This window comes from Lipotes vexillifer, unplaced genomic scaffold (genome assembly GCF_000442215.2).
Source record: "Lipotes vexillifer unplaced genomic scaffold, Lipotes_vexillifer_v1.1 scaffold647, whole genome shotgun sequence".
NCBI lineage: Eukaryota > Metazoa > Chordata > Mammalia > Artiodactyla > Lipotidae > Lipotes > Lipotes vexillifer.
Genome location: NW_006793865.1, coordinates 574,517 through 641,102, shown reverse-complemented (window position 1 = coordinate 641,102; position 66,586 = coordinate 574,517). Strand labels below are relative to the sequence as shown.

The window sequence follows — 66,586 nt, the reverse complement described above, 5'->3', positions numbered from 1 at the left end:
TTTTTTTTTTACATTCCATATATCTGTTAGCATATGGTATTTGTTTTTCTCTTTCTGACTTACTTCACTCTGTATGACAGTCTCTAGGTCCATCCACCTCACTGCAAATAACTCAATTTCATTTCTTTTTATGGCTGAGAAATATTCCAGTGTATATATGTGCCACATCTTCTTTATCCATTCATATGTCAGTGGACACTTGGATTGCTTCCATGTTCTGGCTATTGGAAATAGACCTGCAATGAACATTGTGGTACATGACTCTTTTTGAATTATGGTTTTCTCAGGGTATATGCCCAGTAGTGGGATTGCTGGGTCATATGGTAGTTCTATTTGTAGTTTTTTAAGGAACCTCCATACTGTTCTCCATAGTGGCTGTATCAATTTACATTCCCACCAACCTTGTAGGAGGGTTCCCTTTTCTCCACACCCTCTCCAGCATTTATTGTTTGAAGACATTTTGATAATGGCCATTCTGGCTGGTGTGAGGTGATACCACACTGCAGTTTTGATTTGCATTTCTCTAATGATTAGTGATGTTGAGCATCCTTTCATGTGTTTGTTGGCAATCTGTACATCTTCTTCGGAGAAATGTCTATTTAGGTCTTCTGCCCATTTTTGGATTGGGTTGTTTGTTTTTTTTAATGTTGAGCTGCATGAGCTGTTTATATATTTTGGAGATTAATCCTTTGTCCGTTGATTCGTTTGCAAATACTTTCTCCCATTCTGAGGGTTGTCTTTTCGTCTTGTTTATGGCTTCTTTTGCTGTGCAAAAGCTTTGAAGCTTCATTAGATCCCATTTGTTTATTTTTGTTTTCATTTCCATTACTCTAGGAGGTGGATCAAAAAAGATCTAGCTGTGATTTATGTCAAAGAGTGTTCTTCCTATGTTTTCCTCTAAGAGTTTTATACTGTCTGGTCTTAGATTTAGGTCTCTAATCCATTTTGAGTTTATTTTTGTGTACGGTGTTAGGGAATGTTCTAATTTCATTCTTTTACATGTAGCTGTCCAGTTTTCCCAGCACCACTTATTGAAGAGTGGTGCTCTCTATTGTATATCCTTGCCTCCTTTGTTGTAGATTAGTTGACCGTAGGTGAGTGGGTTTATCTTTGGGCTTTCTATCTTGTTCCATTGATCTATGTTTCTGTTTTTGTGCCAGTACCATATTGTCTTGATAACTGTAGCTTTATAGTATAGTCTGAAGTCAGGGAGCCTGATTCCTCCAGCTCCGTTTTTCTTTCTCAAGATTGCTTTGGCTATTTGAGGTCTTTTGTGTTTCCATACAAATTGTGAATTTTTTTGTTCTAGTTCTGTGAAAAATGCCATTTGTAGTTTGATAGGGATTGCACTGAATTTGTAGATTGCTTTGGGTAGTATAAACAGTTTCACAATGTTGATTTTTCCAATCCAAGAACATGGTAAATCTCTCCATCTGTTTGTATCACTTTTAATTTCTTTCATCAGTGTCTTATAGTTTTCTGAATACAGGTCTTCTGTCTCCTTAGGTAGGTTTATTTTATTATTTTTTTCCCTGTGCGCGGGCCTCTCACTGCTGTTTATCCCTCTCACTGGGATAAACCCCACTTGATCATGGTGTATGATCCTTTTATTTATTTATTTATTTATATTTTTGAGGTACACGGGCCTCTCACTGCTGTGGTCTCTCCCGTTGCAGAGCACAGGCTCCGGATGCGCAGGCTCAACGGCCATGGCTCACGGGCCCAGCCGCTCTGCGGCATGTGGGATCTTCCTGGATCGGGTCATGAACCCGTGTCCCCTGCATCGGCAGGCGGACTCTCAACCACCGTGCCACCAGCGAAGCCCTGTATGATCCTTTTAGTGTGCTGTTGGATTCTGTTTGCTAGTATTATGTTGAGGAGTTTTGCATCTATGTTCATCAATGATATTGATCTGTAGTTTTCTTTTTTTGTGACATCTTTGGTTTTGGTATCAGGGTGATGGTGGCCTCATAGAATGAGTTTAGGAAGGTTCCTCCCTCTGCTATATTTTGGAAGATTTTGAGAAGGATAGGTGTTAGCTCTCTTCTAAATGTTTGATGGAATTCACCTGTGAATCCATCTGGTCCTGGGCTTTTGTTTGTTGGAAGATTTTTAATCACAGTTTCAACTTCAGTGCTTGTGATCGGTCTGTTTATATTTTCTATTTCTTCCTGGTTCAGTATCAGGAGGTTGTGCTTTCTAAGAATTTGTCCATTTCTTCCAGGTTGTCCATTTTATTGGCATAGAGTTGCTTGTAGTCATCTCTCATGGTCCTTTGTATTTCTGCAGTGTCAGCTGTTACTTCTCCTTTTTCATTTCTGATTCTATTGATTTGAGTCTTCTCCCTTTTGTTCTTGATGAGTCTGGCTAATGGTTTATTCATTTTGTTTATCTTCCCAAAGAACCAACTTTTACTTTTATTGATCTTTGCTATCGTTCCCTTCATTTCTTTTTCATTTATTTCTGATCTGATCTTTATGATTTCTTTCCTTCTGCCAACTTTGGGGTTTTTCTGTTGTTCTTTCTCTAATTGCTTTAGGTGTAAGATTATGTTGTTTATCTGAGATGTTTCTACTTTCTTGAGGTAGGACTGTATTGTTATAAACTTCACAGCTAGTCTCCCGTTGGTCCTCCCCATTCCTGTCCATCTTGTGCAGAAATTGCCAAGTGTGCCAAACAGGACGTTAAAGGCACTGACTCTGCTAGTATTTTGTTGTTTTTTTTTGCGGTACGCGGGCCTCTCACTGCTGTGGCCTCTCCCGTTGCAGAGCACAGGCTCCGGACGCGCAGGCTCAGCGGCCATGGCCCACGGGCCCAGCCGCTCCGCAGCACATGGGATCCTCCCGGACCGGTGCACGAACCCGCGTCCCCTGCATCGGCAGGCGGACTCTCAACCACTGCGCCACCAGGGAAGCCCCCTCGGTATTTTTTGATTTCCTATTTGATTTCTTCATTGATCTCTTGGTTATTTAGTAGTGTATTGTTTAGCCTCCATGTGTTTGTATTTTTTTACAGAGTTTTTCCTGTAATTGATATCTAGTCTCATAGCGTTGTGGTCAGAAAAGATACCTGATACAGTTTCAATTTCCTTAATTTTCTGAGGCTTCATTTGTGACCCAAGGTATGATCTATCCTGGGAATGTTCTATGAGCACTTGAGAAGTAAGTGTAATCTACTGTTTTTGGATGGAATATCCTATAAATATCAATTAAGTCCATCTTGTTTAAAATATCATTTAAAACTTGTGTTTCCTTATTTATTTTCATTTTGGATGATCTGTCAATTGGTGAAAGTGAGTTGTTAAAGTCTCCTACTATGATTCTGTCACTGTCGATTTCCCCTTTTATGGCTGTTAGTATTTGCCTTATGTATTAAGGTGCTCCTATATTAGGTGCATAAATATTTACAGTTGTTATATCTTCTTCTTGAATTGATCCCTTGATCATTATGTAGTGTCCTTCTTTTTCTCTTATAATAGTCTTTATTTTAAAGTCTATTTTGTCTGATATGAGAATTGCCACTCCAGCTTTCTTTTGATTTCCATTTGCATGGAATATCTTTTTCCATCCCCTCACTTTCAGACTGTATGTGTTCCTAGGTCTGAAGTGGGTCTCTTGTAGACAGGATATGTACGGGTCTTGTTTTTGTATCCATTTAGCCAGTCTACGTCTTTTGGTTGGAGCATTTAATCCATTTACATTTAAGGTAGTTATCGATGTGTATGTTCCTGTTACCATTTTCTTAGTTGTTTTGGGTTTGTTATTTTAAGTCTTTTCCTTCTCTTGTGTTTCCTGCCTGGAGAAGTTCCTTTAGCATTTGTTGTAGAGCTGGTTTGGTGGTGCTGAATTCTCTCAGCTTCTGCTTATCTGTAAAGGTTTTAATTTCTCCATTGAATCTGAATGAGATCCTTGCTTGGTAGAGTAATCTTGGTTGTAGTTTCTTCCCTTTCATCACTTTAAATAGGTTTTGCCACTCCCTTCTGGCTTGAAGAGTTTCTGCTGAAAGATCAGCTCTTAACCTTATGGGGATTCCCTTGTATGTTATTTCTTGCTTTTCCCTTTCTGCTTTTAATATTTTTTTCTTTGTATTTAAATTTTGATAGTTTGATTAATATGTGTCTTGGCGTGTTTCTCCTTGGATTTATCCTGTATGGGACTCTCTGCACTCCCTGGACTTGATTGTCTATTTCCTTATGCATATTAGGAAGGTTTTCAAGTATAATCTCTTCAAATATTTTCTCAGTCCCTTTCTTTTTCTCTTCTTCTTCTGGGACCCCTATAATTTGAATGTTGGTGTGTCTAATGTTGTCCCAGAGGTCTCTGAGATTGTCCTCAATTCTTTTCATTCTTTTTTCTTTATTCTGCTCCGCAGTAGTTATTTCCACTAGTTTATCTTCCAGGTCACTTATCCGTTCTTCTGCCTCAGTTATTCTGCTATTGATTCCTTCTAGAGAATTTTTCATTTCATTTGTAGTGTTGTTTATCATTGTTTGTTTGCTCTTTAGTTCTTCTAAGTCCGTGTTAAATGTTGCTTGTATTTTCTCCATTCTATTTCCAAGATTTTGGATCATCTTTACTCTCATTATTCTGAATTCTTTATCAGGTAGACTGCGTACTTCCTCTTTATTTGTTTGGTCTGGTGGGTTTTTACCTTGCTCCTTCATCTGCTGTGTATTTCACTGTCTTCTCATTTTGCTTAACTTACTGTGTTTGGGGTCTCTGTTTCACAGGCTGCAGGTTTGTAGTTCCCATTGTTTTTGGTGCCTGCCCCCAGTGGTTCAGTGGGTTGTGTAAGCTTCCTGGTGGAGGGGACTGGTGCCTGTGTTCTGGTGGATGAGGCTGGATCTTGTCTTTCTGGTGGGCAGGACCATGTCTGGTGGTGTGCTTTGGGGTGTCTGTGAATTTATTATGATTTTAGGCAGCCTCTCTGCTAATGGGTGGTGCTGTGTTCCTGTCTTGGTAGTTGTTTGGCATGGGATGTCCAGCACTGTAGCTTGATGGTCGTTGAGTGGAGCTGGATCTTAGCATTGAGATGGAGATCTCTGGGAGAGCTTTCGCCATTTGATATTACATGGGGCTGGGAGGTGTTTGGTGGACCAATGTCCTGAACTCAGCTCTCCCACCTCAGAGGCTCAGGCCTGACACCCGGCCAGAGCACCAAGACCCTGTCAACCGCCCGGCTGCAAACACAGAGTCATTTCCAATCTCAGATCCCAAATGGCTGTTTATTTCAGATGGGTAATTGCTGCCTTAAGCTGTTGGTGGCACTGTACCACCTATGGATAAAATGCATAAAGCACCATCAGGAGTTAGTCTTTGCCTTTCGGTGAGGGACACTGTGTTAGGCCTGATGTATATGAGGATGGAGAAGACAAGGTCCCCTTGCCAGGAGTTTAAAGTTTAGTTAGGAGATAAGACGTATCCACAGGAATCAACATTATCCCAAGATGGTGAGAGCCAAGTGCAACTAAGGAAGTTCTGTGTCAAAAGGAACGTGACTCTAAGGAAAGAGTTAATATTAATTGAGCAGCTGTCAGTGTATTTGCTTATTTAAATTCTCCCAAGGGATCCATGGGATTATATTATCCTCTTTTTTGGACCCAAGGAAGCTTCAGCTCAGAGAGGTTAATTTGCCCAAAACAAATCAGGTGGAGAACTTGTGCAGGCTCCCTCTGTTGCACGTTGTGTTTTCATTAGTTGCTGTCTGCAATGACCACACCCCCAACCAGTTCTTGATTAAATTGTGTTTTTGATGTCTCTCTGTGTTCTCCGTCCTGGATTACTAGCACAATGCCTCTGGTTCTGCCAACACTCCTTACGTCTGTCACCAGTCAGACCAAGCTGACCTACCTTTATCTGAACTAAACCTAAAGGTATTGACATAATTGAGCCTTTGGTTCTGTGTCTTCACTCTTGCTAAGTAAGGTGGCCTTTTTGTTTTTGTGGAGATACTTTGTGGTGTTTGGTTCTAGTATTCCTGTTTTTAATGGGCAAAGCTGCACCATTTTTACTGTTTGTGCCTCAGCTGGAAATGAGGCTTCAGCTTTAATTAACCCGAGCAATCTGCTGCTGCACTGACCAAACCTACCTTTGAAACCCGAGCAATCTGCTGCAGCGTCTTCAAACCTACCTTTGAAACTTGACTGTGATGCTCTGGAATTAAGTGATGATGAAGTGGACAATGTTGATGAGATTTAAGTGGGATTTAAAGGTGGAATAAGGTTCAATCCTCCCATAGTTTAGAGATACCTTTTGAGGTTACTTTGAATTACTGGAAAGTTAAAAACTACACAGACGTAAAAGATGGCGCTTTAAAACACAAATAAGAGCATAGTTTATTACTGTATTACCAATTTATCAGTGTTATTTTACATCTCTTTATAATTATTATTATTAATGGTATAATCAAAGTTTGAGGTGTTTTTTTTTTTAATTACTCTCTCCTGAGTGGATTGTCATGTCAAAGGTTTTTAAACAGTTGCCAACATTTTAATATTATATTAAATATACATTTATATTATATTATATTATGTATATAGTATATATACATATATATTATATTAAATATATTACATTTTAATATTATATTCTCATCAAATGATTAACTGTCAATATGTTCCTTGTGTGGAAAAAGTTTACGTGAGCTGAGTGTTCATTATCTTCACTTCAGGCAGTTTCAACAAGAAAGGAAATAAAAAAGAGCTTGGCAAGCATGTGGGCTTCTTGTCTTATGTAAGCTGGCTTACATCCCACCTCCTGTGGGTAGAGCAGAAAATGGAAGGGCAAGAAATGGTGGTGCTAAACTCCTACCCATGGTTCCAGATGGAAAGAAGTAGGAATCCATCATGTTTACAAACTAGTGAAAGAAATGAATACATGCTCCAAGGCCACAATGTTTGCCCTTTCTGCTCCATCCCTCTGATGGCTTACACATTTTAAATCCCCAAATGCTCTTCAAGAAAGAGGAGTAGTTTATCCTGGTCAAAGCACTTAGGCAGAGTTATACAAACTTCATAGTCAAGAAATGAGACCTAGGACCTGGCTACATTTCAGAATTCCATTGCTGGCTTTTACTCTACAAAGATTCCAGGAGGTGGGAGACTAACAGGGTGTACTCCTAGATGTACACAAGATCCTGTAGGACTCAGGAAGCCACAAGGAATATGTTCTATGAATTTATCTGACCAATTAAATCCCTCAGCCTCCTTCTTCCAGGAGAGGGTGTCCTGGCAGGGATCTTGGCCTAAGCATGAAACCTTTTTTTGTTTTAAATTTATATTTTGTTGTTTTCCCTTCATATTTTATTAAATTTCTAAACGGTTATCATAAACATTATTTTCGATGTTTCCCCCTTTTTCTTTTTTTAAATTTATTTATTTGGTTGCACCGAGTCTTAGTTGCAGCAGGCATACTCCTTTGTTGTGGCACATGTGCTCCTTAGTTGTGGCCAGCGGGCTCCTTAGTTGTGGTATGTGAACTCTTAGTTGCAGCATGCATGTGGGATCTAGTTCCCTGACCAGGGATCGAACCTGGGCCCCCTGCACTGGGAGTGTGGAGTCTTAGGCACTGAGCCACCAGGAAAATCCCTCCCCCTTTTTCTTTATCTTGAAAGGAAAGAAATACTGAAAATGGGAAGGCCTTGAAGAATAACAAGTGTTGGCTTTCTCGTCCAATCTTCATGATCCCATAATTTTCACTCACAAAGAAGAGCAGAACGTACCAGGTGGAGTGAATTATAGGAGCTGAGAACCAATATACATGACATGAAAGGAACAAAGGGAGTAAAGCATGAAAACTTGGTCTGGGGACAAGTTGGGAAGGCTCTTGAATGCCATAATAGTTGGAATTTGGACTTTGTTCCATGAGTAGTAGGGAGCCCTCAAAGCCTTCAAAAGATGAGAGATGTGATCATACTTATCCTTTAATTAACTGACTTTGGAATCAGTGTAGAGAATGGATTGGGAAGGCGTCCAGAATACCAGTTGAGATAGTTCAGGAAAGAAGATGACGGCACAAATTAAGGCAGTTTTGGTATAAATGAGCCATATTGGAAAAATTATGTTGGAGAAAGTATTTATGAGACTTAGTCATATGAAAGGCAAAAAGATAACTTGGAGAAAAATAATGCCCTAAATGATGAGCCTGAGACAAAAGGCTCATTAATCAAGAAGGAATTCATTGTAGGAGAGAAATTTAGTGTGTTTTGTGTTAGAAATGTTGAACTTGAAGTGTCCTTGTGACATCCAAATGAAGGTGTCCAGACAGTTAGAACCTTGGAGTTGGGGTTCAGCAAAAAGGTTGAGACTACAGATGAATATTTGCAAGTCATCAGTATAGTCGAGATAGGGGAAATCTTCTAAGTGGATGAGGTTGCCCATAGGGAGAGGGTCTAGCATGGAGGAAGAGATGGACCAGGACAGAACCCTGTTGTGGAGGAGTTGCCAGGGGAGACTAAGAAGGTGCCATCTGAGATAAAAGGACCACATTGCAGAAGCCGAGGGAATCAACTCAAGAAGGAGAAGTTGTTGAGAAAGCACATTCAAAGGAAACGTTAAGTTTTTGGCCATAAGGAAGTCACTGGTGGCCTTTTGAGAAGGCAGTTGTCAAGGAACGAGAGGCCAGAATGGGGTCTTAGTTGTTGAGACACGAACGGGAAGCAAGGAAGCATACAGGAGCACAAAGGCTGCTCTTGGGAGACTCTGTAGTGAAGGAAAGAAGGGAAATGTGGCTTGAAAGGAAAAAAATTGCTATTTGCATAGTTATCTAGTTTTTAAGCACTTTTCCATCCGTTAGGCTACTTGATTCCCAGTACAACTCAGGAGGTAGGAAGGGAAAGTACTGATCTGCCTGGGAATGAAATGAGGTTAAAAAGAGATTAAAAGTCTTGCCCAAGGTCATCTGTAGCAAATAAATGGGAGAAATGAGTTTAGAATTCAGGTTATTTGGCTCGTAATACAATCATCTTTCCACTGCGCCCAAGCACAGCATTTCTAAAGTGTTTGCTCTATTTGGATATTGGTTACTAGAGGGCATTAAGCTCCTTCTTATAGGGGTTTTGATCTTATCTGGGGGGGCAATGGGGGGCCACCGGAAGGTTTTGTGCAAGAGAAGGACATGTTTAAGTCAATGCCCGAGGGAGGCAAATCTGGCAGTGAGGTTTAGGTTATCTTAAATTTTTTTTTTGGCTGTACGCGGGCCTCTCACCACTGTGGCTTCTCCCGCTGTGGAGCACAGGCTCCGGACGCGCAGGCACAGCGCCCACGGCTCACGGGCCCAGCAGCTCCGCGGCACGCGGGGTCCCCCCGGACCGGGGCACGAACCCGCGCCCCCTGCCTCGGCAAGCGGACTCCCAACCACTGCGCCACCAGGGAAGCCCAGGTGTAGGTTATCTTAGTGGAACAGACACCCCAGGGGTAAATCATTAGGACGTGGGACACAAATCATCAAACTGGGACACAGCTTAAATAAACATCAAATTACATGCTGAGAAAGTTACTTCCCATTCAGTTCTGTGGATCTTCTGTTTGTGTTAAGGAGAGGGACTCAGCTTGCCAGTATCTTTTTACATCCCTCAGACACTCTGTAAGCTCTTTTTTTCCCCCTAAACTCCCTTTCGAACAAAGAGAGAACAAGCCTCAGGTTGAGAACGTCTTCAAGAAACTGTATTTTGCTAGACCTGAATTACATCGTTTTGTGTTCACTCTATTTTATGAGCACTTTCCAGTTGTGACAAGTCGTACTGATTTCTCATCTATTATCATGATAGAAACATTACTATCAAATACATCTAAGTAAAAAAAGTCAGATTAAGGAAAAATATTAAGTCAATTTTAAGACAAATAGTGCATACATATGGGAAAGAAGCACTATGAATGTGCATTCTAATGACTATAAAGTTTGGGAACTTCTGGTCTTGGAGACTATTATAATAGGAGTAACGAGAATTTAGTCCAGGGTGGGATGATGGCAGTGGAAACAAAGGAGGCTCTGATAGACACTTTAGTTAAAGGAGTTAAAGGAGGGGACAGTTATCTACGTGGGGTATTTTCTGCATCATTTCCCAGGATGCTTATGGCTGCAATAAGAGAAAACTTAAGTGAAAAAGGCTTGTGCGATGCATTGAATTTATTTTCTCAAATAACAAGAGGCCCCAAGGTAAGGGGGCTCCAGGATTGATTAAATCAGTGGCCCATTGACATCACTAAGGACTCAGCTTCGCTCCACCTTCCAACCTCAGCAAATAAGCTTTGTCCTCAGGGCCGCAAAGTGGCTGATGGTGGTTGGAGCAGTCCTATCGTGACATCTGATGCTTCAATGCAAGACGAACACATCTCTTCCGGAGACGAAGAGCAGAGGATGAAGAAATCTTTTCCTGAAGGCACCTCCACCAAAAGATTTTCCTGCAGGAATCATGTCACATATCAGGTGTAAACATTCACCGCAAAGGAGAATAAAATCAGCATAACTAATCTAGACTAATTAGGATTTATTCTCTGAGCTAGGGATACAGATCCTTTCCTGAGGGTTGGCTTTCTCAAGGTAACAGGGGCTCCATTAACAAATATGGCTGGTAGGCAGTCAACCATTTACAACGTATACCAGTGGTTCTGAAATTTCTCAAATTAACCCTCGAACATAAGTGGGAAGTTCTTGAGGCTTGTGGTTCTTTTTTCAAAAAATTATTTGTCTTGTCTCTGCTTGTGTTGGATTAAGGCAGAACGGAATACTTCCACTGCAAAATCAACTTCTGGTTTATTGATGCACATCGAGGGTGCGATGCGGAATGTCTGAGGAGATAAAGGAAAATAGAGCAACGGATCATCATAGAATCAACTACGACTTCAAGGAAATGCACTAGATTAAGAATCGAACACCTTGTTTTCATGACATTCCTTATATTTCCCTCAAGGGTTCGTCTCCTCCCTCCCCAGTGCTGTATCCAGGCCATTCATCCTCTAGTCTCAAGAATTCTGGTACCATCCGCTCGGGCCCTTTTCCTTTTTGTCACCTGCTGACCTCCTGGTCCTTCCACCACCTCCACTGAGGTCTTAGGCCTCTATCTACCCTCCGTTTCTGCCATCACCGAGGTTGCCTTCTGTGGCCCTGTGTGCAACCCAACAAACTAGCGTCTCAGTTTCTTGATCGCCACGACTCCAGGAACCTTCATCTGCATCCACTCACACCCCAGGCCAGCGCCACGGGCCTCCTCTTCACTAGGGATTCTTCAATTTCTGATTCCCACTGCATCTGCCCTTCCCGTGAAAGCTTCAGTCTCCTCCTCCCTCCATGAGCTTCAGGTCCGTCACCCCACTCAGATCTCGTCCTCCTTTTCCTACCCAGCTTGGAGCACAGGCTTGAGGACATGAACCCCTCTCTCACCTGCCCCCTCACTCTGCTTGCCTTCCTACCCTTCCACTGCTGTCCACACAGAGCAAAGTCCCAGGTCCGACCAAAGCTCTAATAGAACTGTTTTGCTCCAACATAGAGAGCTGAGAAGTGGGAAAGGAAATCACACCGCTGGTGGACAGACACCACAAGGAATGCAGGGTCCTACTTCTGCTGGTGTCCTAAATGTTCAGGCCCTCTCGCCTTTGCCATTGTAATTTCCATTCCTCTCACTTTCCTCACTCAGTTCCTACACCCCTCACTCTGCTTCATAGACAGTCTTGCCTCATGCTCCTCAGACGCTGTCAAGCAAGACCTTTCTATAAACTTGCTTGCTCCCACGTGCATGCTTATATCCTATAGCCTGAAGGTTCAAGGAACAAACCATCTACGATCCGACTCCAAATTTTCTACCTGTGCCTTTGGCCCTTGCTTCTCCCATCACCTTCCCTGCAGGAAATACCCCTGCATTCTCTTGCATCTTCACCTTCTCCTCAACTTCCCCTCAGCCCATAAACAAGCAGGCTTTGGGCTTCCCTGGTGGCGCAGTGGTTGAGAGTCCGCCTGCCGATGCTGGGGACACGGGTTCGTGCCCCGGTCCGGGAGGATCCCACATGCCGCGGAGCGGCTGGGCCCGTGAGCCACGGCCGCTGAGCCTGCGCGTCCGGAGCCTGTGCTCCGCAACGGGAGAGGCCACGACAGTGAGAGGCCCGCGTACCGCAAAAACAAAAACAAACAAACAAAAAGCAAGCAGGCTTACAGCTCTCATAATCTAAGTCCAAACCATACATAAAACCACAGATAAAAATGTGTTGACCCTCCTGGTCTCTTCCAGCTACCATACAAATACTATCCTTCCTTTCATCACACTTATAAAAATAAAAGGACTGGTTGATGCTATTGGCCATTCTTTTCCACCCTGCCTTCCCTCTATTCACATCTCAACTCACTGCAGCCTGGTTTCTGTCCCATCAACCCTCTGGCTAAAGCTGCCAGTCAGGTGCTCAGAGCGGAATCTGACGGGCACGTTCCAGCCCTCATCCTTTCTGGCCTTCTCTTCTGCATTTGGCACTTCTGTCGCTCCCCCTTCCAGAACCTCCCCACTCTCTGGATCCCATGACTCCACACCCTCCTAGCTCTCCTCACAGCTCTGCACCCGTTTTGTGACTCTGTCTGGGTACCTCTTATTCCACCTGCCCTTTAAAAGTTGGCGTGACCCAGGTATCTGTCCTCATCCCTCTGCATTTCACATCTAGACTCCCTTCCCAGGAGATTTCCTCCTCTCCCCACTTCCATGCTGATGACCCCCAAATCGTGATCCTCACCTCGATTCTTTCCTCTGAGCTACAGACTTGTCTATAGAGAGAAGGAGAACAGGTTCAAAGCCGCACTCATCCCTTTACGCCCAAGTCCTGGGCATTTCGCTGCCAGATTGCTCTCTGGATGTCTTCTCTATCCCTACGGCTGCTGTTCAAGTTCAGACAGCATCATTAGCCTCCACTGGGACTCCCGGCCTCCAGTCTCGTCCCCTCGGGTTTACTCTCTTCTGAGGACAGATTCAGAAATCAGACTGTCTGAATTTGGATCCTGGTTCTGCCACTTACTAACTGTGTGACTTGGGCAATTTACTTAGCCTCTCTGTGCCTCTTTTTCTTCATCTGTAAAATAAGGATAAGAGTACTTATTTCATAGGCGTGTTGAGAGCATTAAATGAGTCAACATATGAAAAGCATTTAGAACAGTGTATACTATCCCTTCGTACGGTTATCGGCAAGCTTACTAGATTGTATTATCATTTTCTGTTTAAGTCTTTCTCCTCTGCCAGTTCCATGGAGGGAGGGACAGATCTTATTTCTCATTGTAGCTCTAGTATCCAGCCAAGCAGTGGCTGCTTAGGACTCAAGTGTGTGCCGGACAACTAAGGACTAACTAAGCAAGTAAACAATGCATTGTTTTCTGTCTTTATAAGTAGCCCGTCTTAGGATTTTGAATCATTAACTTACTCTGTCTGATTCATATAGAAAAATATCTGGGACCAGGACTAGAAACAACTCAGCATTTCCCAGCAAAAGCGCTCATTCTGGTTTTGTTTGCTATGGTTTGGTTTGGGCTGGAAGAGCTTTCAGTCTGTTTGTTCACAGGCTGAGGGGAAGTTGAAAAAAACTGCAGAAACAAGAGAACACAGACCTGTTTCCCTAAGTGGAGGGTCAAGAGCACGGAGAGACACCTCACTCTCTAACCTTTAGGAAAGGAGGTGGGAAAAGGCTTGGGGGACAGATGAGCTAATATAGGGATCTTGCCTAATAGCTTCCATTTTCTCTGTGACGCACCAGGCAAGGGTGTTCGCTGAAATCAAGTGAGAGGCAGCAGTGAAGCAGGGAAACTAGGAAGAATGATGCATGTTTAAAACGGGAGAGAAGGATGCCAAAGGCCAAGAACAAATTAGGGGATGAGTAGGAGTGACCCTTCATCTTAAATCTCGGCCCCGGAGCGAATCCCTGGAGAGGGTCCTGCTGGTGTGAGGGATGGAGGGGCAGATCACTTTACAGTAGCAGCCCATGCCCACGGCAGGGCCACACCAGGGTCCCGACCGTGGGGCTTGTACTTGGCTTTCCCAGGAAGGGGGCAGGGAGAGCTTGTTCTCTGCCTCTGCCAGCCTGAGAGTGAAGGGCACTGGGAGTGGCTGATTTTGAGTTCTGCATTAGGGACCTGGCCGGGCTGCCAGCACCATGACGTTGCTCCTGGCCACAGCGGCCACTAAGGCTTAGCAGGCTTGCGGGTCACAGAGTCAGAGCCCAGGGCTGAGTTAAAAAAGACTGGGACTGAGGTTTCAGAGGTTAGAACTAATTCACACGTGAGACAAACTGGGTACGCATGACTGTTATGACACTATTATGACCTGTCGTGTAAGTCCTCTGCTTTGTCTGTGCAGCTTTTTCTGCCTCCTTAGACTGTCCTCTGTGTATATTCCCTGCCGAGCCGCGGTAACCAAACCGTTTCACACAGCGCCCTCTAGTGGCTCGAGGGCTTCACTGTCCCTTTCTTTTGAAAACGTCTGAGCACTGAGCCCAGAGGAAGCGGAACTGGGTCCCCTAGCATAGGGGTGAAGAAAAGGGGTCAGCACTGGGACCTCAGGGAGGTGCCTACCTAAAGTGATAGGTAAAGGCCAGCCTTCTTGTTACCTGAGAAAAAGTGCCACCCCTGCCAATCAGAAGCCCCATGCGTTTGCAGTCCTGGTGGATTTGATTGATTTCTTCACGGGGAAGAGGCTGGCGGCTCGTCTGTAAATACATTTAAAAAATATTTGGCATTTGAACGATTCAAGACATTATTTCTAAGAGGAATAAAAAGCAACCCAAGCAATCAATGCTCTTCTCTCCCTCTCAACCTCTCTCCCCCTGTAATTGAATAAAACTATTCATTGCCGAATTGGATTTCTTTCTGGGGGGATGTTATTGAAAATAATTGTTTTTATCCCAGTTCATCCCAAATTCCCAAAGACAAGATGAAGCTGAATGCAGACCGTCAGTGAATCTTGGCTCTGCAGTTGGTTACCCTGGGAGCTTGGTTCTTTTTTTTTTTTTTTTTTTTTTTTTATTTATTTTTGGATGCGTTGGGTCTTTGTTGCTGCGCGTGGGCTTTCTCTAGTGGCAGGAAGCGGGGGGTCATCCCCGTGTCCCCTGCATCGGCAGGCGGACTCTCAACCACTGCGCCACCAGGGAAGCCCGGGGGTTTGGTTCTTTAATAGTATTTGGAGTTTGCTTTATTTATGTGGAAATTGTCCTCAGCTCTTCACTTTGTTTTGTGCATGTAAAAAATTTATTTCCAAGTCCAGGAAATGGCTGTGAAGTTGCACAAGGGCATAAACGGTCCAAGCTTTCTCTGGGCCATAGCATGGCCTGGGCAACTGGGGTGGGTCTGTTTGTCCTCATCTTCCCTGCTTGTGGAATTTGCTCTTTCTCACCCAAGACTTAATCCTCCAGGGTCAGGAAAGGTAAGCTCTCTGGAGCCTAGAGGCTGTTTCAGGTCACTTGGCATCTGAAGGTGGTCCCTTCCTGTGGGCCCAGGTATTCCAGTACCCTTTTGATGACACTGGGCTGGGGACTTCTGAGTCTGTGAGCACAAATGCTCCAACTTAGTCGAGTCTGTTGTGAAGCTTTAAGATGAAGAAAATACTATTCAAACGTTCCCACTACTAGATAATGGAGGACCAGGATGGGGAAAAGACCAGCATTTCCTCATTGATCCTAAAATGTCATCCTGTTTGTCCCTGATGTTCTCGTGAGGAAAGACTAAAACACGACAATATAATTTAGGGCTAAACTGTGAAAGCTGGAAAGAAGTCAAATATGGTTTGGGGGCCGAGAGGTCAGAGGTCAGAAAAGGTTCCTCAGGAGCAGTTGGGTTGGTGGGCCTTGGTGGCTATCAAGGGTCTGGAGAGGTGGACTTTGTTTGGCTTTAGCCTGGTCTGGCCCAGCACCCTCCCTGCTCCTTTGTCCATATTATTACCTCCTGGGCTCAACTGCTCTGACTAATTGAACATCTTGTAGGCATTCCGAAGAGAAAAGCACGGTCAGAAAAGCTAATGAGGCAAAGCCACAGGACAGCCTGCCCGGGCCCTGTGCTCGAGTCTAAGTCCCAATCACTCCATAATCAAATGGGCATGTTAGTAACTAACCTCTTCTCATGGATGTAATGTAGCTTCGTGTTTATTTATTTATTTATTTATTTATTTATTTGCCATTTTTGAGGGATAAGTCTTCATTTAAACAATTATAAAAGTAATGCAGGGTTATTGGGAAAAACTCCTGAAAGCGATATGAAAATGCACTAAGTAAAAATGAAACGTTTCCCCTTCTCCAATCCTACTCCTAGGGATACCGCCTGTTGGTAATTAGTGGGAACTAGACACTTTTTCTATGCATATACATACATTTAAATGCATATTTTAAAAAATGTCATACTTTATAATGTTCTGCAATTTGCTTTAAACAATTTACAATGTATCCTGAACATCTTTCCATGTCAGTGTATTTGGACCTAGTCTTTTTTTTTTTTTTTGAATTTTATTTAGTTATTTTATTTCTTTTTGGCTGTGTCGGCACTCAGGATCTTTCGTTAAGTCTCCCGGGCTCTTCGTTGTGGTGCACGACTTCTCTCTAGTTGTGGTTTGGGGGTTTTCTCTCTGTAGTTGTGGCGCACGGCCTCCAGAGTGCGTGCGCTCTGTAGTTTGCGGCACGCAGGCTCTCTAGTTGAGACGTGCGAGCTCGGTAGTTGTGGTGCACGGGCTTAGCTGCCCTGCAGCATGTGGGATCTTAGTTCCCTGACCAGGGATCGAACTGTGTCCTCTGCATTGTAAGGTGGATTCTTTACCACTGGACCACTAGGGAAGTCCCTGGACCTAGTCTTCTTAAAGATTACCTAGTATTTTGTTGTTTGTTGGTAGAGCAATTTGTTTAATCTCTTATTTTTGGACATTTATGTTATTTTCAATTTTTGTTTATGATCATAAGGAATGCTGCAAACATCCCCACTCATTTATATCTTTACACACTTCTGTGAATATTTCTTTAGGACACATCACTCTAAGTGGAATGGCTAGGTCAAAATGTATACATTTAAAATTTTGATAGATACAGACAAATTTCTGTCCAAAGGGCTGTATCCAATTCACATCCTTACTAACTGCTCATGGGAGTTTTGATTCTGGGTTATACTGTATAGCACTAAAGCCAAGTTCTGAGCTGTTTTAATTACATGAATGTGGTCTGAAGTGTTGCAGGGGCTGGAAATCAATCAACAAACATGGATAAAGCACTCACCATCTGTGTATTTCCTGGCCTCAAAAGTGTACAGTTTATTTAGGAAAAGAAGGTATTTATACGTGAAAACTGAGTCAACAAATACATGATTTGAAAGAGCCTTTCAAAGGAGCTTTTTAGACAGTGAGTGTGAGAGAGATTTTAATTTTTTCCGTAATACAGTTTGCACATCTTTCCATGTCACATGTATTTCTGTGCCACGTAGTATGGACGTACCATCCTTTAGCTTGCTCTGTATCAACGGGATTCTGATGTTTTACCATGACAACTCAAGTTCTGAAGAGCATCTCTGTTCACACGTCTTGGAGTACACAGAAGTTGGCTTTGGATTACTGGGAAAGGGACGAACGCCTCCTCTTTCATTGGGCTTTCTTTGGTGGGGTCTGGGCTTTGAGGCATCTACGTATCCTCGAGGGACCTCTTGTGGGGGCGGGGAACTGGAATGGACTCTTCTGAGCCTTAAAACAGCCCTTGATGGAGCCCCAAGCTGAAGGTAAGTATGTTACAGCCTGTGAGCCAGAGGGCCTAGTCTCATGTTACTCTTATTTTCCTGCTGTCTTCCCTTAGCTTTCAAATCTGGTTCAAACGTTCCTGCTTTTCACTGGCTCTGCTGTGTGGTACTAATGGGAGAGTGTTATATCCATGGTCTAGTCTGAATATTGAGAGAACTGAACAAAGTCCTTCTAAACTAGGGTGGTGTGATGAGAGCAAACAGCAAGAAGTTACCCACGGATAAGAATTAGGGTGAAGGGGCTGGTCTGACTATTCCTTCCTGTGCCAAGATTCTCCTGCTGTCACTCCCCTCAGAGGATCTAGATTTTGCGTTTATGGAGGACTGGGACAATTTCCTACTGACATGGACCCTAGGAGCAGCAGTAACAACAGAGGGAAAGATTTGAGAAACACGGCAAAGAAAGAATCAGTAAAACTTGACGTGAGAACTAAGGAGAGGGAAGGGGTCACAGATTATCTTGTGGTTTTGAGGCTAGGGAATTGGGAGAACAGTGGAGGGTGAAAAACAGACACAGTGACCTTGCGAAAAATCACTGGCTTAAGGGCAATGCTAAGTTCATTTGTCATATCGAGTTTGAGGTCACCTTGCAGTAGGTCATCAGAAAGTCACATTCCGCCCTTGTTACTTGGGAGATTGAAGTCCATTCACAAACAAACAAACAAACAAATACAAAACCCTATAAATCTTTAACATCCTCACCCCAAACCAACACCACAACCTTCTCCTGGCCCTTCCCCCTTACTTCCGCTAGCTCTCTGTCCCCCTGCCCCTCCCCCAATAATTTCCTCCCTTCCTTATATTTCTAATTCAAAATATTCAGTCATTACCATTGCTCTTTGCCTAGTCTGGCAAGAATAACATCAGCTCCTTTTTGCAAATGCTCTTCTGCACTCTAGGACTCTCGATGACCAGCTAGCCTGTCCTTCATACTCAACACTCCCGACTCATCTCTAATGAGCTTTGCTCAGTCTTGCTCTCCTTGTGTGCTCTCTTCCTGAGAATGAATGAGCTTGTAGCTGAGGCTTCCTACTTTAACTCTTGCTGCTCTTGCTGCCCCCGCGAAGCTGCAGAGAGAACAGCAGATCACAACCTACCTTATCCTTCACCATCTCTATTCCTATCATGAGGCCTTTGCCTCTGACGTCTCCAACGATTTCAAATTCATCCCTCAGCTTAGCAAACTTCAGTAACATATAGGTGCCAACTTCCTGGCTGTTTTCTTGTAGGTTTTCTTCTTTAATTACCTGTTGAGAGAAAGCCCCAAATGACCTTGCATTAAAAAAGTTTTAAAACGGACTGAGAAACATGGAGAAATAACTGTACGTGACCCTCTCTACAAAAACTTGACCAGACAAATGGAACCCAAAGTCTAGTATGGCCATAACTTGTCTTACAAAAAGATCTGCTGTAGGGAGAAAAAAAATTCTTGGTAGAGGGGATGCTTCCCCCCTACCCTCCTCATCTTCAGGGGTGGGTAAAAATTTAGGAAAAAATAAAAGAGACGTCTCAGTGTTGAGCTCTTTGTGGGCCCAGAGTCAGGGCACCTGAGATATATATTCAATAAAAGGATTTTCACCTACTTCCACCCATAGCAGAGACCTGTGATTCCTGACCAAACACAAGCAGTATACTACATTTATAACCAGCTGATAATAACTGCATGACTCCAGGCAGAACCTGATGTTTTTAAGACCTACTTGTTCACCTAAATCCTCTCTATCTGCTAAATTGGTTGAGGCGACACAGGACTTAAAAAATGTAAGCTGGCAGTGTCTACAGAATGAAATAATTGACACATCCTACTTACACTTTCTCATTTTGAGATTTAATCATATTTGAAGATACTTTTTAATTTGCAAGGGCAGCTTTTACTTATTTTTATTGAAAAATAGTTTTAAATTTCATTTTTTTGAATAAGTGAATCACGTGCCTCGTCCAAACATCAGAAAGTACAGAAGCGTAGAGTAGAATGAGCCTCACTGATCCCTGTTCCCCAGCCACCAAGTTTCCTTCCCCACAAACAACCATTGTTATTAATTTCTTGGACATTCTTCCAGAAATACGTTACACTTTTAAGCAAATGCTATTATGCATATAAGCAAGGGCATTTTAAAAATCTTTTCAACAGATGAGACCCCAGGCAAAATCAATGGCCTGGAGCTGAACCACAGCTGAATCACCTTGTTGGAATTGCACAGAACTCATTTGCTCTTTACTCTTTTAATTTATGACAGTACAACAATAATAAGGAAGCATATACAAGACAGGACCACAATTAAACTGAAATCAAGATAGCCATTGGTAACTATCCATAAAATACCACTCAAATGACAAAGAAATTTCAGTGGTACCAGCTAGCTAGGGAAATTCTTATATTTCCCATGTGTGTGAGGTTTATTACATATTGTTTCATATCCAATACTTGAAGCACTCACAGTAGATCTTAAAAAGGGGGAGGGGCGGAATAATAACTGGAAATCTAACTTAAATTCATGGACTAGGAATTAACTCTTCACTTTAATCATGAAATGTGATAGAGTTCTGATAATGTGTGTGTAGTTTTGAGGTAGTCGTTTGGGGAAATGAGTGATGTTGATGCGGTTGCTGGAAAGTACCTCAAGCACCGATGATCCAATGGCGCAGGCCATGGGGTTCCCTCCGAAGGTATTGAAGTGAAGCAGGCGTTTAGCCAAAGACTTGGCGATCTCTGGAGGGGGTGGAGAATAAAAGTGGATAAAGGGTGACACATTCCTATCTATAATCTCCCATCATGCATTTGGATTATATTTACCTTCATGTTGTATATGTCCGTGCAATATATTTCATGGCGTCCAATTCATTCTTCACTCACCAGATAGTGGATGTTATGGTTGGAATTGTGTCTCTTCCCTCCCCCACCCCAATTCATACGTTGAAGCCCTAACCCCCAATGTGACTGTAGTTGAAGGCAGGGCCTTTAAGGAGGTAATTAAGGTCATAAGGGTGGGGCCCTAATCCAATAGGATTGGTATTCTCCTAAGAAGAAGAGACATCAGAGCCCTTTCTAGCTGTGGAAAAGGACATGTGAGGACACAGCAAGGTGTTCATCTGCAAGAGAGATCTCACCCAAAACCAACTCTGCTCATACCTTGATCTTGGATTTCAGCCTCTAGAACTGTGAGAGAATAAGCCCAAGCTGACTAATACAGTGGATAAGGAAAAATTGCTTATTTATTCAATGAGAAGTTTAATAATAAAAATCTTTAATGTGTTGTATGAATTGAAAAGTACTTTAAAACTTGATTTATGGGAACTTACGTGGAACCTTCATTAGCTAAGCCTTTTTTCTATATTCTACTCTTGGGACTAAGAAGGAAATATTTTTTAAAAATCTCATATCAAGGATTTCATAATATAATTTCAAGATTGTTTCAGGGTTAGTATATATTCGGTTCATTATACTTCACATTCTACATCCACATTTTAGTAACTTTCTTCATTCAATAAAAACACTGAGGGATTCCCTGGTGGCGCAGTGGTTGAGGGTCCGCCTGCCGATGCAGGGGACACGGGTTCGTGCCCCGGTCCGGGAAGATCCCACATGCCGCGGAGCGGCTGGGCCCGTGAGCCGTGGCCGCTGAGCCTGCGCGTCCGGAGCCTGTGCTCCGCAACGGGAGAGGGCCCCAACAATGAGAGGCCCACGTACCGCAAATAAAACAGAACAAAACACTGAGCTCTTACAAGGCACTTAATTATCCTTTGGAGCCTCTCAAGGATGCTTACTACTGGTTGGAAAAACAAATGAAATAATTTTAAGATTTTCAACACTAAATGGTTCATAAAATTCTTTTCTGTAAAACCTCACTAAAATGGGAAATACAGTTAATTCTAATGTTCACTTTATAGAATGTTATAGCAAAGTGAGATTGTATTGTCTTTAGCTGTTTTGTTGATGATCAACAGAGAAAACTATCACCTGGACCTTGAGTCTATAGCTTATTGGTGTGGCAAGATTAGGTCAGGGTGTCCTTCAAGAATATGATTCCCTCGGAAACTTCACCACTGGCTTCAGGTTGTTTAGCAAGGATCTCTTGTGTTGGTTTTGCTTTTGTGGCACGTTTGCCTAGACGTTGTCAGTAGAGTGGAACCCTGCATTTCATTGTGGGTCTGGGAGAATTAGTCTTCTCTACAGCAAGAGCAAAAAGGGCTGTTTTTCTTCCATCTCTTCCACCATCTATCTGGCAGACAGTTTCCCTTTTTCATTGCTTGGGAATCCCATCACTGTCTCTAGCCCACACAAGTTCCAATACACACTTTTTCTGCCATTGCTGATGCAGGAGACCCAGAAGCAGACACAAACTGCCTGTAGTTCCTACCTGGAGTTGTCACAACTGCTGCCATGGGAAAGCCATTCCCAATCCCTTTAGCCATGGTGACAATATCCGGCAGGACACCATGCGTTTGGAAGCCCCAGAAGTGAGAACCCAACCTTCCAAATCCTGTCTGCACCTGTGAAAACAAGTCCCAAATCATTGGAAAGCTTTCAAAGAAATGTTGGTTTTCTCTTGACTCTCTGGTCTCTTTTCTTTTCTCCTCTTCCATCTCCTCCTTCCTAACATCATCATCATCATCATAGTCAGTCATCGTCATCACCATCCTCATACTATTATGGAGAAAGCACTTATCCTGCACCTGACCTTTTATTTTTATTTTTATTTTTTTAACATCTTTATTGGGGTATAATTGCTTTACAATGGTGTGTTAGTTTCTGCTTTATAACAGAGTGAATCAGTTATACATATACATATGTTCCCATATCTCTTCCCTCTTGCGTCTCCCTCCCTCCCACCCTCCCTATCCCACCCCTCCAGGCTGCACCTGACCTTTTAGGCACCAAAAGCCAGTTACTAGCTTCTAGACATGGTTTTTAACTCCTCTGAATCCATGTTAACTCTGTCGAGTGGAAACAATAGCAATACATCACAGGGCTGCTGTGAGGGTCATATACATAATGCATGTGAAACAGGTGATTGTGATTAACAATCCTTGATAAAGATCTCCTGTGTGTAAGGCTGTGTCTGCCCCAGGCTGGATGAAGCAGGAGTTACAGTAAAGCGAATTGGTGCTGGGGTGCCCACCACCCAGCCCAGACAGGCTGGGCGTCCTCTTCCTTGTGATTTCTTTTTCCTCCTGAGAATTAGTCACGAGGAGGACCCAGCTGAGTGAGTTAAGTCAGGATGGAACTAAGTGGAAGTTAGTTGTTTTGTGCGTGCTCTTTCCTCCTTTCTAGAAAGCCCTCCCCCCGCTTCTTCATCTCACTAACTCCTCCTTCAAGACACAGTTTCATCATTATTCTGGGTAGGAAGATTCTCCTGAGCCGCACTAGGGCCCCCAATCAAGGCACCTAAGCTGCCGTCAGAACCTCTCACCTTGGACTACTATCACCAGCATACACGTATCTTATTTTTCTCTTTATCCACAATACCTAGCAGAGTGCCTGATAAAAGCAGACACTTAGTGTTTGTAGAATGGATAAAAAAGTGGCAGAAGTGCCTAAGTGAATAAAGCCACACAAATATTTCCATACAAATTTTCGCAAGAGCCTTTTTGGTGAAGGTTCCTTGATCTCCTTCTGGTTCTCAGTCTCCTTGGCTGTCTGTCTATCTCTCTCTCTCTACACATACACACATTACAGGTCTGGGGTAGAGGTGTGGGCACTTGAAGCTGATTCTGAAATGCACTTGAAAGAGCAAGGGTCCTTCTCAGGCTTCCTGATTATCTTCTTGCTCTCTCCAGGGTGCTGCTGCAAAGGCAAATGTTGGGGGTTACAATTAGACGAGAGTGAACAACGTAGGAGAAGAGCTTAGACGTGGGAGTCAGACAGACGTGGGCTCGAATCCTGGGTCTCCAACTTCCTAGTTACGGGCCTCTGGGAAAGCTGACGAATTTGCCCAAATGAGATAACATAGGAAGAGTTCATGGCAAATCCATCCATTTTGCCTTTCTGCCTATCTTAATTTTTCACTTCATCTATCAAAGTACCATCAATAAATGGTGAAAGATCAGACTGCTTGGACAACACGTGCAATTATGTAGGACCATAAACCGTGTTTAGCCACCTAGGAAGTATCAGTTGCACAGAATCTTTTAGTCAAACAGAGATGATTCATTCTTTTTTTTTTTTTTTTTGCTGTACATGGGCCTCTCACTGTTGTGGCCTCTCCCGTTGTGGAGCACAGGCTCCGGACGCGCAGGCTCAGCGGCCATGCCTCACGGGCCCAGCTGCTCCGCGGCATGTGGGATCTTCCCAGACCAGGGCACGAACCCGTGTCCCCTGCATCGGTAGGTGGACTCTCAACCACTGTGCCACCAGGGAAGCCCAAGAGATGATTCATTCTAAGGTTCATAAACTCAAATGTCTTCAGGGATGAGGAGCATATCGTCTTGAGAGAAGCAGGCTGGGTCTACATCAATGAGTGGGGATGGAACTATGGGCACGCACACCCTGCCTAAAAGCAGTGAATTTAAAATTCAAACCCAGCCCATGCCAGACAAGCAAAGACTGAGTGCCCATTGTGGTCCCAACAGTGGCCTATTTTTATTCAAATTCCATATTCCTCATTTTAAAGAAGAGAAAGCCAAGGTTAGCTAATTAAGAAGACATGTAAGATCACTGAGTGGCAGCACTGGCCCCACACTCAGGATTTTCTTCTGTTCCCTCATTTTCTGCTATCTTTGTCTTTCTATGCTGCTGTTCTGTCATTCTTTTTTTTTTTATACAGCAGGTTCTTATTAGTCATCAATTTTATACACATCAGTGTATACATGTCAATCCCAATCGCCCAGTTCAGCACACCCCCACCCCCACCCCCAACCACTTTCCCTGCTTGGTGTCCATACGTTTGTTCTCTACATCTGTGTCTCAATTTCTGCCCTGAAAACCGGTTCCTCTGTACCATTTTTCTAGGTTCCACATATATGCGTTAATATGCGATATTTGTTTTTCTCTTTCTGACTTACTTCACTCTGTATGACAGTCTCTAGATGCATCCACGCCTCAACAAATGACTCAATTTCGTTTCTTTTTATGGCTGAGTAATATTCCATTGTATATATGTACCACATCTTCTTTATCCATTTGTCTGTTGATGGGCATTTAGGTTGCTTCCATGACCTGGCTATTGTAAATAGTGCTGCAATGAACATTGGGGTGCATGTGTCTTTTTTTCTTTTTTTTTGCGGTATGCGGGCCTCTCACTGCTGTGGCCTCTCCCGTTGCGCAGCACAGGCTCCAGACGCGCAGGCTCAGCGGCCATGGCTCATGGGCCCAGCAGCTCCGTGGCACGCAGGACACATATTCCATTGTATATATGTGCCACATCTTCTTTATCCATTCATCCGACGACGGGCACTTAGGTTGTTTCCATCTCCGGGCTATTGTAAATAGAGCTGCAATGAACATTTTGGTACATGACTCTTTCTGAATTCTGGTTTCCTCAGGGTATATACCTAGTAGTGGGATTGCTGGGTCATATGGTAGTTCTATTTGTAGTTTTTTAAGGAACCTCCATACTGTTCTCCATAGTGGCTGAACCAATTCACATTCCCACCAGCAGTGCAAGAGTGTTCCCTTTTCTCCACACCCTCTCCAGCATTTATTGTTTCTAGATTTTTTGATGATGGCCATTCTGACTGGTGTGAGATGATATCTCATTGTAGTTTTGATTTGCATTTCTCTAATGATTAATGATGTTGAGCATTCTTTCATGTGTTTGTTGGCAGTCTGTATATCTTCTTTGGAGAAATGTCTATTTAGGTCTTCTGCCCATTTTTGGATTGGGTTGTTTATTTTTTTGTTATTGAGCTGCATGAGCTGCCTGTAAATTTTAGAGATTAATCCTTTGTCAGTTGATTCATTTGCAAATATTTTCTCCCATTCTGAGGGTTGTCTTTTCACCTTGTTTATGGTTTCCTTTGCTGTGCAAAAGTTTTGAAGTTTCATTAGGTTCCGTTTGTTTACTTTTGTTTTTATTTCTATTACTCTAGGAGGTGGATCAAAAAAGATCTTGCTGTGATTTATGTCATAGAGTGTTCTTCCTATGTTTTCCTCTAAGAGTTTTATAATGTCCGGTCTTACATTTAGGTCTTTAATCCATTTTGAGCTTATTTTTGTGTATGGTGTTAGGGAGTGATCTAATCTCATACTTTTACATGTACCTATCCAATTTTCCCAGCACCACTTATTGAAGAGGCTGTCCTTTCTCCACTGTATATTCCTGCCACCTTTATCAAAGATAAGGTGACCATATGTGCATGGGTTTATCTCTGGGCTTTCTATCCTATTCCATTGATCTATCTTTCTGTTTTTGTGCCAGTACCATACTCTCTTGATTACTGTAGCTTTATAGTATAGTCTGAAGTCAGGGAGTCTGATTCCTCCAGCTCCGTTTTTTTCCCTCAAGCCTGCTTTGGCTATTCAGGATCTTTTGTGTCTCCATAAAAATTTTAATATTTTTTGTTCTACTTCCGTAAAAAATGCCATTGGTAATTTGCTAGGGATAGCATTGAATCTGTAGATTGCTTTGGGTAGTATAGTCATTTTCGCACTTGATTCTTCCAATCCAAGTACATGGTATATCTTGCCATCTGTTGGCATCATCTTTAATTTCTTTCATCAGTGTCTTATAGTTTTCTGTATACAGGTCTTTTGTCTCCCTAGGTAGGTTTATTCCTAGGTATTTTATTCTTTTTTGCAATGGTAAATGGGAGTGTTTCCTTAATTTCTCTTTAAGATTTTTCATCATTAGTGTATAGGAATGCAAGAGATTTCTGTGCATTAATTTTCTATCCTGCTACTTTACCAAATTCATTGATTAGCTCTAGTATTTTTCTGGTGGCATCTTTAGGATTCTCTATGTATAGTATCGTGTCATCTGCAAACAGTGACAGTTTTACTTCTTCTTTTTCAATTTGTATTCCTTTTCTTTCTTTTTCTTTTTCTTTTCTGATTGCCATGGCTAGGACTTCCAAAACTATGTTGAATAATAGTAGTGAGAGTGGACACCCTTGTCTTGTTCCTGATCTTAGAGGAAATGGTTTCAGTTTTTCACCATTGAGAATGATGTTTGCTGTGGGTTTGTCATATATGGCCTTTATTATGTTGAGGTAGGTTCCCTCTATGCCCACTTTCTGGAGAGTTTTTATCATAAATGGGTGTTGAATGCTGTCAAAAGATTTTTCTGCACCTATTGAGATGATCATATGGTTTTTACTCTTCAATTTGTTAATATGGTGTATCACATTGATTAATTTGCGTATATTGAAGAATCCTTGCATCCCTGGGATAAATCCCACTTGATCTTGGTGTATGATCCTTTTAATGTGTTGTTGGATTCTGTTTGCTAGTATTTTGTTGAGGATTTTTCATCTATATTCATCAGTGATATTGGTCTGTAATTTTCTTTTTTTGTAGTATCTCTGTCTGGTTTTGGTATCAGGGTGATGGTGGCCTCATAGAATGAGTTTGGGAGTGTTCCTTCCTCTGCAATTTTTTGGAAGAGTTTGAGAAGGATGGGTGTTAGCTCTTCTCTAAATGTTTGATAGAATTCACCTGTGAAGCCATCTGGTCCTGGATTTTTGTTTGTTGGAAGATTTTTAATCATAGTTTCAATTTCATTACTTTTGATTGGTCTGCTCATATTTTCTATTTCTTCCTGGTTCAGTCTTGGAAGGTTATACTTTTCTAAGAATTTGTCCATTTCTTCCAGGTTGTCCATTTTATTGGCATAGCGTTGCTTATACTAGTCTCTTAGGATGCTTTGTATTTCTGCCATGTCTGTTGTAACTTCTCCGTTTTCATTTCTAATTTTATTGATTTGAGTCCTCGCCCTCTTTTCTTGATGAGTCTGGATAATGGCTTATCAATTTTGTTTATCTTCTCAAAGAACCAGCTTTTAGTTTTATTTATCTTTGCTATTGTTTTCTTTGTTTCTATTTCATTTATTTCTGCTCTGATCTTTATGATTTCTTTCCTTTTGCTAACTATGGGTGTTGTTTGTTCTTCTTTCTCTAGTTCCTTTAGGTGTAAGGTTAGATTGTTTATTTGAGTTGTTTCTTGTTTCTTGAGGTACGCTTGTATAGCTATAAACTTCCGTTTTAGAACTGCTTTTGCTGCATCCCATAGTGTTTTCATTGTCATTTGTCTCTAGGTATTTTTTGATTTCCTCTTTGATTTCTTCAGTGATCTCTTGGTTATTTAGTAACGTATTGTTTAGCCTCCATGTGTTTGTGTTTTTTTTTACATTTTTTTCCCCCTGTAATTCATTTCTAATCTCATAGCATTGTGGTCAGAAAAGATGCTTGATATGATTTCAATTTTCTTAAATTTACTGAGGCTTGATTTATGATTCAAGATGTGATCTATCCTGGAGAATGTTCCATGCCCACTTGAGAAGAAAGTGTAATCTGCTGTTTTTGGATGTAATGTCCTATAAATATGAATTAAATCTATCTGGTCTATTGTGTCATTTAAAGCTTGTGTTTCCTTATTTATTTTCATTTTGGATGATCTGTCCATTGGTGTACATGAGGTGTTAAAGTCCCCCACTATTACTGTGTTACTGTAAATTTCCTCTTTTATAGCTGTTAGCGGTTGCCTTATGTATTGAGGTGCTCCTTTGTTGGGTGCATATATATTTATAATTGTTATATCTTTTTCGTGGATTGATCCCTTGATCATTATGTAGTGTCCTCCCTTGTCTCTTGGAACATTGTTTATTTTAAAGTCTATTTTATCTGATATGAGTATTGCTATTCCAGCTTTCTTTTGATTTCCATTTGCATGGAGTATCTTTTTCCATCCACTCACTTTCAGTCTGTATGTATCCCTAGGTCTGAAGTGGGTCTCTTGTAGACAGCATATATATGGGTCTTGTTTTTGTATCCATTCAGCAAGCCTCTGTTTTTTGGTTAGAGCATTTAATCCATTCACGTTTAAGGTAATTATCGATATGTATGTTCCTATGACCATTTTCTTAATTGTTTTGGGTTTGTTTTTGTAGGTCCTTTTCTTCTCTTGTGTTTCCCACTTAGAGAAGTTCCTTTAGCATTTGTTGTAGAGCTGGTTTGGTGGTGCTGAATTCTCTTAGCTTTTGCTTTTCTGTAAAGCTTTTGATTTCTTGATTGAATCTGAATGAGATCCTTGTCAGGTAGAGTAATCTTGGTTATAGGTTCTTCCCTTTCATCACTTTATCATGCCACTCCCTTCTGGCTTGTAGAGTTTCTGCTGAGAAATCAGCTGTTAACCTTATGGGAGTTCCCTTGTATATTATTTGTCATTTTTCCCTTGCTGCTTTCAATAATTTTTCTTCGTCTTTAATTTTTGCCAATCTGATTACTGTGTCTCGGCGTGTTTCTCCTTGGGTTCATCCTGTATGGGACTCGCTGCACTTCCTGGACTTGGGTGGCTGTTTCCTTTCCCATGTTAGGGAAGTTTTCGACTGTAATCTCTTCAAATATTTTCTCGGGTCCTTTCTCTCTCTCTTCCCCTTCTGGGACACCTATAATGCAAATGTTGTTACATTTAATGTTGTCCCAGAGGTCTCTTAGGCTGTCATCATTTCTTTTCATTCTTTTTTCTTTATTCTGTTCCGCAGCAGTGAATTCCACCATTCTGTCTTCTAGGTCACTTATCCCTTCTTCTGCCTCAGTTATTCTGCTATTGATTCCTTCTAGTGTAGTTTTCATTTCAGTTATTATATTGTTCATCTCTGTTTGTTTGTTCTTTAATTCTTCTAGGTCTTTTTAAGACATTTCTTGCATCTTCTTGATCTTTGCCTCCATTCTTTTTCCGAGGTCCTGGATCATCTTTACTATCATTATTCTGAATTCTTTTTCTGGAAGGTTGCCTATCTCCACTTCATCTAATTGTTTTTCTGGGGTTTTATCTTGTTCCTTCATCTGGTGCATAGCCCTCTGCCTTTCCATCTTGTCTATCATTCTATGAATGTAGTTTTTGTTCCACAGGCTGCAGGACTGTAGTTCTTCTTGCTTCTGCTGTGTGTCCTTTGGTGGATGAGTCTATCTACTGTTCTGTCATTCTTGAGAGGCAGGTTTACCCAGTGGTTAGTGTGGTCTTGGCTTAGTGTGGTTTGAATTCTGGCTCTGTCCCTACTAACTTCATGATCTCAACAGGCAAATTAACCATCTTGGACTTCAATTCACTCATCTGTAAAATGGGCATAATTACAACTGGACACTCCTTACAGAACCGTGATGAACATTAACTTAGTTATTACATACAAAACATTATGAACAGTGCCTGACACTTAGTAAGTGCTCAGAAAGTTCTAGCTATTCTTATTTTACCTACTCATTAGGACAGTCCTTCTGAAGGTCACCCTATGTTAGTTTCCAATTAGGTTGTTGAAAATGATAAAAACATATACCATAGGAAATTCTGAAATCCATTAGTTTCTTTGAATTCAATCTACCTTCCCGCTAATTAATCCAATGGTGGCAGCTTCACTGTGGCTGATTCCAAAAGTTAAAGCTTATTCTCTTCACCAGTGTAGCTAATTATAAACTGACTGATTAGACTTTTCTTCTTTTAATAGCAGATTAACTTTCTTCAGGACTTTGGTTCACTTCCCCTAAACTTGTACGGGCAGGATGGGAAAGGGAGGATGGACACAACAGGAGGACCTGGCCCACGCCTCCCTGTGCAATGCCCGGGGATTGTCCAGTTCACCTGGGGATCACGGAGACCTGGCTGCGCGGGAGGAAACTGCAAAAGAATTCTGCTGAGGGGGCAGCCCATTGTCCCCTATAGGGGATGTTTTAGTTGAAGAAAACTGTTTAGGCAAAGATGGCAGGACTGAAACAGGTATGAATCATTCAAGTTCTCCACCTGTTTTTTTGTGGTCTAACCACTTGTTAGAATCATGACGGGTCACACAGAAATGATTCAGGAGCACTTTGGAGGACGTGGAGACTACCCTCTGGTCTTTTGATCTCCATTGCTATTCTCAGGAGGCAGAAGACCAGGTACACTCCAATAAGGGGTGTGATTATAATGTAAATGAATCCCTTTAGGAAAGACACAGGCTACAGCTCACAGAGCCCATGGATTTTATTCCCTTAAGTGTTCCCTTAGAGGTACTGTATGATTATTCCAACAATGTTGCCATAACTATTTTAGAATTTACTTTTTGGAACTACTTAAACTTTAAAAAAAATTTTTTTGGCCATGCAGCATGGTATGTGGGATTTTAGTTCCCAGACCAGGGATTGAACCCGTGCCCCTGCAGTGGAAGCGTGGAGTCCCAACTACTGGACCACCAGGGAAGTCCCTGGAACTACTTTTTGAATATATATGATGGTGGCCCTCTTCTAACTTAGAGGTGGGACCTTTTCTTTTTAAGTATGATTTCCAAACAAATTTTGTTATTAAGGTAAGATGAATGCTTCCAGACTGGCTAATACTATTTTGGCAAAAATGAAGATGAAAACTTGGTTATGAGATTAAACTAAGTTTAAGCTGCTCCTGACATGCACTCCCCAAAAGGAATTTTAAAAGTATGTTGAGGAATGGCAGCATCACCTATGCCTGTTAACAATTTATTTGATAGACTTCAATTTGGATGTTTAAGTTCTGTTGTACTTGATTAAATGGACAAACTAATCCAATAACGAACTAACCAGTCAACTAGCCAAAGCTTCATTAACTTATACCCACGTCTTGGAATCCCCAGAGTGGTTGCTTTCTGCTTGGACCAGAGAGGAGGGTTTAAAGAAGTTTCTCCTTGTGCTTTTCCTGTCTCGGCTGCACTGAATCGCACCTATTCCATGACCACTCACTTCATCTGCGATGCACACGCCTCCCCGCTCACGAACCAGCTCAAAGGCTTCCTTTAGAAACCCCTTTGGGTACTGGACAACGCCATTCACCCCCTGCAAAAGACCAAACCAAGAAGACTTAGAGTAACAGCACAGCCCTTGAAAGTACTAAAAGAGAATTGAAGATGGGTTATGATCAATATTAGCATTAGTGATACTAGCAATTTTTAAAACAGTCTCTAGAACTGTTTCAACTATGGGTGAAAAGAGGGGCCATTACTCTTATGCCATGCCTGCTGAAAAAGGATGCAAACATATTCTTTCCTGAGAGTAGAGGAAAAGTAGATTAGGGGATTTAGTAAGATTATAGAAAGGCTCCCCCTGACAGTGTGGGTGATAAAGAACTAAAAATTGCTGGGGTTGTCTATTTTTACAGATTTAGGGATTCAATAGTTTCATCTCTCTCTCTGTTCAGTCTGGGAGTGCAGGAGATGGTTTTTTCAAAGGTCAACTGAAAACCAGCACCCCCCCTTTTTTAAGGGGACCAATGGAATGAATTAAGTTTGGAGAGGGACATAGCAGTGGTCACTTAAATAATTTGGAATTCTCTAGAATGTATGAGTTAAAAATCTGATAATTTAGAACTGAGCTCAATTAATGTTTGGTTAATACACTCACTTGAATTGGCTCTGCAAAAAATCCAGCAATTGATTTGGCCACAGAAGTGCTCAGAGTATCTTTGAATTGTTCAATATACTGGTCTTTAGCTTGGCAGCAGTCTGCAACAAACAAACAACAACAACAGAAAACACAGCATTTGAAGATGTGAGAATGGCATCCAGAAGAATGAGGGGAAAACAGGAAAAAAGAAAACAGGACAGTAAATTGAATAGAGTCCCTCAAGATACAGTAAATCAGGATATGAGGATATAGGTTTCTGAATGTTCTGAACATTCTGTCAGAATGACTCATACTTTGTTTCAAGCAGCTAGACTAGCATAGCCACAAAAGCATAAGCAAACCACTTCAGTTGTTTCCACCTGGAGAAGCAATGCTCCAAAGCATCATTGAGTCTGGTATCGATAGCTGTTTTATCTAAGGATACTGATCCTCTCAACAGTGTAGATTTAATTCAAATGTAATTGCTGTGTGGATTTAATCTATTTGAAAATAACCATGTTTACCTTTCATTGCTACTTAATCTGATGTGCAATTTTAAAGCTACAAAGTATCTCAGTCTTTATGGTTAATAAATATGTTTATATAGCAATCAGAATTCAGTCTAAAGAGGAATGTACTACAGTCAGATAATTTTCATCCATTATAGCAAGGCAGAGGAAGCTTTCTCCTCTGGAATACCAAAGGTCCCAGATCAAGTACATCCATATATGACTGAACCTTCAAAATTTTTATCCACACCTGTAATTTGGTTCTAAACAGCATCACATAGTCTCTGAATCTAAACCCACATCCATGGACAGCAGAAGAGATGCAGAGAGAGAACTTGGTGTGATGGGGGGTTTCTGCTGAAAGCAGTCTGGGAGGCAAGTCACCATCTACCATCATGATGCTTGCTTAGAGGCATGGATGCGATCCTGTCTCCTGAAGGCTAGAGATAAGGAATGGAGACCTTCAGTTATCGTCTTCAAAAGTGAACCATAAATATATTTTATATTGAATACTTCAGCTCCTCATTAAAAAGTGGGAAAAACATGACCTGGCCCCAAACATACTTTGAGGCTACATGCGATGTTTGGGAAAGCTTGCTTGACAGAGTTACCTGATCTTTAGTTAGTTGGAATTGAGGGTTGGGGGTTTGAAGAAGGAAGTAATGAAATAAATAGCAAACCCAGGAAGTACATTTTTTAGCATCACTTATGTTGTATGATGGGTAGGATATAGTAGACAAATAAATCTGTGCCCCTAGAGGTTGAAATTTCCTATTATTATTAAGAAAGGAAGAGAAAACAACCTAGGATGGCCCTAAAGGATGAATTAGACATATGTTCAAAGGATATAATTTGGGAATTTAGTAAGATCATTTGTAACTAGAGAAATCAAAGGGTGGAGCAAAATCAACCCTAATGGCTTAAATTTGGACAAAACAAAACCATGGAGAAGGTTTTGCTTGAACCTGCGCTAGACCTTTCATAATTTTCCCCGCCACAGCCCATAAATTCAGTGATGAGAGGTCATCAACTGTCATTGGCTTTTTCCTTCATTTTGCATTTACTTCACTGGCTCGTTGCTGTGGCTTCAGGTCAGGTCGCCTCTGGAGAGAGACTTGGTGCAGTAGTGTCACCATGACAACATCAAGCGAGTGGAGAGGGGATGCTCTCCTGGATGCTATCCAAGCAAGAGAGTAGAGAGGGAAGAGTTTTCATTTTAGCTGGTGGTGAAGAGAGAGTTAAGCAGAGTGAGATGCCAAGAAAGAACAATTTTTTAAGAAAAGGGAAACTTGTCCTGCAAAAGGAGAAAGAGAAATGACATGATCAGTACCAGGTTTGGAACATTGTGGGGTAGTGGGTTGAGAGGTGCTTTTCATCACAAGTTACATCTGAAATTCAGGGACTGGAATGACCAGTGGGAAAGAAAAAATCCTGAGGAGGGGGTGGAGGAAGGGAATGAAACCACATATATATCTATATTAGGCTCAAAAATGGATGCCTATGTGGGGAATGATGACATACTTTTGAGGGGAAAGAAAAGCCCCCAACCAAGACTGGCACCTGGATGTGCCCACTGAATGAACTCTAAGAGGAATGGAGAACTGGAACCTTCTATACTCAGAATAATTCACACGTTGGGAGGCATTTATAAAAATATATGAATATGCCTTTTTACAGCAAATACCAAACTCTTCTCAGGCCCTAACAGCACCAGAGGAGGCTGAAGTACCTTTTTTGTTTTTTTGGGGAGGTACGCGGGCCTCTCACTGTTGTGGCCTCTCCCGTTGCGGAGCACAGGCTCCGGACGCGCAGGCCCAGCGGCCATGGCTTAGGGGCCCAGCCGCTCCGCAGCATGTGGGATCCTCCTGGACCGGGGCACGAACCTGTGTCCCCTGCATCGGCAGGCGGACTCCCAACCACTGTGCCACCAGGGAAGCCCCTGAAGTCCCTTTTTGTATAAAGATATGATATCAATCTTGTCTCTTGAAGATATGCGTTAAGAAAACAGCTGACTTCGGATGTGCCAAAGATCACAGTTCTGAGAAGAAGAAATGTCTGCCTGTCACTATCATTTAACCTCTAGAGGCCACTAGAGTGATGACCCTGGGGCTCTGGTATATTCCAGTTGGCCTGAGGGAGAGAAGGCCTCAGAGGAGGGAGGGACACAGAGCTGGGAGGGAAGGAAGTGACCATGTCTTGAGGGTTTCTGCCGCTGAAGCTCTGCGCTGGTGCTTTTGACGTCTGTGAGGTTCATCCAACTGATCTTAGTTGTTGGTGCCACGTGGATATGAGATACAGTCATGGCTGTACTTGGCATCGCTATTGTCTGCCTGCCTCTACAAAAGCTCTCTTCCTTGGTCTCTTGAAGGCCTCGGATGAGGGGCCATGGGGGCAGGTATTGCCGCCTCCATTTCATAGATGAGAAACGGAGGCAAAAGATGAAAGTTTTGCTTGCAGCTGAGCCACGGTAGGGCTAAAAGTCCAACCCAGGGCTCCTGACTTATGTGTCTCTTCAATCCTGGCCAGCAGATCAGGAATTATTTTTAAGCCTGGGTTCCTCCTGCTGGCATATTGGTGTGAACAAGGGTGGTCATGGCTGGGGAGTACTGGCTTTGAGGGCAGAAGAATTGGAGTCAAGTCCTAGCTCTCGGCCTCCTAGGTGTGGACGTGTTTCTCCATCTTTAAAATGGAGAGTGTGAAAGATAGCTTTAACCTTCCCTATGGTTTTAAGTTCGGTGACTATAACATCTTGTTCTAAAGCTCATTCTTTCATCCTCCTACCTCCACATTGCCATTATCCCATCTGAATTTTAAGATGACTGTGAATTTTCTTCCTTTCGAAGCTGATTTTTAAGGCTTCCATTTGCATTCTTCCTCTCAACCCAGTGACACCCTGTTCCATTAAAGATCTCTTGGCTGGAGCGTTCAGTGATTTCCTTCAGCCCTGCTTAGGCACAGCTGTCCAAAGGGTCCTGCACTGGGATGACAAGTGCGAGGTGGGGCTTGCTGATGAGCAAAGAATAGATGCTGACGCCTTTACAACTTTTGAAGAGATGTCAGCAGCCTTCAGGAATGGTCTTCTGTTTTTTTTTTGTTGTTGTTTGTTTGTTTGTTTTTTGCGGTACGCGGGCCTCTCACTGTTGTGGCCTCTCCCGTTGCGGAGCACAGGCTCCGGACGCGCAGGCTCAGCGGCCATGGCTCACGGGCCTAGCCGCTCCGTGGCATGTGGGATCCTCCCAGACCGGGGCACGAACCCGTGTCCCCTGCAACGGCAGGCGGACTCTCAACCACTGCGCCACCAGGGAAGCCCTGGTCTTCTGTTTTGACAAAGGCTCTCATTTTGGCTGGTATTCTGAGTCCCTGGGGAACTTCCTGATTGGAGTTTTGAGATTTCTAAGTGTTCTTTCCCCTTTCACCTTCTCGCATTGGGAATTGGCAAATAATCCCTCAAAAAAACCCTTGTTTTCTTTTAAAATTGGTAGCAGAGCTATTGCTGGGAGAGCTAAGAGAGCACCTTTAGTGAAGCACCAGGTATAGTCTGTTTTTGGCTTAGCTCTGATAGCATGAGATGCTGAGATACGTTTCCTAACAGGAGATGGATGCTCTGATGGTATAGTGGTCATTGGCATAAGAGGTGTTAGTTCAGTGAGGGGTGATTTCCTAGTTGTATTTGCCTTGGCTTTCCCTTTCCCACTTTTTCGAATCTGTTCACCCAGGAATGGTTCTGCCTCTCTCCACATTCCTTACCCCTCCTGACCTTCCACCATGTGCCTCCCTCCCTGCCCAGCTGGACCTGGTGCACAGCTGCATTTCCTAATTGTTTGCACTGGAGAATCTCGGCAGTGGCTTCCTCCCCAAGGGCCACAGAAAACATCCGGGCACATCGTCTGCAAATGACAAAAGAGGGAGTTTAGCAAGACATGAACATGAGACAGCCAATTCGGGGCACCCTATGGTGCCAGTTAAGGCAAGAGGGCTTCTTAATTTGATACTAAGATTCCTCCTTTACTCTTCTCACACTTAGGACAAAAACCTAATATTCTGCTTTGAAGAGATAATTTTTTTTTTCTTGGAAATCAATTATGAGGGCACTCTACAAAGCAAACTGATTTCAATGTCAGCCTGGAAACAATTTGCTCAAGAGTTTGGTCGGTAAGGGCATCTGAAAGAATAAGAATAATTAGGTATCTGATTCTGATGCTGAAAATGTGGAAACAGTGAGTGAGAACAGAAGGTGAGTACAGGGATGACTCTGTGGAAATTTTATGCATTCAAGGCTCTGGGAAGTTATTTCAGTGCATTTATTTGCAGTTGACTTGATTTTATTTAAAAGCAAAACAAAACTAAAAAAATCTCTGTCATTAATTATTACTCAGACTCTGAAGGTCTTCCTAAGAAACATTTCCCTTAAATGGTCTTTAATTCAATTAAGTCAAATTGAGCCCCTGATTAATTATAGTTATATAATATAAGCTAATTTGTATTAGTTTCTAGTCCTAATGCCTGGAAAATCTGATAAATGATTCCATACACCCAGGAGTTTTTAGAGAAATATGACAAAAATCTCAAAACTTACTGATTGGCAGCCCATCCCACTGGGGAGTTCCATTTTGTGGAACCCTACATTTGTCAAGCCAAGTGTGTAAGGACTGCATCCATGGTAGGCTCCTCTGCAGACAGAAAACAGTGGGAGGACTGGGTTAAGTTTACTTTTCTATGATCACTGGCCTGTAGAACACTGGGTAGGACAAAAAAGAAAGTCCATGTAGGCTATTCAGGCTATGGCTCCTTACCATAAGCAGAGATGAAAGTGGGCCCAGTGTCATATGGCAAAGTCATGAGCTTCTGGGGGTGCAGACCAATCATTCACTATTTGGCATAGGTCATAGTCAATGCCATATCTTTTTTTTAACTTTTATTTTGTAAAATTTTAATCTTTAATTTTTATTTTATATTGGAGCACAGTTCATGAAAAACGTTGTGTGTTAGTTTCTATACCATATCTTTAAAGTGAAAAAGCTGTCATGTCACCTTCTTTTTAATTCCATAGGACAATCTATGACAAAACTGGGACTCCAAACTCTTGGTTACCTCGGTCAGGGACCCCTACCTTGGATCAGGCCAATTTGGATGGTGTTATCCAGGCATAAAATTCATTTGACTGACCCTACCCTAAAATCTAAAATTAGAAAAACACCCTAGGAAAGCCCCTCTCCTGCTTTAGGCTATATTTTAAAGATAAACATGTAATATTGGGGTGAGTCAGTGTTAAAGTTGAATGTTCCAAGGTGTGGTTACCTGAAAGAAATGATATCTGTGTTATTTGAGTGTGCTCTGGCCATCAGCATGGCTAGGTCATTGGCTTCTGAGCCACTGTTCATCAGGAAAATGACCTGGAGTAAAAAAAAAAGACACATGGTCATGAGACACATGATTACCCAATTCATTCGAAATTGTTAAAGACAGTGTATCCCAGCCTCTGATTATTAAGGAGAGTTCCCTTTGTACCAGCAGTCCCATCATTGAATTACTATATTAATTCTACAGCTATTCACTTAGCAGCTGCTAAGCACTAGAGATACAAAAATGGCTAAGGGATTGTCGGAGTTGGGAAATATTCCAGATTTTCATTGGTTTTACCTGATGCTCTGCAGAGTGCTAAGATGGAGAGACTTGCTGAGACATACGGTGGTTAGTGGCTGAGGGGATCTGAGGACCAGGTCTCTTGGTTCTTGAAGCTGAACTGCCCCACCTGATTCTGAAGGCTTGAGACAAGGCAGGCTCCCAGAGGAGCCTGTTTGGTGTTTGTGAATGTTAAAACAAACGAGCAACAAACAAAAAAGTGCAGCTCATCCTGGTTGAAAGAAAGGGGAGAACTGAAGGCTACTGGATCCTCCAGGCTCGGGGACTGGGAGGCCAGGGCTGTGCCCTTGTGGGCTTCCTCGCCTCTACTCATCCATGAGTGTGCCTGCCCTGAACTGAGGTTGCAGCTCTTGCAACGTCCTCCATCTCTTGTAGATAACAGTAAATATGGTACCTAAATAATACAGGAACATGATCATAATAGCTAACACCAGGTACGGCGCACTGTTCTAAATATGTATTAACTCATTGAATCCCGAGATGAAAACCTTGGCCAACATTTTAACATCTCAATTCAGTTAAAAAGTTCAATCATTTCAGACGCAGAAAAACATCTCATTTAGCAAAAATATCAAAGGGCATCTCAGACCAAATGAACTTAATGGTATATTAACTTTCTAAAAAATGGCTCCACTCTTTGTTAAAGAAGAATGGTTAACCAACAAGGACCTACTGTGTAGCACAGGGAACTCTGCTCAATATTATGTAACAACCTAAATGGAAAAAGTATTTGAAAAAGAATAGATACATGGTTATGTATAACTGAATCACTTTGCTGGACACCTGAAACTAACACAACATTGTTAAGCAACTCTACTCCAGTATAAAATAAAAAGTTAAAAATAAAAAAGAAGAAATTCCAATGACTTTGCAGAGGGGCCGTGGAGCAAAGAGATGAAAACTTCCTGAGGAACACAGCGGAGAGTGTCAGGAAGCCTGGGGCTCCCGCTAAGTGATTTCTGCAAAGATGTGGTGGTGAGGAGAGTGACCAAGGAGAGGCAGATGTTTGGAACTGATGAAGTGAACATCGGCTGGTTTCACCAGTAATTCATCAATTCCTTTCTTCTCCCAGAGTGCTTTCCGATATGGCCACTAGCGCACTCATTTTGGATGTTCAAAGAACAGACCAGATTCCCACCCATACTCTCATTTCCTAAGCCAGCTTCCCTGGGATCATGAGACTCCTATCCCTTTGAACTGGAAGCATCAGACCTTCAGAGGTTCAGGAAGAAGGGCTGAAAGCTTCTCTGCATATTCGTGGATCGGAGGGTGGAAGAAGACGGCACTTGTGTGCCATAGGCGGCCAAGCTGCTTTTGTGCCACTGCGTTTACTTTCCTGGATAAACAGAAGAGCAGAGTTACCCACAGTGCCAGCGCTCATGTCCCTCCCAACACAACACAGGCCATTGAACTCAAAGCCACGGCTATTTCTCAAAGAGTTTCAAGAGGCTGACTTCATCCCCACACAAGAAAGAGTTTCTCTAACCACCACAGGTATCTGGCAATGGGATATGTTGCCTCAAAATGTAATGAATTCCTCACCAAGAGGAGTGTTCAGAAGGAGACTTATGCGCTGGGGATTTTATTTTTTTTAATTTTATTTATTTATTTTTAACATCTTTATTGGAGTATAATTGCTTTACAATGGTGTGTTAGTTTCTGCTTCACAACAAAATGAATCAGTTATATATATACATATGTTCCCATATCTCTTCCCGCTTGCATCTCCCTCCCTCCCAGCCTCCCCATCCCACCCCTCCAGGCGGTCACAAAGCACAGAGCTGATCTCCCTGGGTTATGCGGCTGCTTCCCACTAGCTATCTACCTTACGTTTGGTAGTGTATATATGTCCATGCCTCTCTCTCGCTTTGTCACAGTTTACCCTTCCCCCTCCTCATATCCTCAAGTCCATTCTCTAGTAAGTGTGTGTCTTTATTCCTGTTTTACCCCTAGGTTCTTCATGACTTTTTTTTTCTTAAATTCCATATATATGGTATTTGTCTCTCTCTTTCTGACTTACTTCACTCTGTATGACAGACTCTAGGTCTATCCACCTCATTACAAATAGTTCAATTTCGTTTCTTTTTATGGCTGAGTAATATTCCATTGTATATATGTGCCACATCTTCTTTATCCATTCATCCGATGATGGACACTTAGCTTGTTTCCATCTCCAGGCTATTGTAAATAGAGCTTCAGTGAACATTTTGGTACATGACTCTTTTTGAATTATGGTTTTCTCAGGGTATATGCCCAGTAGTGGGATTGCTGGGTCATATGGTAGTTCTATTTGTAGTTTTTTAAGGAACCTCCATAGTGTTCTCCACAGTGGCTGTATCGATTTACATTCCCACCAACAGTGTAAGAGAGTTCCCTTTTCTCCACACCCTCTCCAGCATTTACTGTTTCTAGATTTTTTGATGATGGCCATTCTGACTGGTGTGAGATGATACCTCATTGTAGTTTTAGTTTGCATTTCTCTAATGATTAGTGATGTTGAGCATTCTTTCATGAGATTGTTGGCAGTCTGTATATCTTCTTTGGAGAAATGTCTATTTAGGTCTTCTGCCCATTTTTGGATTGGGTTGTTTATTTTTTTGTTATTGAGCTGCATGAGCTGCCTGTAAATTTTAGAGATTAATCCTTTGTCAGTTGATTCATTTGCAAATATTTTCTCCCATTCTGAGGGTTGTCTTTTGGTCTTGTTTATGGTTTCCTTTGCTGTGCAAAAGCTTTGAAGTTTCATTAGGTCCCATTTGTTTATTTTTGTTTTTATCTCCATTACTCTAGGAGATGGGTCAAGAAGGATCTTGCTGTGATTTATGTCATAGAGTGTTCTGCCTATGTTTTCCTCTAAGAGTTTGATAGTTTCTGGCCTTACATTTAGGTCTTTAATCCATTTTGAGCTTATTTTTGTGTATGGTGTTAGGGAGTGATCTAATCTCATACTTTTACATGTACCTGTCCAGTTTTCCCAGCACCACTTATTGAAGGGGCTGTCCTTTCTCCACTGTATATTCCTGCCACCTTTATCAAAGATAAGGTGACCATATGTGCATGGGTTTATCTCTGGGCTTTCTATCCTATTCCATTGATCTATCTTTCTGTTTTTGTGCCAGTACCATACTGTCTTGATTACTGTAGCTTTGTAGTATAGTCTGAAGTCAGGCAGCCTGATTCCTCCAGCTCCATTTTTTGTTCTCAAGATTGCTTTGGCTATTCGGGGTCTTTTGTGTTTCCATACAAATTGTGAAATTTTTTGTTCTAGTTCTGTGAAAAATGCCAGTGGTAGTTTGATAGGGATTGCATTGAATCTATAGATTGCTTTGGGGAGTAGAGTCATTTTCACAATGTTGATTCTTCCAATCCAAGAACATGGTATATCTCTCCATCTGTTTGTATCATCTTTAATTTCTTTCATCAGTGTCTTATAATTTTCTGCATACAGGTCTTTTGTCTCCTTAGGTAGGTTTATTCCTAGATATTTTATTCTTTTTGTTGCAATGGTAAATGGGAGTGTTTTCTTGATTTCACTTTCAGATTTTTCATCATTAGTATATAGGAATGCCAGAGATTTCTGTGCATTAATTTTGTATCCTGCTACTTTACCAAATTCATTGATTAGCTCTAGTAGTTTTCTGGTAGCATCTTTAGGATTCTCTATGTATAGTATCATGTCATCTGCAAACAGTGACAGCTTTACTTCTTCTTTTCCGATTTGGATTCCTTTTATTTCCTTTTCTTCTCTGATTGCTGTGGCTAAAACTTCCAAAACTATGTTGAATAAGAGTGGTGAGAGTGGGCAACCTTGTCTTGTTCCTGACCTTAGTGGAAATGCTTTCAGTTTTTCGCCATTGAGGATGATGTTGGCTGTGGGCTTGTCATATACGGCCTTTATTATATTGAGGAAAGTTCCCTCTACACCTACTTTCTGCAGGGTTTTTATCATAAATGGGTGTTGAATTTTGTCAAAAGCTTTCTCTGCATCTATTGAGATGATCATATGGTTTTTCTCCTTCAATTTGTTAATATGGTTAATCACATTGATAGATTTGCGTATATTGAAGAATCCTTGCATTCCTGGAATAAACCCCACTTGATCATGGTGTATGATCCTTTTAATGTGCTGTTGGATTCTGTTTGCTAGTATTTTGTTGAGGATTTTTGCATCTATGTTCATCAGTGATATTGGGGCCTGTAGTTTTCTTTCTTTGTGACATCCTTGTCTGGTTTTGGTATCAGGGTGATGGTGGCTGTAGAATGATTTCGGGAGGGTTCCTCCCTCTGCTATATTTTGGAAGAGTTTGAGAAGGATAGGTGTTAGCTCTTCTCTAACTGTTTGATAGAATTCGCCTGTGAAGCCATCTGGTCCTGGGCTTTTGTTTGTTGGAAGATTTTTTTTTTTTGCAGTACATGGGCCTCTCACTGTTGTGGCCTCTCCCATTGCAGAGCTTAGGCTCCGGACGTGCAGGCTCAGTGGCCATGGCTCACGGGCCCTGACGCTCCGCGGCATGTGGGATCTTCCCAGACCGGGACACGAACCCACGTCCCCTGCATCGGCAGATGGACTCTCAACCACTGTGCCACCAGGGGAGCTCCTGTTGGAACATTTTTAATCACAGTTTCAATTTCAGTACTTGTGATTGGTCTGTTCATATTTTCTATTTCTTCCTGATTCAGTCTTGGCAGGTTGTGCCTTTCTAAGAATTTGTCCATTTCTGCCAGGTTGTCCATTTTATTGGCATAGAGTTGCTTGTAGTAATCTCTCATGATCTTTTGTACTGCTGCAGTTTCAGTTGTTACTTCTCCTTTTTCATTTCTAATTCTATTGATTTCAGTCTTCTCCCTTTTTTTCTTGATGAGTCTGGCTAATGGTTTATCTATTTTGTTTATCTTCTCAAAGAACCAGCTTTTAGTTTTATTGATCTTTGCTATTGTTTCCTTCATTTCTTTTTCATTTATTTCTGATCTGATTTTTATGATTTCTTTCCTTCTGCTAACTCTGGGGTTTTTTTGTTCTTCTTTCTCTAATTGCTTTAGGTGCAAGGTTAGGTTGTTTATTCGAGATGTTTCCTGTCTCTTAAGGTAGGATTGTATTGCTATAAACTTCCCTCTTAGAACTGATTTTGCAGCATCCCATAGATTTTGGGTCGTCGTGTCTCCATTGCCATTTGTTTCTAGGTATTTTTTGACTTCCTCTTTGATTTCTTCTGTAATCACTTTGTTATTAAGTAGTGTATTGTTTAGCCTCCATGTATTTGTATTTTTTACAGTATTTTTCCTGTAATTGATATCTAGTCTCAAAGCGTTGTGGTCGGAAAAGATACTTGATACAATTTCAATTTTCTTAAATTTACCAAGGCTTGATTTGTGACCCAAGATATGATCTATCCTGGAGAATGTTCCGTAAGCACTAGAGAAAAATATGTATTCTGTTGTTTTTGGATGGAATGTCCTATAAACATCAATTAAGTCTATCTTTCTTAATGTGTCATTTAAAACTTGTGTTATCTTATCTATTTTCATTTTGGGTCATCTGTCCATTGGTGAAAGTGGGGTGTTAATATCCCCTATTGTGATTGTGTTACTGTCGATTTCCCCTCTTATGGCTGTTAGCATTTGCCTTATGTATTCAGGTGCTCCTATGTTGGGTGCATAAATATTTACAATTGTTATATCTTCTTCTTGGATTGATCCCTTGATCATTATGTAGTGTCCTTATTGTCTCTTGTAATAGTCTTTATTTTAAAGTCTCTTTTATCAGAGATGAGTACTGCTACTCCAGGTTTCTTCTGATTTCCATTTGCATGGAATATCTTTTTCCATCCCCTCACTTTTAGTCTGTATGTGTCCCTAGGTCTGAAGTGGGTCTCTTGTAGACAGCACATATACGGGTCTTGTTTTTGTATCCATTCAGTCAGTCTATGTCTTTTGGTTGGAGCACTTAATCCATTTACATTTAAGGTAGTTATTGATATGTATGTTCCTATTACCATTTTCTTAATTTTGGGGGGTTTGTTATTGTAAGTCTTTTCCTTCTCTTGTGTTTCCTGCCTAGAGAAGTTGCTTTAGGATTTGTTGTAGAGCTGGTTTGGTGGTGCTGAATTCTCTTAGCTCTTGGTTGTCTGTAAAGGTTTTAATTTCTCTGTTGAAACTGAATGAGATCCTTGCTGAGTAGAGTAATCTTGGTTGTAGGTTTTTCCCTTTTATCTCTTTAAATATGTCCTGCCACTCCTTTCTCGTTTTCAGTTTCTGCTGAAAGATCAGCTCTTAACCTTATGGGGATTCCCTTGTATGTTATTTGTTGCTTTTCCCTTTCTGCTTTTAATATTTTTTGTTTGTATTTAAGTTTTGATAGTTTGATTAACATGTGTCTTGGTGTGTTTCTCCATGGATTTATCCTGTATAGGACTCTCTGCACTTCCTGGACTTGATTGACTATTTCCTTTCCCATATTAGGGAAGTTTTCAAGTATAATCTCTTCAAATATTTTCTCAGTCCCTTTCTTTTTCTCTTCTTCTTCTGGGACCTCTATAATTCGAATGTTGGTTTGTTTAATGTTGTCCCAGAGGTCTCTAAGACTATCCTCAATTCTTTTCATTCTTTTTTCTTTATTCTGGTCTGTGATAGTTATTTCTCCTATTTTATCTTCTAGGTCACTTATCTGTTCTTATGCCTCAGTTATTCTGCTCTTGATTCCTTCTAGAGAATTTTTAATTTCATTTATTGTGTTGTTCATCATTGTCTGTTTGCTCTTCAATTCTTCTAGGTCCTTGGTAAACGTGTCTTGTATTTTCTCCATTCTATTTCCAAGATTTTGGATCACCTTTACTATCATTTCTCTGAATTCTTTTTCAGGTAGACTGCCTATTTCCTCTGCATTTGTTTGGTCTGGTGGGTTTTTGCCTTGCTCCTTTATCTGCTGTGTATTTCTCTGTCTTCTCATTTTGCTTAAGTTACTGTGTTTGGATTCTCCTTTTCACAGGCTGCAGGTTCATCGTTCCTCTTGTTTTTGGTGTCTGCCCTCAGTGGGTAAGGTTGGTTCAGTGGGTAGTGTAGGCTTCCTGGTGGAGGGGACTGGTGCCTGTGTTCTGGTGGATGAGGCTGGATCTTGTCTTTCTGGTGGGTAGGACCACGTCTGGTGGTGTGTTTTAGGGTGTCCGTGAGCTTTTTATGATTTTAGACAGCTTCTTTGCTAATGCATCGGTTTGTGTTCCTGTCTTGGTAGTTGTTTGGCATGGGGTGTCCAGCACTGTAGCTTGCTGGCTGTTGAGTGGAGCTGGGTCTTAGCGTTGAGATGGAGATCTCTGGGAGAGCTTTTGCCGTGTGATATTACATGGAGTTGGGAGGTCTCTGGTGGACCAGTGTCCTGAACTCACCTCTCCCACCTCATAGGCTCAGGCCTGACACCTGGCAGGAGCACCAAGACCCTGTCAACGCATATGGCTCAGAAGAAAATGGAGAAAAAAAAAAGAAAGAAAGAAGGAAATAAAATAAAATAAAGTTTTTAAAATAAAAAAATTATTAAAAATTAAAAGTAATAAAAACAAAGAAAGACACAAGAGAGCAACCAAATCAATAAACAAATCTACCAATGATAATAAGATCTAAATACTAAACTAAGATATACATAAAACCAGAAGCAAATTAGATGCAGATGCAAACCCGAAGTCTACAGTTGCTCCTAAAGTCCACCTCCTCAATTTGGGATGATTCGTCATCTATTCAATTATTCCACAGATGCAGCTACCTCTAGTTGATTGTGGAGCTTTAATCCGCTGCTTCTGAGGCTGCTGGGAGAGATTTCCCTTTCTCTTCTTTGTTCGCACAGCTCCTGGGGTTCAGCTTTGGATTTGGCCCCGCCTCTGCGTGTAGGTTGCTGGAGGGCGTTTGTTCTGCGCTCAGACAGGACGGGGTTAAAGCAGCCGCTGATTCGGGGGCTCTGGCTCACTCAGGCTGGGGGGACGGAGGGGCACGGAGTGCGGGGCGAGCCTGCGGGGCAGAGGCCGGCGTGACGTTGCACCAGCCTGAGGCGCGCCGTGCGTTCTCCCGGGGAAGTTGTCCCTGGATCCCGGGACCCTGGCAGTGGCGGGCTGCACAGGCTCCCAGGAGGGGAGGTGTGGAGAGTGACCTGTGCTCGCACACAGGCTTCTTGGTGGCGGCAGCAGCAGCCTTAGCGTCTCATGCCCGTCTCTGGGGTCCGTGCTTTTAGCCGCGGCTCGCGCCCGTCTCTGGAGCGCCTTTAAGCAGCGCTCTTAATCCCCTCTCCTTGCGCACCAGCAAACAAAGAGGGAAGAAAACGTCTCTTGCCTCTTCGGCAGGTCCAGACTTTTCCCCGGACTCCCTCCCGGCTAGCCGTGGCACACTAACCCCTTCGGGCTTTGTTCAAGCTGCCAACCCCAGTCCTCTCCCTGAGCTCCGACCGAAACCCGAGCCTCCGCTCGCAGCCCCGCCCGCCCCCGGCGGGTGAGCACACGAGCCTCTCGGGCTGGTGAGCGCCGGTCGGCACCGATCCTCTGTGTGGGAATCTCTCCGCTTTGCCCTCCGCACCCCTGTTGCTGTGCTGTCCTCCGTGGCTCCGAAGCTCCCCGCTCCGCCTCCCGCAGTCTCTGCCCGCGAAGGGGCTTCCTAGTGTGTGGAAACCTTTCCTCCTTCACAGCTCCCTCCCACTGGTTCAGGTCCTGTCCCTATTCTTTTTTCTTTTTCCCTACCCAGGTACGTGGGGAGTTTCTTGCCTTTTGGGAGGTCTGAGGTCTTCTGCCAGCATTCAGTAGGTGTTCTGTAGGAGCTGTTCCACATGTAGATGTATTTCTGGTGTATTTGTGGGGAGGAAGGTGATCTCTGCGTCTTACTCCTCCGCCATCTTGAAGTGCCCCCCTTAACTGAGGTTCTGAATCATGAACATGATCATTAGCCTGTTTATTGTATATTTTTCTGGCGTGAAAATCCCAGAATTTTAAGGATACTCACGGGTGGCAGTGACCAACACTGACAGTGACAATCCCAGAAAAGAAATCCAGGTATCTGTTTCCTTCATAATCAAAGAGCCACTCCATGTGCCCCTGGTGGAGCAACAAGGGCTCTGAGAAATAGGCCGTCAGCACAGGTGAAAGATGTTGCTTGTGGATCTCCAGGACTCGATTATAGGCAAGGGACTGTAGGTAGGCAAGATTTAAGCGGTTAACATCTTCCTTCTCCCCACATTGCTTACAACATCACTAGCAGGTCCATATAGCAGTGCCTGGCCTCCCACCACCCCGGCACAGGGCTGCTGCCCTTGCTCATCAGGGCAGCTATTGGCCCAGTGACCTCCTTGCGGGACAGACACCCAGGTCCTTCCTCTTAAGTGGAGGAAATTATTCATGTGGCCCTTTAATCCCTTTCTAGATCAAACATGGAGAAGGGGGCTGGAATTTTCTACCTCTCAATGGAAAGCCTTGCCTTTGAGTTAATTCTAGCTGTGAAAAAAAGTAAAAGACTTTGGAAGTAAATGTCTGAAGTAATGTGTTTTTTTTCCTCTGTAGTTTTTTTTTTTTTTTTTTTGAGAATAAAAGAATGGGGCTTCCCTGGTGGCGCAGTGGTTAGGAGTCCGCCTGCCGACGCAGGGGACATAGGTTCGTGCACCGGTCTGGGAAGGTCCCACATGCCGCGGAGCGGCTGGGCCTGTGAGCCATGGCCGCTGAGCCTGTGTGTCTGGAGCCTGTTCTCCGCAACGGGAGAGGCTACAACAGTGAGAGGCCCACGTACTGCAAAAAAAAAAAAAAAAGAATGAAGTGCTTGTGGTGTTTATGTTTTTAATTACAAAGCCACTGTCCTATAGTTCTCTTCTCTGTGGGTCCCTCCTGACTCTATTAATTCTACAATTTCTAACTTATGAATATTATGTAGGATGAAGGGGTGTTGGGGAGAGAGGGTGACAGAGACACAGAGAGGGAGAGAGAGAATGAGTCCAATATTTATTAGCCTGAGAGCAAAATGATAATTTTATATTTTTTGGTGGAGGACTCAGGAAGGTCAGATTATGCATTGACATATGAGATAGAATAAAACGTGAGCCTTCACATTTGTGATCTATGTATTTCTTTGTGTGTGTACATCTATGCCTACATCCCTGTGATACATATATTGCCATGGACAGTCTCTTCCTTGTATTCTCTGTCTCCTTCTGTTTTGTCTCTCCATCTCTGCCTCTGTCTGTCTCTGTCTCACACACACACCAACTCATGCGATGCCACTGAATGGGGTAAGAGAGTTCAGATGCTCCCAGTGACTTAAGGGATAGGACACCTGAGATGGATGGCTTAGTGGCAGGCAGGGCCGTCTGTGGGTCCTTCTTGAGAAAGCAACTACTTGAGGCCTCCCAAGAAGAACCAACTCGTTGGGATATTCCTAAAGCTCTTACTCTCACCTGGTATCTTTCAGGTGTGAAGTCACACGGAGGCATGCTGGGCTTTGTATGAAGACCGAGCTTGGTTACAGATGTCCAGAAAGCACCTACCAAAAGTGAAGTGTTAGTGTCCTCAGCTAAACATCACACAGGCACGTTCATAAGAATCATCTATAGTGACCTGAATCAAAGTCCTGAGGCACTTTTGTTTATTTCTTATTTAAATCAGCCTTTGGATTTGAAACTGAGGTATCTTTTTTTTTTTTTTACAGCTCAGAAAGAGTTTTACTCACAAGGCAGCCAAGCGAGGAGACTGGAGGACAAGTCTCAGAACTGCCTCCCCAGTTGGGATATTTGTGGAATAAGCAGGGTGGTCTTAGATGGGGGGAAAGGTAATCGGAGGTAGGGAAGAAGGTGAGGTAATTGGTGCTCTGCGCAGGTGCATCTCAGTTACGAAGTCTGCATATTCAAAACGGAGGCGCCGAGCGGGACGGATGGTGGAGTTTTCCAGCCTCTGACGTCACCAGGCCAGTGAGCACAGGCCCCAAACTGAGGTATCTCAATAATGAATTTTCTTAAACAACAAGGTCCTACTGTACTGCACAGAGAACTATATTCAATATCCTGTGATAAACCATAATGGAAAAGAATATGTAAAAGAATATATGTGTATAATTGAGTCACAGCTGTACAGCAGAAATTAACACAACATTGTAAATCAACTATGCTTCAATAAAATGAAAAATTAAAAAATAGTGAATTTTCTGGAGAAAAAAAGAGAGCTCCTCTCAAATCTAGTCAGGAAAGGCACAGAGGATACTGGGGGAAGTCATGGTTTCTCCCACCTGGGTCCCTCACAAGCTTGGGAAGTTCCTCCCTCTGCTGCCTGTATGGACTGTAATTCTCTGTTCAGTTCACACTTCTGCCAGGGCCAGGGGTTGCAGGAGTCCATTCTCTGTCAATAGAGGTGCTTTCTAAGCTTTGACCTTCCTAGTCCCTGAATCCCAGTACCTAGCCCCGTTCCCAGTACTGGGTTGGCTCCAATAAAAAATGGCTTTTGACTATTCTTGTAGGGCATGAGAAGAGAGAGGTGCTAGGCCATGTACTATAATAATAAATACATGCAAGGAGATCTGGAAGACAAAAGCTTCCTGTAAAACACAACTTGAAGTCCATGACAACACAAGACCGTGGCAAAGAAAAGATAAGCTGAGCCAGAGGAATCATTAAGTATTTGGAGCTAGAAGGAAGCTTAGATTTTTTTTTGCTGGGGTGTCAAAATGATCATTTTATAGATGTAGAAACCAGCCTAAAGTGGTAAATTAATTTGTTTAGGATCACCAAGCTAGTTAGCTGCAGAACAAGAACAAAACTCCCAGTTTCTGACTCCCAGCCTGGTACCGTTTCGCTCATTCACTGGCCACCTCCATCCTTCTGTGCCAGCACAGATTTTGACCCCTCTATAGCAGTGGGATGGAATAATAGAATCAGAGAACATCGGAGCTGGAAGAGCTATCTAGAAACCTTATAAGTACTCTTAGAAAAGAATGCCGCTAATTTTGAGGATTCAAGGTCAGTATCGAGAAAATTTTACAGGTGGAGAGAGCTGAGGAAATGATGTCTCTTGTTCAGCATGAAGGTTTGAATCCATGGATGTAATGTTGGTGTTTTGTGTGGCTATAAAGTCATCCTCCTGAGAAACACAATGAACAATTGTGTCTTTAAATGAATCTGGAAAGTAATGACACTGACTCTCTTTCTTTCAGAGAAAGCTCATCCACTTTTCTGCTCTACATAATCACGAATGTCGTTAATTTGCTCTTACTTTAAAAACAAGTGGCTTTTGGCTATCCATACATAGAAATGACCCAAAAAATAATAGCTAAGTTTTCTGAGAATTCCACTTTTTCAAAAGCTTTTCATTGTGTCTCTCTACTTTAGTTACTGTTCTGATATGGGGAAAAAATTTCTGAGTGTTTCTAAGAATTCGAATTCTCTCCACTCCTGCGGTCTCATTTTCCTTTCTGCAAAATTGGAGTTACCCATTGAGGAGGCTGAAAAGTCTCTTGACTCCAAAGTTACAGGAAATTATGAAAGTAATCTGGAGGGGGAAGAAAGAGAGTTGGAAAAATTTGATAAAGAAAAGCTTGAATTTTAAATGGTCAAGTTAGGTATAGTCATTCATTCATTTGTTTGTTTACCAAACTGATAGGAATATGATGGCTGAATGAGTGATCAAAATGAAATACATACAATTCTGCTCTCAGGAAGGATGGAGGAAGGAAGATTAGCAAGCAAGTAGGAAAAATAATAAGTCAGTAAGTGAAATAAGTCTAGATTACATCTCACATTTGTATGTGGAATCCAAAAACTGAAACAAATGAATGAGGATAACAAAACAGAAACAGACTCACAGATGTAGAGAACAGACTAGTGGTTACCAGTGGGGAGAGGGAAGCAGGGAGGGGCAAGGTAGGGGGAGGGGATGAAGAGGTACAACTACTACGTATAAAATAAATAAGGTACAAGGATATATTGTACAGCACGGGGCAAAACGCCAGTATTTCATAATAACTTTAAATGGAGTATTTTCTATACAAATATTGAATCACTATGTTGCACACTTGAAATTAATATAGTATTGTCAATCAACTGTACTTTGATAAAAAAAGGAAACAAGTCTAGACAACATCTTCAAACAGCTGAAAACCTCTCTCGCTAAACAACCCAAACTCAAAAATAACAGTATATATCATAGTTGATTGACAGAAAGAAAATGCTTCCGTTTTCATTATTCACTGGAAGAAATTCCAACCTAAACATGTTGATGGTTGCCTGCATTCTTTATTCAAAATAGCCTATGTTTTGAGGATGACATAGAGATGAAGGTTGATAAAGCTTCTCTTGGGCTCCTGGAAATTGTGTGTGCGCGTGTGTGCACCTGCCTGTTTGCACGCCTGGGGCCTGGGAGTGTGGGGCTAGTGGTGGTGGGGAGAAGACAGCACCAAGGGGGTCAGGGAAGAGAGAACTGAAATATGGGTTCATAAAACTGAGTCCCACGTCTATTTCAGCATAGACAATTTTTTTTTTTTGTCTCTCTTTTATCATTTTGGCTGGTCTGATGTTGCCTTTTTAAGCCTGATGCTGAACATGGATGACAGCTAATGATTTTCATTAAATTCATCAACTTCCACTCAATTCATTTGAACAACTCAAGACATTTAAAGGTGGCATTTGGGGTGGGGAGGGGGAGGAATAAATTAGGAGCATAGGATTAATAGATACACATCACTATATGTAAAATAGCTAAACAACAGGGATTTACTGATAGCACAGGGAACTATATTCAATATCTTGTAATAATCTGTAATGGAAAGGAATCTGAAAAAAAAGATACATGTATAACTGAATCACCTTGCTGTACATCTGAAACTTATACAATATTGTAAACCAACTCTACTTCAGACAAAAAGATGGTTTGGTTTGGAGACTACCACCACTCTTGCCAAGTGGGTAACTAGATTTAATTTTCCGGCTGCCTAATTCTCACCAACAGAGTTCCGCAACAGACAAGTCACCTTAGCTCTGTGTTCTTTCCCCCCAAATCATAGTATCAAAAAGTGAAAACCATATATATGTTAGCATACGGTATAGGGAGGGTGGGAGGGAGGGAGACAAAGAGGGAAGAGATATGGGAACATATGTATATGTATAACTGATTCACTCTGTTATAAAGCAGAAGCTAACACACCATTGTAAAGCAATTATACCCCAATAAAGATGTTTAAAAAAAAAAAGTGAAAACCTGTTGGGCAAGGTAAGTGAGAGAAATCGTTTTTGTAGACATTTGAAAATTCTAGGGGAAATTCTCTTTGTAATGATGAAGATTTTTCTAATATCCACAACCAACTTTCAACACAGTGTGGGTATTTATTAAGAGCCTGTGACTCTTTCAAATGAAAAAAAGGTTATAAAATACTTGAAGGGCTTCCCTGGTGGCGCAGTGGTTGAGAGTCCGCCTGCCGATGCAGGGGACGCGGGTTCGTGCCCCGGTCCGGGAAGATCCCACATGCCGTGGAGCGGCTGGGCCCGTGAGCCATGGCCGCTGAGCCTGCGCGTCTGGAGCCTGTGCTCCGCAACGGGAGAGGCCACAACAGTGAGAGGCCGCGTACCAAAAAAAAAAAAAAAAAAACTTGAAAATATACAATGGGCATACTTGGTAGAACATTAAAGGAATTTATTAAAGTGCTAACGATGCCTTATTTCTGCAGAGCATATTAGTTCACTTTAAAAAAGCTTGTCACTTTGGGTATCTCATCTGATACACCGGCTAGCCAGCAAGTTAGGAGAGGAAGATTTTATCACTCACCTTAGAGCTGAGGCCGTGATTAAACGTGAGGTGTTCGCAGTTTTGAGGTCCCACCCTCACCCCCCATGGGGCTGACGGCCTGAGGCCACCTCCTTTCTCCCTTCATAAACCGTCCCACAGTCTGCAGGAAGTTACGGAGGATGCTCATCCTTGACTGAACTGTGTGCTCTAAGTGACCGGATAATAATACCAGCTGCCTGTCTCCTGCCAGGGAAGCCAAGGGAAGGGCGTGAGACCTCTGAAGGTCTCACATCTGAATCAGATGTCCCTGCTTCTGGATCTGAAGCCTTGAGCAAAGGACCTGGATGGAGGGAGTAGCTGGAGGTCCTCATTAGAGCCATGATGTGCTTCTGAGGCTGTTCCTGCCTGGAGTTCCTGCTGTTTCCACGGGGCTTTCCCTGGTATCTTTGCAAGTCCAGTCCTGCCCACCTCCTCACCTTCCTATTGATTCTTATAGCCCCTCCCACCTTCCCTCTGTATCCTTCCAATAAATGTCCTTTTCCCTAAGTAAACCAGGGCCAATTGCCATTGTTCACCAGCAAGAGCTCTGCCTGATTCCCAGGCTGGTGGCGCCATCCATCCTTTGGTACTTTTGGGAGCAGGCCTTCTCTGAGCCCCTCCTGGCCCTCTGCTGGTCTTAGGTCAGTCCGCAGATGGCAGCAAGGATGGCCTGGAGGTGCAGGCGGGACACCTACCCTTAGGGCTAATTTGAATGTTTTTCTTAGAAAAGGCTTTGCAGGAGGCTTAGGATGTTTCTCAGGTGGAAATGGGTGTTATTTGCAATCCACTTGCCCTCCTGTGCACCCCTCCTTGTGGGAGAGAAGGCAGGTGATAGCAAAATGGTATGTTTGAGCATATACCCCACCTGCCTAGACATGTTATAAATTTAATGATCTTTAGCTAATTAGTAAGAAAAAAGGCATGGCTGAGATATTTTCTCCATTCTTTTATCCTGAAAGCAAATTGCTTCCGTAACTCTGTGGACATAGTCAGCCTAAGGTGACTGTGCCTATCAAACAGAGGTAAGGCTGAACATTGTATGTACACATATATCACATAGTATACATGCAGGTGTTCTAAAAGGATTGTGACATACTCTTTTTTTTGGCTGCACCACGCAGCATGTGGGATCTCAGTTCCCCAACCAGGGATTGAACCCTCTCCCCCTGCAGTGGAAGCTCGGAGTCCTAACCACTGGACTTCCAGGGAAGTCCTGTGACACATTATTTTTGCATATCGGACAGCTTTTAACACCAGGTGATCTTCCTGTCTAACATGGCCCCTGCCTCCCCCTCCGCCCGTTTTAGTTTTCTATTGCCTCACCATGATTTGGTTTGATTTACAGCATGTATCTCGACTGGATTTCATCTTTTACATATTTACCTGTTTATCTATTTACGCTCAGTCTCCCCCACTGGGGTACGTAAGGGCTGAGATTTTGTTTTGCTCAGGTGTGTGGTAGGTGCTCACATACTTATTGCCTAATGTCTATTTGCACCCCGCAGATTCTTAAGAAGGGTGTGTTCAGTGAGTGTGCGTTTGGATGAACAAACAAGCAGGCAGGTATTTAGGACTAGTAGGTAAGAAAGTAGAAGCCAAGTCCCAAAGGTTTTGGAAAGACCAGGTAAAAAGTATGACATCCATGTCTACGTGTGCTGGGTTTGCAAGATTACTTTCCCCCTGTAGTGTCCTTGGTGGAGCCACGTGAAGGGGTCCTCAGTGAGCTGATCAAGATCTCTAGGCACCGAGCCTCACCTGCCATTTCCTGTCCCCTGCTCCCACCATCAGCCCAGCTCCACAACCCTCAGGGCAGGGGTAGGAAAGGGGAAGAGGCAGCAGAGAGGGCATTTTCTCTTACTTTGTCAACAACTGGTACTTTTAGGGTAGCGTCCTCTTTACTGAGCATAAGACTCTGGGTATAATTCTAGCTCCTTCTCAGGAAATGCTGGAGTTAAATAGTGTTCTGGCGAAAGACCCATGACTGGGGGAAAAGACAAATCCAAAAGGGTGGGTAAGAAAGGGCCTGGTGGAATCGCTCTGACTTTGGAGCCAGACAGACCTGGCTTTGAACCCCAAGTTGTCACTTCTATGTTTCTGCCTTTGACCACATTTCTTAATTATCCTTTATTCTTCTGTCTCCTCATCTGTGAAATGGGTTAATAGTACTCCCTAAGAAGTTTGGTTGAAGATGAGAGGAGATACTGCATTTAAAGCATCAGATATGTTTTACGTTTCAAAGAATTGCAATTGTTAAGGGGGAAGAAAGCAAATGGAAGAGGAAGGAAGGAGATAGCAAAAGGAAAGATGAGGAGAGAATGAAGATAAAATTGATCATGATGGGCAATGGAAAATGGTCCCCTGTGTTTGTTTGGGGCCTGCGGGGCACAGGGTCCCACTATGACACATCAGTGTGCAAATGCCTACTTACGCTCGAGTTTGCAGCAGGGAAATCGGTGAGGAGGTGGTAGGCTCCTAGTGAAACAAGATAGATGTGAAAAATCAGGAACACAAAGGCACATGAAGCCACCACCAGACCTGGCTACCCCAGGTCTGTTCCTGCTGGAGAAAGAGGAGAGTCTGAGTGGAAGAAAAGGACTCAGGGTCTAGACCTGGCTTCAGTGACTTGGGGTAAATGACTACACTTCTCTGAGGCTGTTTCCTTGTTAGTAATTGAGGGGGTGGTACCACTTTCCGGAGGCCTGGCGGAAATTTGTGTGGATGCTTTATGTTTTTTAAAACAGTTATCCTCGAGCATCTGTACACACAGTTAACACTTTATTATTTTGAATTGCTTTCTTTTTCTTTCTTCTTTATCTTGCCGCGACTGTTTTTACTTTGAAATTGTGTATAGTCAGGTTTTATTATCCACGAATTTCATTTCAGGACGAAAAGAAGCATTAGAAAATATTGGACAGGAGAAGTGGGCACTGGGTCTGACAAGGTGAGGTCTAGCTCACAGGTCTTAGTGAACTTGTCTCTAAGACCCTATCCAGGTCTAACATTCCAGAATTCCAGGCAACAGGCCCCAGAGCTCAGCCCTTCCCCTCTCGCTGACCCACGTCCCTCTGGTTTCCACTCACCTTTGGGGGAAGGGCGTGTCTTGGGAGTCCTGGGAGTTGAGGTCTCCAGGTACAAAGCTCTCAGCAAATGTCTCCAGGCTAGACTCATCTCTCCCAGTCAGGGAGTAAATCCCCGTGGAAGCAGGTCTGAGGAAGGGCTCCACTGCTCACTGACCAGCTGGACTTTGAGATTAGGACGGAAGGGGAGGAGCTAACCGAGGGGTTACTGCTTCCACTTCCAGCGGGTCCCAAGGAGAGAGAAAGAGAAAGGGGGTGGGAGAGAGGGAAGGAGGGAGGGAGGGAGGGAGAGAGAAAAGAGAAGGCAGGCAGGCAGGCAAAGCAAGGGGTCTTCAGGCTATTTTGCTAGTTTTTGCTAGTCCCATCGGGGTCTCATCAGGATGAGAGTTTCTCTGCAGAAGGGTGGTGATGGGCCTGGGGGAAGGGTCAGGATATAGTTGCAGGGGTCAGAGACTTAGAAAGGAGAGGAGTGAAAAAGAGAGAGAGAAGGAAGATATCCGTGAATTAAATGGGTAAAGACACTGGTTTTCGTACTGGGGGTCTTGAAGGAAGACAAGAGGCATAATGGGGAAGGAGGTAGTCCACGGGAAAGCAGAAGGGCGCCAAAAAAGCTAGGGACGGCTCTGGACAGCTGCGTATCCCCTTAGGTATCTGAATAAGGCAAGAAGGTGAGAGCTGAGGAGTTAGGGTGCTTTATTTTTGTTATGTTTTAATTTCTTAAATTCCCATTTGTCACTCCCGATTCCCCTGCACCCCTAATCTCCATAAGCAACTATTTTGTGTGTTTAATATATACCTTTTTGTTGGTATGTATTCTTTTAAAATGTTTATTGTTTGGGATGAATGCATTTTTTAAAAAAAATTATTTATTTTTGGCTGTGTTGGGTCTTTGTTGCTGTGTGCGGGCTTTCTCTAGTTGCGGCGAGCGGGGGCTACTCTCCATTGCGGTGCGCGGGCTCCTAATTGCAGTGGCTTCTCCTGTTGTGGAGCACGGGCTCTAGGTGCACAGGCTCAGTAGTTGTGGCTCGTGGGCTCTAGAGCACAGGCTCAGTAGTTGTGGTGCGTGGGCTTTGTTGCTCCACTGCACGTGGGATCCTTATGGGACCAGGGCTCGAACCCGTGTCCCCTGCGTTGGCAGGCAGATTCTTAACCACTTTGCCACCATGGAAGTCCTATGCATTTTTAGTTTATGTCAATAGGTGTGCTTTTTTTTTTTTCACTCAGAATCCATCCAGGTTGCTGCTAGTAGATCTCTTCCGGGTTTCCAGCTGTTCTGGACTGGGTGTCCACGTGCCTTTGCAAGGCAGTGCCTAAGAAGGGAGAGTGACAAGGGCAGTAGGAGCTGGGAGGGTGAGGGGGTGTTGGGTTGATAACTGGCTCCCATCCACAGAGGGCAAGGAAGAGCCAGGCCTCTCCACAGTGGTAGGTGGCAGATTTAATAAACAAGGGAACTTATGAGGCTTGTCTTGGGAGAGTAGGTCTCTGCATCTGCCCACTGGAATCTTAAAATTTTATATAGAGGCCTTAATTGGGTTCAGTAATGTACACCGTCCAGTCATGTACACATTACTCTGTCAAGGCCACATCCTTGGACCAGCTCTCACTGTGCGAATGATGGGAAGAATGTATATTCCAAGGACAGAGGAGGGGGTGAGAGCCTCTGAGTGCGTGGATCCAGCTCGCAGGTCAGCCAGTGGTCACGTCCTCTCAACTTTCTCCTCCAGCAGGGTGGGACTGGGGGAACAGCATACAGGGTGGACGTCTTGTATCACCTTGCACAGGGGACAACTGGCTTGGCCACATCCCCCACATCTGGGAAATAACCTTTTATCCCAAATGCCCGTAAGAGGTGAGGTTACCAGGTAAGCACAGAAAAGTTTTAAATTCACTGTCAAGTGTCCCCTTTTGCGTGGGCTCCCAGCTCCCAGCCCATCCTGCTCTGGGGCTGTAGGAAGTGGTTCTGTGATCTGGCTGGTCAAGTGCTGTGGGAGTGACACATGTCAGCAAGGCCAGTGGTGAGGCTAGGCCAGTGGTGATGCAGCCTCTCCCTGGGGTGCCCAAGCTGTCACGGTGTTGGACTGAGGTGAGAAAATGCTGAGCTCCTGAGGGCTGGCATGTGTTCCTCAGTTCTACAGGGCTGTGATCTATTTTGCTTCTGTGAGCACTGGAGGCTGTAGACTCCTTGGATATTTTTTCTTGGGCTGTAAGTTTAAAGGCTGTTATGGTGAGAAGTGCCCAACAGCATCAGAGGCTGCCTAGGGTGGGAAAGCAAAACACAGCATATTCTGAATAACTTCACAGTGAGAAGTTGTACCTTCTTTATTTAAAAGGAAAAATGTTTATTTTGGTCACTGTAACGTAATGTATGCTTTTCGTGAAAACAACAAACTCAAGCCTAGAAGACATGAGAGAAAGTAAAAATCACAAAAAAATCTAACCTTTGTATTTTAGTAAAGATTCAGAAATTTTTTTTCATGTGACATGTGTATATACATGATGTTTCATAAACTGCTTATAGTCAAACAGCCAGAGCAATGAAGGGATCTTCACCATGACAAGGAATCTTCACCTGGTGATGTTCCCATAAGTAAGGCCCAGAGAAGTTAAGGGTCCTCCTAACACTCTGGCAACCAGGGAGTTTCTCATTCTCACGGTAGTCCACACTCAGCTTCTAGCAATTTGTCAAAATTACTGTTTAATGTTTCTACCAGTTATGTCTCCAGGTTGAGAAGGTCTTGCCTGTGACTGTGAAGATCTGCCTGTATTTCTAGATTTCAGAGTGACAATTCACTATGCAACCTCACTTCTCTGATGAGTTCAAGAAAAGTCATTGGTTTGCAGTTTGTTCAGCTTCCTCTTGTAAAAATGGGAGTGATATCTTCCAAGCCCTTTACATGGTGGAGAAGCTGGAAGTCTACATATATTTTATTTAGTGAGTCCCTATCAATGGACAGCTGTATTTTCTCCAGCATCCTAGGACATAGAACTCTGTGCACTAGATTAGCTATTTTTTCCTTTGGAGAAATACTTTAAGAGGGATTTCTAGGTCAAAATGTATGTCTGTTTTAAATGCACTCCAGTAAGTTGGCAGTTTATAATTCAACTAACATGGCACAAAGTTGTTTTCCAAGATGCTGGGTCTTTTGATCTTTTTAGAATTACAATGATAGCCACTGAGTCTGAAAACTGGGATGAGGAGGAAACTTGGGTTCCCTCCCGATCTATGAGGCGTTTGAAATAACACTCCAAAATCTTCCTCTAGTTTCAGAGGTAAAAGACTATTAAACAGAAATTATTTCCAAGTTGTAAGGGATGTTAAGAGACTTCTGCTCTGGTTCTTTTTGTTCTCTCTCCCTCAAGCAGATCAGGTGTAATTTTCTTCATTTTCTATAAGACCAGAGAAGATGAGGAACTACCCCATGACTGGTAAATAGGAAGGACAGGATATCAGTCAAGAGAATTGCCATCTCTATTTCCCAAATAATGAATTACTTTGAAGATACAGAATATACTTCATCAGCTAGGAAAATATTGGAATTTCTCTTTGAAAAAGATAATTGGCAAAAGAGGAAACATGGAAATTCTGTTGTCATGTTAATAATTGTAGGTTTTTTCTTTTTATTTGTACACAGGTTCACTAATGATTTATCAGTTAAATCCTGAGTGAACTTTGCTCTTTGACCCCAATCCTTCTGCCAGTACCAGAGCAGGGTCCGTAAGATAACAGCTTTTCCAAAGTGATCCTTTCTCTCTCCTAACTCATTTAGGAGTGACGGATTGAAGGAAAGGGAAACATTTTGGAAAGATTTCAGATAAAACTCAATTTACATGAAACCTCCTATGACAGGTATTCCATTTCAGTGAACGGACTCTGAAGGAGGTCATGTGCAGGTGTTGAGACTGAGGGGCAGAGATGGCAGGTGTGCTGGGGAGAACTGCATGGAGATGAGGCTCAGACACTGCAACCCTTAGAGTTTCAGGTAGCACTGATTTTCTTGAAAAATGATGCAGAGTCAAAGTCCTTCAATTTAGTTATTAGGATGAACTCTTTGAGCAAAACTCATCTGGTATTATTAGAGTTAATTTTTTGTTTAAATTTATTTATTTATTTATGGCTGTGTTGGGTCTTCGTTGCTGCATGCAGGTTTTCTCTAGTTGCGGCGAGCAGGGGCTATTCTTTGCTGTGGTTTGGGCCTTCTCATCACAGTGGCTTCTCTTGTTGCGGAGCATGGGCTCTAGGTGCACAGGCTTCAGTAGTTGTGGCACGTGGGCTCAGTAGTTGTGGCTCACGGGCTTTGTTACTCCGTGGCATGTGGGATCTTCCCAGACCAGGGCTCGAACCCGTGTCCCCTGCATTAGCAGGTGGATTCTTAACCACTGTGCCACCTGGGAAGCTCCGAGTTAATATTTTTTTAAAGTCAGCCTGATAAGACTTGGGGACACAGTGGTTACCCCAGCCTTCCCACTAGACTGTGATCCCCAGGAGAGTGGAAAACACGTCCCTAATGCTTCCTGAATCCTAACACAGTGCCTGGCACACATGCTCATCAAGTGTTGTTCAACAGTGCATGTAGTTGAATGACTAATAGACCACTTAATGAGGAAGTGTTAAAAGGGGCGTCCTGAATGTTCAGATTAATTCCTTTTTGGTAGAATGTATGGCAGAAACATTTTTGTGCATAGGCCCCTTAGCAGTTGGATTTCTCCAGTTGTTCATTTCCTTGAACTTCACAAACAAAGCATGCTGTCTCTCCCAATCTCAGCAGGATGAGATTTGTCAGAATTTGGCTCACTGTGACAGGGGTTGATGCTGCAGGGGAGAGAAGCTGCCCTGAAGTTTGGGCCCTCAGATACAGTGAATTAGCTGACTAGGACCTTTAATTATCTCCCATTCCTATGATGATTGTTACAGAATTGTTTGATTTAAATGACAAATTGCAAATAGATTCAAATTGCAAATGAAAAATGAAGGAAGATTGAATCAAATGTGAAATAGGGAACTGATTTATCACCTAAAAGAAAAAATTCTCAGGTAGAAGGAGAAAACAAAATCTAGCTATATTGTGTTTATAAAAGAAACATTTAAAACATAATGACATAAAACAATTGAAAGTGAAGGAATGGAAAGAGATTCATCAGAGAATTACCACCCAAAAGAAAACTAGTGTAGCAATATCAGTATCAGAAAAGAAAAATAAGGGTTTTAAGACAGTCATTAAGGATAAAGGGGATCATATTTAATGATGAAAGGAATAATTTGTTAGGAAGATATACCTAATAATATGGCCTCAAAATATATAAAGCAAAAGTTGATAGAATTACAAGGAGAAAGAGGAATTTCTATAATCCTAGAAGATTTTAACTTATTTACAAATCACCTCAGAAAATTATATCTTAAGCAGCACAAAAGATGAATCTCATAAATGTAAAATTCTTAAATAAAATGTTACCAAACTGCAGCAAAGATTGCAAAAATACCTCATGACCAAGTAGAATTCATTCCAAGAATGTGAGGGTAATTTAATATTAAAGTATTTTCTCTAAATAAATTCTTTGTTATAATTTACATATTAACTGAATAACAGAAAAGTCACATTATCATATAAATAAATTTGAGAGCCTTTAACACCAATTCAAGATAAAAAAATATTATTAGCAAACAAGGAATAGAAAGGAGTTTCCTTAACATAGCCAAGTGTATCTGCAAAAACCTACAGGAAACATACTTAATGGTGAACTTTTAGTAGCATGTTCTTTAATGTCAGGATCAACAAAGAATGTCCACTATTCTGCTTTTATTCAACCTTGTACTGGAAATCCAACCCCAAGAAATAGATCAGGAAAAAGATATAAGAGTTATAAGGATCAGAAAATAAGAAAACCCAGTTGTTACATTCTGATGATATAGTTGTAAAAATGGAAAAGCCAAGAAAACTTACAAATTACAAGGATTAATAATTAGAGTTCAATAAGGTTTCAGGATATAAGATCAATATTAAAAAAATCAGTGGTTCCTAAATACAAGCAGCAACCACTTAGAATAAGATAATCTTTAAAAAGATACCATTTGCAATAGCAACAAAAATATTATGGTGCCTAGGAATGAATCTAATAAAACACATGTAGACATTTATGAAGAATAGCATAAAGCTTTATTAAAAACAAAAGTAAATGAAGTGATAAATCATGTTCATGATTAGGAAGAAACAATATTATAAAGACGTGATTTCTCCCAGAATTAATACATAAATTCTACTAACAACAATTTGAATCCCAGAACAAGTTTTTAGGAAAGTTGATAGGCTTATCTCAAAATTCATGTGATGAGTAAATGGCCCAGAATTGCCAGAATAATTTTGAGGAAGGTATGGAGGTGTAGGAATTAATTTACCAGATTGCAAGACTGCATGAAACTAGAGTAATAAAACAGGGAACATTGGAGCGTGGATAGATAAAGAGACCACTGGACTGGAACAGAAGCCCAGACTTAGTACTTGTGCTTATGTAGAGACTCAGATGGCATAAAAGATAAGCAAATCAGGGATGAGTTATTCAGATCCAGAATGGATTCATTAGGACAATGAAAATTAAAATGGCAACAATAAATTATTTTATGCTCATCAAATTGTCAAAAATTAAATATCTGACAATACTAGGTAATGATTAAGGAGTGAACTCCTACACTGCTGACTGGGGTAGACATTGGTACAACCGCTTTGAGAGCAATTTATCAGTATTGAGAAAATGTTAAGATATGTGTCCCATATGATCCAATAATTTCACTTCTAGATGTACATCCTGGAGAAAGTCTTGCAAACACTTAAAATGTGAAACTTGCATAAGAATATTCATTGCAGAGTCATTTATAATAGTGGAAATGGAAAGTTGATCAACACAGGGATTAACAAATAAATTTTACATATGTACACAACTGCATACGGCAGATAAAAACCAATCAACTGGAGCTATTTGGATCTCAAAAACCCAATGCTGAATGAAAAAAAATCAAGGTGAGTAATGATCTATGTTACCATCTATGTAAAATTTATAAACACCAGAAAAATTATATATATTGTTCATAGATACATATGTATGAAGTAAATGCATTTTTTAAATGGCCAGGAAGGATATACAACTGCAGGATTGTGGTTATACCACTGGAGAGGGAGATAGAGGATTTGGTTATTGAGGGATGCCAGTTCCTGCATCCATCATGTTTCATTTATTGAAAAGAAAAGGTATGCAAATGTAAAACAGATAGCTAGTGGGAAGCAGCTGCACAGCACAGGGAGATCAGCTCGGTGCTTTGTGGCCACCTAGAGGCCTGGGATAGGGAGGGTGGGAGGGAGGGAGACGCAAGAGGGAAGAGATATGGGAACATATATGTATAACTGATTCACTTTGTTAAACAGCAGAAACTGACTTTGTTATACAGCAGAAACTGACACACCATTGTAAAGCAATTATATTCCAATAAAGATGTTAAAAAAAAAAAGAAAAGGTATGGAAAAAAGGTAATATTTGTGAAATTTGGGTGTTGGTAAGTGGATCTTTGTTGTATCATCCTCCCTAATTTTCAAGTGTGTACGAAATATTTTATGCAATAGACAAAATATTATAAATGGAAGAGTCAATTACAGCTGGAGTTCTAAGTGGAGACATGGGATAATTCCAGGTAGGAGGAAGCAAACAAAAGAAAATGTGTATTGTCGGTGCTGAGATTTGTGGCTTAAGCTTCATTTGGGAGAGTCGGTTGTTTATCAGATTTGGAACCTCTCATCTTCGTTGTTCCCAGAAGGCCCAAGGAACTTCTGAGTGCTTCCAAGCATGTTTGCATTTTTAAAGCTTGGGTCTGGCAAATGGCTGAAGACTGGAGGAACTTGAGGGCAGTGGAAGGAGAAGATGTAGAATTTAGCTGGGTTGGAAGCAAGATGTCAGTTTTGATTTAGAATTAGTAGGAAATAAAATCAGAGAATATGTTGAAAGAGGAGTACAAGAATGCATGCCTGGAAAAAAAAACGCCTTGGATGAGTGTTCTAAGCCAAATATTTTAGCATGTGTCTGCGTTAGTATTTAGATTGCTGTTTTTTTCCTTCTTTAAAAAAAATATGTCCTAATAAAGTTTGCTGAAACAAAGAAAAAAAAAAACCCAAACTTACATTATATATAAAATACGTGTTTCACATATATAGAAAAAGACCCTCCAAAAATCATTGCTTAGGAAGTAATTTATTGATTCAGTTTAAATTAACCATTGCTACCATTGCAAAAGCAGTTGCTCTGAAAAAGTATTGAAAAATGTATCATGAGATTACATAGTTCAGTAACAATATCAATATTGATCATGTGAAGCAAAACTACTGGCAAATGTCATTGAAGCTCATTTTATAATTTCTAATAATTTATGCAGCAAATGTGTGTCACCTTAAAAATGTACCTGTGACGTTTACAAATTCTTTCAAACACATTTATAAATACAGTAATAAAAATTCCTGAGCTCCCTTAGCTTATACCAGTGTTCGCCAACCAACAATCCATGTGGTGTTTGACTAACACCCTCTAGCCTTTACTTAAAAAATATTTTAAGTAATAATAATAATAATAATAATAGCATTCGTAAGAGTATTTGTGCTTCAAGTCTGTTTGTAAGTGTAAGTTTTAATGTGAACCTGATCATAATAAGAGAAAAATGCTTAACACTTGTATGGGCAGCAGGAGTTGAGGGGTGAGGTGAGTAGGCGAGGTTGTAGACAAAAGAATCCCAATTTAAGTGTCGAGACCTCCAAAGTAGAATGTGTTTTATAGTACGGGTTTTGTCTCACTTGCATTCTTCAGAAGGATTCTCAGAAGTAAATCTGCAAGAATCTGCTCCCCTGGCCAGTAAGGTCCTATTGGAGGCTTTTAAATAACCCCATTTCCTATAGTCCTGCCCTATCTCCCAGCCCCAAGATTTCAAGGTTTCTGTTAAATAGATATTATATCTCCCAGTCCCTCAAAATAGTGGGGGATTTAGAATGTGTAAAAGTTGGTTAGTAAGTTGTAGAATTTAGTGGGGTTAAGCTTTCAGATATGGCTCTGGCAAGATGTGGCAACATATAATTTCTGTTTCCTTTTAGGAAAGCACATGCGATAATTTTGGAAAATTAGCTACACATTACTTTTCCAACTCGTCATTAATTATATGAACGCCGTGTCTGGTGACTAACACTACAATTTTTTCCAGCTTAAAAGTAAAAGTGTGTCCAGTAATTAAAGGCAGATGGCACCAATGTAAGCATGGGGGAGTCAGTGTTTCTTTGACAGAAGCCAAGTTTTAGCGAGTGATACTCACTAAATGAGAAATTTCTCATTCCCTGGTAAGACATGGCATTAGGGGATTTGGGAGGCAAAGACGAATTTGTAAAGCAAACCCCATACCATCCCACAATTCTGTAACACAAGCATGAACAGTAGGTAAAGATTTCTAGATCTAGATCCATTAAAAGTAAAAAGTTATCATTTTACACTTAATCCAATGAATTTGGTCAGAAAAGATGTAGTTAGTAATGTGGATGAATCACACTGTTCAAAAGCATTCCATTCTTTAATGGCTTGGTTTTACCTTTATTTTATAATACTTAAATGAGCTTCTCTGATCTGATCCCCATGTGCCTGGTTCCATCTCACGTTATTTTTTAGCAGCTTCTTGTGTGAGGGATGGGTGAAGGAAGGAGATTTGGTTTTGCAATCATATGGAAGGGTGAAGAGAAAGGAGGAAAATTGTTTTGGCCTAATTTACATAAACAATTTCTGGATTATAGATCCTTAGCAGCAAAAATCCATCAAGAAAATTGTTTCAGCCATGAATGTGTTATTTTGCTATTTACATATCAAATAAAAATAAATAGAGGAAGGGGAGGCAAGGGGAATAAACATTTATTGAGCCAGGCACTGATCTGGGTGTTTTCAACAGCATGAATAGAAATATAATGATCATATGCTACTGGGATGATTTTGTTTGGCAAGCGTTGTTTTTGGCGTGCAGTAAAAATGAAGATGTTCTGGCAATAGCAGTTAGCAGAATCTCCCATACTGCTGACAAGGATTTAACTGTCCATGTTGCCCCCTCAGAATGGAAGGAGACAAATGAATAAATCCATGGGAAAGAGAGAGCACAATGTGCAATAACCAAAGACTTACAGAATTAAAGATGCAAGATGAATCAGATGACTATAGCCTTCTATAATTCTTTAAGGCTAAAAAAAATAGGCATTACAATACGTTCATGTAGAAATAAGTTTTTAAAATCAAAACAAGATTATTTCTGGTATACGGCTGATTTTCCCCATACCATAATATCTTTGATGGTTAAAATCAAATAAGGAGGGGCTTCCCTGGTGGCGCAGTGGTTGAGAGTCCGCCTGCCG

General features: G+C 42.0%; 2 protein-coding genes across 2 annotated transcripts in view; both read right to left on the bottom strand.

Moving 5' to 3' along the window:
- Positions 1-10,106: 10,106 nt before the first annotated feature.
- On the bottom strand, positions 10,107-56,346 carry AGXT2 (alanine--glyoxylate aminotransferase 2). Its single transcript, XM_007466829.1, has 14 exons — positions 56,184-56,346; positions 48,756-48,841; positions 47,318-47,502; positions 39,560-39,683; positions 38,003-38,097; positions 37,281-37,374; positions 36,498-36,591; positions 32,214-32,314; positions 31,557-31,649; positions 22,076-22,208; positions 20,336-20,427; positions 18,815-18,964; positions 14,567-14,665; positions 10,107-10,786 (listed from the first exon to the last, which is right to left on the bottom strand). Exons 1-14 carry the CDS (start codon positions 56,269-56,271, stop codon positions 10,679-10,681), a joined length of 1,542 nt encoding a protein of 513 aa, XP_007466891.1. The 5' UTR covers positions 56,272-56,346; the 3' UTR covers positions 10,107-10,678.
- A 2,053-nt stretch (positions 56,347-58,399) lies between these two features.
- Positions 58,400-66,586, bottom strand: part of PRLR (prolactin receptor) — a 65,533-nt gene continuing 57,346 nt past the window's right edge. Inside the window, exon 8 of the mRNA XM_007466828.1 lies at positions 58,400-58,435. Coding sequence (XP_007466890.1) covers positions 58,400-58,435 — 36 coding nt within the window. The remainder of the gene's footprint in view (positions 58,436-66,586) is intronic.

Bases quoted from the DNA above. Each gene is read 5' to 3' on its own strand.
- AGXT2 (XM_007466829.1), bottom strand. From the start codon at position 56,271: ATGAGTCTAGCCTGGAGACATTTGCTGAGAGCTTTGTACCTGGAGACC. The intron at 20,428-22,075 runs GTAGGAACTACA...CACCCCCTCCAG, and splicing joins AGCAGTTGTGACAACTCCAG to AGATCGCCAAGTCTTTGGCT. The intron at 10,787-14,566 runs GTAACAAGAAGG...TTATCTCCTCAG, and splicing joins GGGGTGGCACTTTTTCTCAG to ACATTCCGCATCGCACCCTC.